Source organism: Malus domestica, chromosome 12, assembly GCF_042453785.1.
Source record: "Malus domestica chromosome 12, GDT2T_hap1".
In the NCBI taxonomy this organism is placed as follows: Eukaryota; Viridiplantae; Streptophyta; class Magnoliopsida; order Rosales; family Rosaceae; genus Malus; species Malus domestica.
In genome coordinates, this window is record NC_091672.1 from 2,181,410 (window position 1) to 2,251,646 (window position 70,237).

General features: G+C 36.6%; 8 protein-coding genes across 12 annotated transcripts in view; 1 reads left to right on the forward strand and 7 right to left on the reverse strand.

Annotated features, from left to right (window-relative positions):
* The window catches only part of LOC114820095 (pleiotropic drug resistance protein 2-like), a 7,901-nt gene extending 7,880 nt beyond the window's left edge, over positions 1-21 (reverse strand). For both annotated transcript variants that reach the window (XR_011574063.1, XM_070809789.1), the window contains exon 1: positions 1-21. This exon is cut by the window's left edge and continues 479 nt beyond it. The gene's annotated coding sequence lies outside the window, so the exon portion shown is untranslated.
* Positions 22-12,369: 12,348 nt separating this feature from the next.
* Positions 12,370-14,504, reverse strand: LOC103414858 (protein BUD31 homolog 1). The gene is made up of 4 exons (XM_070809790.1): positions 14,019-14,504; positions 13,500-13,600; positions 13,232-13,419; positions 12,370-12,732 (listed from the first exon to the last, which is right to left on the reverse strand). Exons 1-4 carry the CDS (start codon positions 14,225-14,227, stop codon positions 12,577-12,579), a joined length of 654 nt encoding a protein of 217 aa, XP_070665891.1. The 5' UTR covers positions 14,228-14,504; the 3' UTR covers positions 12,370-12,576.
* A 313-nt stretch (positions 14,505-14,817) lies between these two features.
* Positions 14,818-18,498, reverse strand: LOC103416043 (histidinol-phosphate aminotransferase, chloroplastic-like). Its single transcript, XM_008354312.3, has 9 exons — positions 17,954-18,498; positions 17,260-17,343; positions 16,955-17,109; positions 16,730-16,827; positions 16,432-16,540; positions 16,014-16,171; positions 15,632-15,774; positions 15,404-15,544; positions 14,818-15,156 (listed from the first exon to the last, which is right to left on the reverse strand). Exons 1-9 carry the CDS (start codon positions 18,179-18,181, stop codon positions 15,022-15,024), a joined length of 1,251 nt encoding a protein of 416 aa, XP_008352534.3. The 5' UTR covers positions 18,182-18,498; the 3' UTR covers positions 14,818-15,021.
* Positions 18,499-19,134: 636 nt separating this feature from the next.
* On the reverse strand, positions 19,135-28,491 carry LOC114820097 (BTB/POZ domain-containing protein FBL11). 3 transcript variants are annotated; one of them, XM_070809733.1, is made up of 19 exons: positions 27,964-28,491; positions 27,803-27,853; positions 27,535-27,661; positions 27,153-27,288; positions 26,992-27,041; positions 26,090-26,178; positions 25,899-26,004; positions 24,957-24,993; positions 24,713-24,864; positions 23,531-24,059; positions 22,755-23,030; positions 21,957-22,102; positions 21,237-21,584; positions 20,593-20,836; positions 20,256-20,311; positions 19,966-20,046; positions 19,790-19,834; positions 19,631-19,699; positions 19,135-19,508 (listed from the first exon to the last, which is right to left on the reverse strand). In XM_070809733.1, the coding sequence occupies exons 1-19, from the start codon at positions 28,137-28,139 to the stop codon at positions 19,494-19,496; spliced, it is 2,733 nt and encodes a 910-aa protein (XP_070665834.1). In that variant the 5' UTR covers positions 28,140-28,491; the 3' UTR covers positions 19,135-19,493. The 3 variants fall into 3 exon arrangements, with proteins under 3 accessions (XP_070665834.1, XP_028946170.2, XP_028946172.2); XM_029090337.2 differs by having other exon boundaries at positions 19,135-19,515; positions 27,964-28,289; XM_029090339.2 differs by lacking the exons at positions 26,992-27,041; positions 27,153-27,288; positions 27,535-27,661; positions 27,803-27,853; positions 27,964-28,491 and adding an exon at positions 26,282-26,385 and having other exon boundaries at positions 19,135-19,515.
* A 310-nt stretch (positions 28,492-28,801) lies between these two features.
* Positions 28,802-33,355, reverse strand: LOC103453945 (serine/threonine-protein kinase D6PKL1). Its single transcript, XM_029090340.2, has 3 exons — positions 33,136-33,355; positions 30,236-32,336; positions 28,802-29,803 (listed from the first exon to the last, which is right to left on the reverse strand). Exons 2-3 carry the CDS (start codon positions 32,113-32,115, stop codon positions 28,957-28,959), a joined length of 2,727 nt encoding a protein of 908 aa, XP_028946173.2. The 5' UTR covers positions 32,116-32,336; positions 33,136-33,355; the 3' UTR covers positions 28,802-28,956.
* Positions 33,356-51,771: 18,416 nt separating this feature from the next.
* LOC114820098 (monodehydroascorbate reductase) lies at positions 51,772-55,413 on the forward strand. The gene is made up of 10 exons (XM_029090341.2): positions 51,772-52,076; positions 52,466-52,537; positions 52,950-53,001; positions 53,172-53,252; positions 53,457-53,575; positions 53,665-53,884; positions 53,992-54,110; positions 54,194-54,319; positions 54,620-54,760; positions 54,880-55,413. Exons 1-10 carry the CDS (start codon positions 52,026-52,028, stop codon positions 55,201-55,203), a joined length of 1,305 nt encoding a protein of 434 aa, XP_028946174.2. The 5' UTR covers positions 51,772-52,025; the 3' UTR covers positions 55,204-55,413.
* Positions 55,414-56,622: 1,209 nt separating this feature from the next.
* On the reverse strand, positions 56,623-58,679 carry LOC114820128 (large ribosomal subunit protein P2y-like). Of its 2 annotated transcripts, none has more exons than XM_029090484.2 (4): positions 58,511-58,679; positions 58,301-58,394; positions 57,171-57,400; positions 56,623-56,844 (listed from the first exon to the last, which is right to left on the reverse strand). In XM_029090484.2, the coding sequence occupies exons 2-4, from the start codon at positions 58,386-58,388 to the stop codon at positions 56,818-56,820; spliced, it is 345 nt and encodes a 114-aa protein (XP_028946317.2). In that variant the 5' UTR covers positions 58,389-58,394; positions 58,511-58,679; the 3' UTR covers positions 56,623-56,817. The 2 variants fall into 2 exon arrangements, with proteins under 2 accessions (XP_028946317.2, XP_028946318.2); XM_029090485.2 differs by having other exon boundaries at positions 58,301-58,390; positions 58,511-58,610.
* Positions 58,680-59,957: 1,278 nt separating this feature from the next.
* LOC114820148 (UPF0481 protein At3g47200-like) lies at positions 59,958-62,415 on the reverse strand. Its single transcript, XM_070809849.1, has 4 exons — positions 61,572-62,415; positions 61,115-61,526; positions 60,642-60,720; positions 59,958-60,191 (listed from the first exon to the last, which is right to left on the reverse strand). Exons 1-4 carry the CDS (start codon positions 62,413-62,415, stop codon positions 59,958-59,960), a joined length of 1,569 nt encoding a protein of 522 aa, XP_070665950.1.
* Positions 62,416-70,237: the final 7,822 nt, after the last annotated feature.

Genomic DNA, 70,237 nt, shown 5'->3' on the forward strand with positions numbered 1-70,237 from the left:
GAGTTCGTTATATTAACTGAACTGTGCCGGTGCTTTGGATATTATAGCAAACTCAGGTGCTTAAAGAAATGGTTGGGGGCAAGGTTCTAAAAGTCGCTAGGCACTAGTCGGGCGACGGGCTGGGGCCTAGTGGCTAGGCGGGCGCCTAGGCGGACTAGGCGGATTTAAGTAAATCTATCATATTTCAGGTAAATAAGTGTCTGCTTCTACTTGAAATATATATAATTTCATCATAAACTACAAAATAGAATGCATATATATCATGAAGTATTGGAACATAATGAAAACATGTGAAATAAGGATATAATGTTTGTTCATTCAAGTATGCAACAAGTCTCTTGCAATTTATTGGAAAAAAACAAAATGCAAAATGAAAGTTATGTATTTTCTGTCTAAGTGAGTTGCAACCTAGGCGGGTCTAGGCGGGGTGCCTAGACGGGCTAGGCGGGTGCCTAGGTGGTCTAGGCGGTGGGCTGGGGCCTAGGCATTAATCGGGGCGGTGGGCTGGGGCCTAGCGCCTAGGCGAGGCCTAGGCGGCGCTAGGTGGGGATTTTTAGAACAGTGGTTGGGGGTGGTGGGACTTAATCATCGTCGAGGAAACGGCGTGCCATGGTGGTCCAGTGGTGGCCATAAAAGAGAGTGAGTGTGAGTGGTTTGGGAGATTTTTGGTGAGGGTGTCAATTTCATATGTAGCGGCAGGGGATGCAATGCAGGTTTGAATTTAAGAACCTTCCCTTCTTTGGCACTGATGTGTGCTGATGTTGAGTGTTTATATTTATTTCTTAATCTTAAACAAAGCGATAGATAATTCGAACACATAATATCAAGTATTATACTACAATATAACACTTTTAATCAATTGAGTTATAAGTTTTTCCATGACGTTGAGTGTTTTTAGTTGAATATATGTGGGTTGTTGTAACTTTTGAGTTTTAACTCATTGCTTAATTCTTTTATATTTCTTCTCCAAAAAAGAAAATCTTTATATATTTGCCACTCGTTGTTTAGTTTTGTATGTTATTTTATAAAATGTATGTTTTGTTACTTTTATATACAAAAAAAAAAATATCAAGAGTACGTGTATGCTCGAGTGCATTCCATAACAATTGATTGAGCAATTAGCAAGTTTCAACACCTAATTAACTTAACACTGCAATTCATTATTTAGGTTAACTATGAACTAAGTAATTAATTAAAAAACCAAAAAGTTATATCGCATTGTTTACTAATCATTTTTCTTTGTTATATTGGAAAAAATTGAACTTCAAACTCTTAACTTATCATAATCTTCTTAGCTGGTTACCACACCTGTTCTCTTAAAATAAACTTTTCTTATAATTAAAGCACAAATTAATATTTACTCGCTAGCTGCAAGTGGTCTTGTTCTTTTTCTTAGATTAAAAGATATCTGAAATAGTCATTGTGTGCAAATGATTTTAAAATTAATAACAATACGAAAATGACTTTTACAGCTCTAAAATTAATGAGGATCCTCTCCGGATCCTCTTTGTGAGAATTTTGGGATTCCTCAAATCGTGTCCGTTTATCGTACATCATGCGGTAAAAAATTATTTTAAATACTTTTATTTAAAATCAAATATGAATAGTACCTGACAAAAACTGACCGTACAATATACGATGAACGAACACGATTTAAAAATCACCAAAATCCTCACAAAGAGAATTTGAAAATGATCCTCATTCCTCTAAAATAGTTGTCATATATGCCTTTCTCTATATTTTACGTCTGAGACAAAAGGTTCACTATAAATCTGTTTCTAGGTCACTTTAAGAGATATATTTCTCAACTCCTAGGAAAACAAGTGTTACAGATATTTAAATGTGAAAATTTGTAGGATATTGCTCATTTTATAAGGAAAAATTAGTATCTGATTTTTAATTATTCATGTTCATAGATTGAGACTTTATTAGTTTTCAGATTTTCATCTAAGTCCTTAGCGTTAATCTAATAATAAATTTATAGGTCAACTACATAGTTTTTTAAAATAAAAATTAGTAAGTGATTAGATTTTTAATACTCACACCTTTATTAAACTCCTAATTAATTTTCAATTCAAACATTTCCAAAATAAAAAAATAAAAGTAGAATAAATATTTTTTTTTAACAAACGATATCATCTACACTAAGGGGGAGGGGTGGACATAGCCCATAATAGGCTAGCAAAAATGTGGTTCAAATTCGCCTTTAGCAAGAATCGAACATAAAACCTCTCACTTACAAGTGAGAGGAATACCACTAAACCGTCCGTCCGTCCGTAGTACAAAGTGGCAAAATTAGAATAAGTATGTACCCATTAGATTTTTATAAAAATATTTTCAATTTTTTAATCTTAAGTTTACCCATTCATATAATTTTTAAAATTTTTTAATCTTAAATGTTCCCTTTGTTAAATATACAAAATTTTTATATGTAAACTATACCATTTTACTGTAAATTGTACCCAATTTTTATATAAAATCCGTTTAATTTTTTTAATCCATTTTTTAACTTATGTACATCGTTTATTTGAGAATGTATCTATATCAAGTTTAATTGAAGAAATTTACTGATATTATAAAGCCCTTTTTTTGTGGTTTTGAAGAATGTACCCATGTTTTGTTACAATGATCTTTTCTTTTTTTTGTCAAACGAATATTTTTGTTAATTTTGATGAATGTACCCAGGTGTGTGTGTGTGTGTGTAATATTAGAGTGTATAATTTATATTTTAATATTTTTAATCTTACAAATTACGGGTTTTATTTAAAATCTCGTTAGTATAAACAATTATATTGTTTAATTTAATTTAAAAAATATAGTAACCTACATAGAAATATATTATTACATTAATGTCAGGGACTTCAATAAAAAACTGAAAATCAACAAGATTTAAGTAAAAAAACATTGATAGCTATGGACCGCATCCAAAGTCTCTGTTTCATAAATAACTAGCTACTCTCCTTAATTTTCTTGTGGAGATGGAGAGAAAGAGGATGGGCAAGGTTACCAAATAACTCAATAATTTCTACCAAGTAGACCAAACATGAGAAGTTTCTTTATATTCACTTGCCAACCACACAGATAGAAACCCACCAAATTAAGCCAAAATTAAACCGTAATAAGTGAGACAGTTACAGAAAAGAACTTTAATGATTAAGCAGTGACTCTGCCTGCTCTCAAATAGCAATTCCCAGTTGCTGTTTAGTGGATCCAGTTTCTGAGATTGAATGTTTACATAAATTGGATTTAATATGAATTGAATTTGTTGACAATGCATGGAGCCGTACGTACGTAGTGGAAAATGATGGCACGTCTATCTAACCCTAAATCCCTTATTTATTAGGTTACGTATACTTCACTGCCGATTGTTGGTGCTTCTAGCCTTTTCAAAATGTCCAGAACACGTGAGTATGCTATATATTATTATACTAGTAGAGAAAAAAAAATTTCAAGTGTCCCTTCACTTATACAAAAACATATGACGTATGTATTCGTGTTTCGAGCACCTACAATGACAGATGACGCTTTGCAGCTTGCTTGATAGATATAAGCCCATCCATGGAAAATTAATAAAATAAAAGTTACTCTAATTAAATACATTATATATTGATATGTCAATGATTAGTAAAATGCTCCCCTGTTAAACTATTACCGGATTATGATTTATAGATCTCATGTTAAGTTGTGTTTATTTTATTAAACTGTAAATTAAAACGAAGTCAACTGCAAAAATCAACTTGATTAATATTCAAATGGCTTTTTATTCAAAATGGTCCCTGAGATTTGCATCATCCATAAGTTTGGTCTCTAAGATTTAAAATCAATAGAAGTAATCCCTGAAATTGTCCATCATCTATGATTTTGGTCCTTTCGCTGAAGTTTTTAGCCGGAAGTTTGGGCAATTTTCAAAGCTTCGTAACTCAATCGTTTTTTAACCAAATTCGACCCGTAATATATCAAATGAATATAGGAAACTATAGAATAAGATTATATCTATTTGAAAGCCCAATGGTTGCCGGAGATGGTCGGAAAATAGCCTCAAAATTGACTGGTCCGAGGAAAAACTGGAAAACTGGAAAACTCGCCGGAAACTGGGTAAACTTTAAACGTTCATAACTTCTTCAATACTCAACGAAATTAGGTGATTCAAAAACAAAAATCATACTTCTTGACGAGAAGAAGAGAATGGTACCTTTTTTAACTGATAAATCGCCGTGGTTTGGCCGAAAAATGGCTCGAAAGTTGCTAACTTTCGAGCCCTTTACCCGCCAAACCACGGCGAGTTAGCCATTTAAAAAGATACCATTCTCTTATTCACATCGAGAAGTATGATTTTCATTTTTGAATCACTTGATTTCGTTAAGTATTGAAGAAGTTATGAACGTTTAAAGTTTACCCAGTTTTCGGCGAGTTTCCGGAAAGTTTTCCAGTTTTCCCTCGGACCCAGTGGCGAAGCTACGTGAGGACGAGGAGTGGCAGCCGCCCCTCCCCTCGCCGGAAATCAAGCCCAGGAGCGGTGGTTCCGCCCCTCCGGTCACGTCGAAAGCGATAAATTTCCGTCTGGTTTTCGACCTTTTGGATGTCCCTGCTCTATCCCAGCATAGGCTGATTGCGTGCTCTCTTATTTTCGAAAAACCTAAGCCAAAGAAAGGAGAAACGAAGATCTGCATTTTGCAGCTTCTGGAGACTGGAAATTTAGTTCTGGAACACTGGTTCTAACGAAGAAGAAGGGAAAGGAATAAGAGAGAGACTTTCTCTCTCCCATCTCACCCCACCCCACGTGACCTTTCTTAATTACAATTTGTTTTTTTTTTTAAATATTGGCCAATCAATTGGCACCACCAACCTGCTTTGATTTATTTTTTAATTATTGTTAAATTAATTTGACCACTCTTTCAATATTTTTTAAGCCATTTGTTTGACACTATTATTCATCTTAAAATTCATTATAAATTTATACGAGCTTCAAAAAATAATTTGTAAAATATTACGAACTCGTCATTATTTTTTTTCTTTCTCTTACCATCAAATTCAACAAAGTAATAAAGAAAATTTGTCAATATTTTTATATATTATATGTTTTATAATAAATATTTTTTGGATATTATAAGCTATATAATAAATAGACAATTATTTATACGGTATATAATAAATTTATTCAAATTTGCCTAGGCCCTCGCCTTAGTGTAAAGTCATGTCCATTACCCGATTAGAGCTTAGCATCTTTTAAAACTTTGCTAATTATACAGTTAAGTAATAGGACGATACAAAGAGAAACGGTGTTAAATCATCCTTCAAATAATATTGTTGTTCAAACCCTCCTTCGACTATTTTGAGTAGTCCAAATCCTCTTTTGAATATTTCGGTTAGTGCAAATTCTTCTACGGGTAGTTCAAATAATCTTCTTGCAAATCCTAGACTTAAACCTCGAATAAATGTTCACATTTTTCGGGACCCTAAATTTTTTAAATTTCGCCCCTCCTCTCAAGAATTCCTGGCTTCGCCACTGCTCGGACCAGTCAACTTTGAGGCTATTTTCTGACCATCTCTGGAAATCATTGGGCTTCCAAATAGATATAATCTTATTCTACACTTTCTTATCTTTATTTTGATATATTATGGGTCGAATTTGGTTAAGAAACGATTGAGTTACGAAGCTTTGAAAATTGCCCAAACTTCCGGCCAAAAGCTTCAGCAGAATGACCAAAATCATTGATAGTGGACAATCTCAGGGACTACTTCTATTGATTTTAAATCTCAGGGACCAAACTTATGAATGATGCAAATCTCAGGGACCATTTTGAATAAAAAGCCTATTCAAATTAAAATTATGCAAGACAATTTAGTATAGAGACGCTTTTCATTAGGGTTTTGATATGTAAACTCTCATTTTATCAATAGCAAAGCCACATAGAGGTCATGATAAGTCCAGACCCGTCCTAAAACTTTTATAATTTATATTTGTTATCTGCTACTTTTTACAATAAAGAAAATGCAGTTCATGAAGTAGTGAGTAGAATTTGACAATTACATCATGCCATGATTCCGAATCTTATGGTTGCCAACGACCCTTCGTTTTTCATAAATTCAGCTTTATTACTACCCTTCCACCAGTTTGCTACCACTTGACAATATATTATTATATTGTATGAATATAACGTCACTTTATAACAATTTTTTTTGGGTAAATTACATAGTAGCCCATCAGGTTTGAGGTCTATTGCAATCTTATACAACATCTTTAAAACATTTCACTTTCATACCTCAAGTACTATTTTATTTCAATTTCATACAACCGTTAGATTTTCCATCCATGGATCTGTTAAATGCTGACGTGACTGCCACATATATGACATGTGGCTGCCAAATGTCTGCCACATGGCAAATAAAATAATTTTTTAATTTTTTTTTTAAAAACTTGAAATTGGAAGAAGAAAAAAAAAAGAAAGGGACCGAACCCAGAAGAAGAAGAGAAGAAGAAAGAGGAGGGAGGAGAAAGAAGAAGAAGAAGAAGAAAAAAGAAAGGGGTCCGAACCCAGAAGAAGGAGGAAGAAGAAGAAAGAGGAGGAGGAGGAGGAAGAAGAAGAAGAAGAAGAAGAAGAAGAAAAAGAAAAAAAAAAGGGACCGAACCCAGAAAAATGAGGAAGAAGAGAAAAAGAAAGAGGAGGAGGATGAGGAAGAAGAAGAAGAAGAAGAAAAAAAAAGAAAAAAAAAGAGAGGGACCGAACCCAGAAGGAGGAGGAAGAAAAAGAAGAGAAGAAGAAAGAGGAGGGAGGAGAAAGAAGAAGAAGAAGAAGAAAAAAAAAAAAAAAAAAGGGGTCTGAACCCAGAAGAAGGAGGAAGAAGAAGAAATAGGAGGAGGAGGAGAAGGAAGAAGAAGAAGAAGAAGAAAAAAAAAATTAAAAAAAGGGACCGAACCCAGAAAAAGGAGGAAGAAGAAGAAGAAAAAAAAAAAGGGACCGAACCCAGAAGAAGAAGGAGGAAGAAGAAGAAGAGAAGAAGAAAGAGGAGGACGAGGGAGAAGAAGAAGAAGAAAAAAAAAAAAAAAAGGTCCGAACCCAAAAGAAGAAGAAAGAGAAAACAAAAAGTGGCAGATATGTTTTTTTTTTTTAATTAAAAAATTATTTTATTTGCCACGTGGTAAACATTTGGCAGCCACGCGTCATATATGTGGCAGTCACGTCAACATTTAACAGATCCATTGATGGAAAATCTAACGGTTGTATGAAATTGAAATAAAATAGTACTTGAGGTATGAAAGTGAAATGTTTTAAAAATGTTGTATAAGATTGCAATAGACCTCAAACCTGATGGGCTACTATGTAATTTACCCATTTCTTTTTACCATATAAAATGTAACATCCCGTCCCGGATTTTAACAGAACGAAAGGGTAACGTTGTAATTTCATGTTGGGTTTGGATATTAGTTTAAAATAAATAAAACTAATAAAAATGGCTTGAAAACTTTGAGTTTTAATTATAAGGACAAAATAACAGGCCCTTTATGCAAAGGGATCCCCATTTTTTTCAAAAAATGGGGACTAGGTGTGGGGCTCACTTCACATCGAACTTCAACGATCCGAACCGTCTATTTTGTAAGTCTCGATTCATAGATCATTCTTGCAAAAATTCAATTTAATCCGAAACCATTTGCCTATTTAATTATTAAGATAAAATTTCATTGTTTCTTACATAACAAAGTATTCGTTCATTTCTTTGAACCCAATTAGATGTCTTAAACATTTCCGATTTGGCTAATATTTTGTAAGGATGATCTATGAGGTGCAACTTGAAAAATAGACGGTTCGGATCGTTAAAGTTCAATGTAATGTGGACCCCACAACTAATCCCCATTTTTATAAAAAAAATGGTAAAGTGAATAGTACTATGTTTGACTTTTTAGTGTAAAAATGTGGTTTTTCGTTAAAGTAAACAGTACCGTGGGTTTTTCGTTAAAACTCCCTTTAAAATATTGTTTTTGAGGGCCTTAATAGGTGTGCCCAAGGGGCCCACCTTTGGAGTTTGTCCTCGGCGCACTCCCTTCTCTTTCTCTTACTTCCCTTCCGTGAGTCTCACTCTCACTTCTCTCCCTTCTCTCTCGGCAAGCACCGAAGGGTGCCATGGGGGAAAGCACCACCTCATAAACCACCCATTTCACCCTTTAGACCTCACGAGCTCGAACCCGAGCCCTATTACGTAGGAAAAACCAAACCGTGAAACTCTAACTCCGAACTCCTACGAGAACAAAGTTCCCCGACGCAACTTTAAATGATTTTGTAACTTTTCCGATTTGGGTAAGCCTCAAAACACTCCAAATGCTTCTCTTTTGGTCCCTATAGTTCTTTTCTGACCACATTGTTGTGTTTGGACGTCAAAATACGAAGAAACACCTCGGAGGACTATATTCCCAGTTTTCTGACTAGGTGTCAGGACTTGTAGACGTTTTTCGATCATATTCTGACCACGACTGGCCATGAGGAAGGTGTATTTCGACTCCTTGCTTCACGGGCTTCATTTTGGTATTTTAGTTCATTTGTTTTGACTAAGTTTCGAGCTCCGTTGGAGCTCAAGAATTCTCCAGCCGATTTCCAGCCTTCTTCTTCCTTGGGTCCGGTGACCCACAAACCTTAGACCCAAAACCCTTTTTACCCAGCCCATTTGGGCTGCCTAATCCTTAGCCTTTTAAACTAAATGACCTAATTAAATAATCAGGCTTTCAAGCCCAAAACCCTAGTTTAACCAAGCCCACCCAGCCCGTTGAACCCAAACCCTTAACCCGTTAAAACCAGGCATTTGGGCCTAGGACCCTTCGGCCCAAACCCACCAGCCTAACCCAGATGAAATATTCTCTAGAATATTCTGTCAGGGCATATTCTCTAGAATATTCCTGGAATATTCTTAGTGTTGACTTTTTCAAAATTTACCCATGACCCTTCTTAGGGTAATTCATCGTCCTGAATCCGTTTTTGATTTCCGTTTTCCCAAATTCAATTGTTATAGTATAGTTTTATTAATTGGATCCTTTATGTGCTTATGGGCAATTATTTGTGGTGTTTCCGTCTTCGCTAGTTTGCATGGTTCTTCGGCGGTGAAGTACATGTGAGTGGACCCCTTCTAAAATACATGTTTTAATAGTAGAAATACATACATGAAAATCATGATTTAATGATTATGTTTTATGAAACATTTTATGAGATATTATGCTTACTGAGAATATTTTGAATTACCATATTGTATCGAACTCATGTTCTTTGTAGTATAGATGATGGATGACTTTATACTATGAAGATATTTTTGAGATATATATATACACACACCTATGTTTGGAAAGTCTATGTTTAATGGTTTTGTGCTTATCTAGTGGTCACTATACTGCCACAGGCGAGGATTATGGTTGTTGGCTGCGGGCCGAGAGAAACAATCTCTGGCTTCGAGCCGAGAGACATGAAGTGTAACATCCCACATCGACCAACAGAGAGGGGTGATGTGCCTTATATGTACATACCCACCTCTATATAGCACGAGGCCTTTTGGGACCTCACTGGTTTTGGATTCCATCAGAACTTCGAAGTTAAGCAAGTTCGGGTAAAAGCATTCCTAGGATGGGTGACCTCCTTGGGAAGTTCTCGTGTGAATTCCTAGAAACAAAACCATGAGGGCATGGCCGGAGCCCAAAGCGGACAATATCGTGCTACAGCGAGTCGGACTGGGATGTAATATGGAGCTGACATTGGGCTGGGAGAAATAATCTTTGGTTACGGGCACATAGACATGGAGCTAGCATTGGGCCAGGAGATATTGTTACTGGATACCATAGTTAGCCCACTATATACGAGATATGTTTTATGAAAGGTTTTAGGGAACTTTAACGAAAAGCACCCGGTACTGTTCACTTTAACGAAAAACCACATTTTTACACTAAAAAGTCAATCCTGGTACTATTCACTTTACCCTTTATTTTGTCCTTATCATTAAAACTCAAAGTTTTCAAGCCCTTTTCATTAGTTTTCCTAAGGTTTTATGGCATGCTAGGGTTTTCGGAAAACCCATTACATATTATGTTATTGAGTTTTCACTAAACTTTTAGGGTTAGTATGTTGAATAATTGTTTTATTATGTATATATATCAACTTGGTCCGCCCATGTTTGTTTTGCACCGCCTCAAGATTTAGATTTGAGGCATACGATCCTGACGTCAAGACACTTCCACATCGGCATCTTCGAGTCCTCTCGATGTACGACCCATCTCTCTGTTCATTCAATTTTATATTATTTCTGTTAGTGTTCTAGATTAATTTTATGCTTTGAACACGTTCCTCATTTGCATATTCATTTTATTTAAATTTCTATTACCTTATTCATATTTTCAGTTTTCATGCATTCTAATATGGCTTCGTCACCTTCAGGTGTCGGCTAGCACGTGCCTACCCTAGTGTTCGGAAAATATCAGGGTCGGGCGTGTCTTAAAAACTAATTCCTTTTTTGGTTCAATTCATATAAAAACTAACTCCCCATATTATCAAGCAATTCGAATGTCTAGCATGATCCATCTGAAATATTTGCTTAGGGTTTCAATAGTACTGAAAGTATTCTAAATGCTTGTTACGAGAAAGAAAGAAAGAAATAATAAAACTTCAGTATTATAATCTATTGGTATTCCTCTTCATTTGAAAGTGAGAGATTTTAGATTCGATTCTCGCTAAATGCGAATTTAAACCATATTATTACTAGCCCATTGTGAGACTTAACTACTCCATCACCCCTTAGTGTAGATAATATCGTTTTATTCAAAAAAAAAAAAAAAACTAAACTAGTCCGATTTTGTCCTTAAAATAATTCATAGTATGGGTTAGCATATTGACATATTTTTCACGGAAAGATCATAATGATTTACAGTGGACAAACTCAGAGACCAAAATGAGGATGGCAATCTAAAGGACCATTGGCTTCAAGAGCCAATAAAATATATACTTGATTCCAATATATACTTGTATAATTGGCATCCATGCATGTGTGTAGTACGTGCTACAGTAACAACAAAATCTTATTTACTAAATGGGGCCGGTTGTATAAATCTTGGAATGTCACTGCGCTCGGTTTTGCACTAAATCTTCCATTAGCTCCAAACTCCATGTCTTTTTTTAAGGTCTCTTCCCAAGTCTCTTTTTGTTAGCTCCAACAACAACAACAACAACAACAGAGTCTTATACCACTGATTGATGATTTCTTTTCTCTTACTTTGGCTTTGAGCTATCATTGAAGACATCTAATGGCTTGTAACTTCCTTCTCTACCATACCTGGAATCATGTTTATAGTGAAGCCAATTTCTTTGTGGATACTTGTTCAGGCTAAAAATAGTATGTGACTTTTAACTATGGGCCTTTCTTTTTACAAAATTTGAACACTGAAACCAACTCAAAAATATATACCAAGTCCTTTACTTGCAACACAAGAAACGAATCAAAAGCAAGTCAGTATCTCACTCATGACACAATCCTTTGATTAGAAGTTAAAATAACTTGTGATGCAAGACTGGAGGGAATACAAGGATTTAGTGGAAGTAGCTGACTGTTCTTCAGTCAAAGTAGGTAACTTAGGTAATAAATAATTATTGTTTACATATGAGACTACTCTTTTCTTTCTATGCGTTATAGAATTAGTTACTTTAGGCTTAAATTAGTAGCACTTTCCACATCACCATCACTTTATGGCTTCGTCACCTTCCGGGTGACAACCAACACAATTCGGTTCAGATGTCCAGGTAGATATTATGGCTCGGAGTGTGTTAGTTTGGTATTAGAGCCAGCATCAACACGCCTAGCGTTCCAACACACAACTTGGGACTTTCATCCAGTCTCTAATTGCTATTGGCTCAAACCTTTTAGAGAAAGGAACTCTCAACAATGCCATTACTAGCAATGGGTTTTCTATTCAAGATCCTCACATTTGAGAACTTTGCTACTCAATTGCGATCTCCCTTAGCGATGCTTATGGGCCTTTCGATTAAGTTATACTTTGAACCGGTGTTACAGTATACACTAATACGATCCTTGGGTGTTAAATCCTCGACCACAAATCCAGCCCTCTAACCCTCTATCGGTTGCTCACAATCTGAAAATATATCCATGAAAGATCACTGCTGAAGGAGCCTATCCTCCTTGCGCATCCAAGAATAAAGAACGAGTTCAAGAGGAGGTAGGCAAAAACTTAAATTTACATCTCCCTCGGAAGCAAAAACCATATTTAAACGTGATTTTACATCTAAATTTGAATCTCTCTGTTGGAGATTTGCTCCGATGTATGTTTGGAGAAGTTTCTTACAGCACATTTAAGTAATCGTCAATCTTATCAAAAGAAAACACGATCCATGTGCAATCGGAATTCATAATCATTCATCAAGAGCAAAGTTTCCGAAACAACAAACCGGTTAGGAACACTTTAAACTCATCCATAGCAAGATACAGGAAGATTACGATCAGCTACATGTTACAAATTCCCCACAATTCATGGTACCGAGGATAACCTGGTTCAAGCATCATTAGAATTACATTTTGAAGAACAGACCCGACCACTATTCAATCTCCGCTGGCACAGCCCCTACAGCCGCAATGCACACACTCGATAACCTTCTCCTCCCTCAGATGCTTAGGAACTCGGCAAACACACGTGGTGGCAAAGTTATGGTCCCGGGGCTGCATGCATCTTAAACAGCAGAGCCGTTCGTAACCAGGCTGCATTTCAAACACAAACCATATGTCATCACATGTTAGATAAATAGAGTTTAGATAAAAAGACACAAGCTACATGAGTATGCAATATTTTCCTTTCATTATCCTAAATAAAGTTGACTGTTATCCAACAGTTTCGAGCTGCAACTATAGTACAGAAGTTCCTTCAACGTACTCATATAGCTGAAGATGCAATGCCAAATTGCCAATACATGTAGCAGGAGAATTTCAAACTGTGAGTTCAAGCAATGTTGTATTAGTCCGTTGATCTTTGTCATCACAGTCGACAACTCAATGTCATAACTACCCGTGTCCCATGTCTATGATTACTCCAATTTTCTTATATTATATATTCATGGTTATTCTGTTAATCTTATTTACTGGTTTTTCATGATTAATAACTAATCTCCAATTCAAAGTGCGATATATCATGCAATCAACTCCAAATAAATATAAATAAAACACTTGTTTCAAATCGAGATAGAAGAGATCCGAGACAAACCTTTTTCCATTTTGCAATTAGATTGCGATCAGCATAGCCTTGGTCCAGACAAAACTCATATAACTCCTTGGAAATTTCTTTTCTCCGGTGGTAAAGGTCGAAAATGTAGCGGCTCTTTTGATGTGCTATTTTGAAAATAGGCCACAAGGTCTCACATTTTCTCTTACCATCATGAGTATCATTCTCAGCTGCCAAAAAGTTAAAAACGAATACACATCAGAATCCTTCCAGGCTGAACAAAGTAATAAAAACATGGAACATTTCATACCTTCTCTCATCTTAGCTTGCAGTTCGCGAAGCGTAGGCTCAATTAGTTCCCAACCTTCTGGGTATTTGACTCTGTTAGTCTTTACCTTGGGCATTTTATACCTGTCATCCGTCGCAACACATAACCAATTACTAGTCTGGAAATTCCAAAGCCATAATCAACGATTAAAACCAAAAACCCAAAATTCATCAGAATCGTACGATGAATTTTCGACCTACTAAGGAATAAATTTCATGGTAAAAAGAAAGAGCATCCTGTAAAAATCTACATATCGTGCATACAACGATTAAACTGCAAAACCCAAAATCCCAAAAAACTATAAATAAGGGAAAAACAAAAGGGTTAAAAAATTTCTCCGAATCGCACACTAACAAGCAAAAGTTTCACTCTTTAATTAATCAACGATTTATTTCGCATTAAGATATTTTAGCAATTCGAACAACCTAAAAGAGAAAAATTGCAAATTCAAAAATACACATCGCTGAAAAAACTAGATATAGAAACATTTACGTTGGTTACCTGACAAAGAGAAGAGAAGGCTGTGGTAGTGGTGGCGGTGGCGGTGGCGGGAAGCGAGGCCGAGCAGAGCGGAAAGGGGGTTTAGGGATTTGGAAATTTATATCTGCGTGCTCCTTTTTACTACGAGTTTCCAACAACGAATATAAAAAAGATTTGTTTTGCTTCAAAACAGAAAAAGTGTGAAGACACGACACCGTTAGAGACGACATGTCGTTCGTGGCCCTTTTTATTTTTTTTTAACAAACAATATTATCTACCGTATAGGGAAGGGAGTGGGTTTAGCCTTATAATAGGCTAGCAATAATATGGTTTAAATTCGCTTTGACAAGAGTCGAATCTAAGACCTCTTATTTACAAGTAAAGAGAAATACCACTAAACTGTATTATTAAGTGATCGTGATCCAACATTTTTAAAAAGCCAAAGAATAAAAAAAAATTTGCGGGGTGCTAACCTCGCACCACTTTCAATATTCCGTTGTTTGATAGAATGAATTAAAAAATTCATAAGTACAAAAATTAAAATGGGCTGTGTAAGATGTAAAAATGTGTGTATAACTCTACCCAAAATCTAAAGTTCAACCGGATGATGAGAAAGGAATTGAATGGAAGAGGAACTTGACAGTATGTGAGTTTAGTTTCATAATTACTAAAATTGCTTAATTATACTATTGAGACCTTCAACGAAGAACAATATTGATTTTGTATAAGTTGTCTACTAATTTAGGAGTCTATGTCCTCCAAAATCAAAAATTTTAGAGTGACTCTATATAATATATATATATATATATATATATATATATTTTGTTTCAATCCCGAATAATGGAAACTTCCGAAGTCTGTCTAAATTAAACATATAATTTTCCTGCTTTTTAACGACAGCTATCGCCGGAATCTTTGGCTTTTCAGCAATAAATTGACAAGGAAAATGAGTCCCATAAAACTCCAATCATTCACTAACTGCTGATAAAAGAAAGAGACGGAGAAATTGGTTCAAGGTGCTGCATTAAGACGACAAGCGTCTGAGGCAATCCATCAATGCATCTGTGTGTTCCGGCTTCCCAACAGATACGCGAACGTAACCCTTCAGCTCTTTGTTGTTGTAGTGACGAATCATCACGCCCATTTTCGCTAGGTCCTCCTGTATCAATCAAAATTGAAACCTCGCTCGCTAAGGAATGCTCGAAAGAAATACAGGGATGAATCTACGCATGTATGTTATTTAATTTTCAGTGTTGAATAGCAGGTTAGCCGACCCCACTTAGTGAGAAAAGGCTTTGTTGTTGTTGTTGTTGTAGTGTTGAATAGCAGGTCGAAAATTATGAATTGGTGGATTGCGTAAATTGGATGACATAACGCTGTATTGAGGAGGAAAAGATGAAAAATACCTTCAGCTTCTTAGCATCCATTCCCGATGAAACCTCACAAAGAATGAAATTGGAATAGCTTGGATACGGGTTGAGAAACGGCAGCTCCTTTAGAAGGTTGAAAAGCCTCTCCCTCTCTTGTAGCAAAGCTTCTTTCACCGTCTGGTATATGTTGTAACCGATATTAGAAATACACTTCAATTGTTAAGAGTCACAGGAAGCATGGGGAGAAATCTGAAGAATCCTAACCTCAAGATAGGTCGGATTCTGCAATGCTGCACAAGCAGAAACTTCAGCAGTAACAGACACATTATATGGTTGCTTAGCTCTCCACAGGTATTCAATTATGCTCAGCGGAAATGCTCCATATCCTACACGGAGTCCAGCTAAGCCTGCACCATTGCGCATCGCCAAAGAACCAAACCATTTTACATAAAAGGTTGAAACTAGAAAGTTTAAATTGACAAACAAAAGAGAACCAAAGTTTGTATATCGAAAATCTTGTTACTGGAAATCATTAGAAGTGCCAATAGTACAAAAGCAGAAGATTTCATTATTCAATAGTACCATAACAGAATTATATAAAGCAATGTTCACAAGTAATGACTTCTCAAAACAAAACAAAGAATACCAGCTCGTTTGCTAAATGTTCGCAGAACAATTAAATTCTCATGCTTTTTCACCCATTGCATCTTCGATTTGAGTCCTGAAAACTCAATATATGCTTCATCCAGCACCACCAATATAGGAAGCTCAAGAATTTTCAAGAGAATCTCATCACTGATTATACTGTCATCAAATAAGTAGAACATGAAAATACAAAATCTTAGAGTGACACTCAGATTATAGAAACCATACATCTTATCTCATGATAAGACAGTATGTGGGGTCATTAAGTCGGAATAAACCATCTCAAATCTAAAGCATATATGACTGTTCATTGTGATAAAGAATATAAGAATCAGGAACAATTGTATCAAAGTTTTCATAACTGAAGATGCAATTCCGAATATCAGGCATATGTACAGAAAGAGACAATTTTCAGTTACCTCCCATCTGGATTGTTGGGAGAAGTTAGAAATATGCACTTTGGTTTTTCCTGTAAAACAACATCTGAAATGACTTCTACATCCAAGCTAAAATCCGACTTCCTTGGCACTGCACAGTTCCACCGAAACACGTAGGATTATGCACACATAATGTACATCGAAGTATATGAGCTGAGGTCTTTTGTATTTGGGGAGAGGGCAGATAACTAACAGTTTCACATATATGCAAGGATAAACTTTCTTGAAATATTCTAAAATTATATTTTCCATGGAAAATTAAGCAGGAAGTTAACTTTACCTTTAATGACAGAAGCTGCGTTTACTGCAGCATCAAATTCATACATTGTGAACGTTGGTGGACAATCAACAATCTTGTCACCAGGATCAAGCACACATCTTCAGCAATATTTTAATAACAGACAAATGAAATAGAAGATCAGGGAGTGATAGACAAAAGTAACAAAAATAATCATAAAGGATAGCATTGTTAGAATCTTATACAAACATAATAATCAGTTCTGACCTCATAATCAAATCAATGAGCTCATCAGCACCACACCCGACAAGAATATAATCAGATTCAAGGCCCGAATCCTTTGCCAGGGCAGCACGTAATCGACGGCTTTCAGGATCAGGATAAATATATGGGAATTTCAATGCACCCAAAGCTTCAATAACCTACAAATAACATAAAATTTCAGTAAGAACATAAAGCGGTATAAAAAGCTTGGAATGATGGCGCTTAAAACTAAATAACTCTATAAAACCATATGTAGTATCAAAATTTATTTTGCTACGAAACCAAGTGAGGTGGCACGTATGACTTACCTCCGGAGGAGGACCATAAGGGTTTTCATTTGCATCTAACTTGACGATGTCCTCAGGCTTCCTTCCAAGTCTGGTTGACAAAACCTGTAGCAAAAGAAGCTTATTTAATGGTTTGGACTCTGGACAGAAATTTACTAACAGAAAAAGTTAACAAACAATGGAACGGATTGAACATAATCGAGTACCACCAACCAACTAAGAGATATCAAATTCAACCTAAAAAAAACCGTTACAATGAAGAATACACAGCAACCAAAATCACAAGAAACAAAAAGAAAGCATAGATAAACAATTTCTTTAACAGAATGATCATCATCCTCACCCGGACATTCTCATCCCGGGGAAAGACCTCATCATCCTCACCTGGACAATCTCATCCCGGGCAAAGACCTAATCTTTAAAAGTTCAAATAACAATTAAGATGAATCAAGATGGTATAAACTCAAGGTTCATAAAAACACGCTACTCCAGCTCGATTTTGCCAACACTAGAACCATATTCATCATACATTCGCGATGCTAGGATGAAAATATCGATTCACACTCACAGACAATAAATTATCAACCTGCTCATTGAAATGCATTATACAGCCGACTAAATCCACATAAACAAAAAGAAATTTAGAAAAGTAGTGATAAACTGACTTCATACCAACTAGAGCAATAAAAATCAAATCTTTTGGACATGAAATTACCTCGAATGGTAAAATGGGCTGATAAGGAGACAAGTTCCTCAAATGGGGTCGAATGAACGAGTCGCCAGTCAAACGCTGTTGACCGTCGTTGACTTCTTTCTGCTGCACAGGGATTGTGGACGCCATAGCCACCACCCTCCTCCTACTATTTCCTTCAATTCCACAGCTGGGTCTGCGGGTGGTGGTTAATCGGAGCGAGGAAACGTTGTATATATCAATCACACCCATCAACCTCTACCAATGGATGGCGGCGACGGCGGGTGAGAGGTCAGAGTGGAGGTAGGTAATGGCAGCGACAACCTGTGCTCGTGGCGGCGGCAGAGAGAAAAACCCAGTATCCCAGATTCCCAGCGTTCAAAGGAGTTTGGTGTTGAATCCTAATCCGACTCTTGTGCGCCAGCCGCCGGCGATTGTTTTCGTCCTACCACTTTTGAAACCTGATTTTTATTCCACAACGACCGTTTGATACCGTTCGTTTTCACGTCACTTTTCGATATTTTTTTTTTTTTTTTTTAAAACTCATTCGGCAAGTTTTCAAAAACAAAAAAAAAACCCCAAAAAATGAAAATTTGTTGTAAATCATATTTATTAAGTGATTGTTCACTTTTGAGTCAATATGTAATTTGCTAGGACATTTTTTATGTAAATTTTAAGGAAAATTAATAAAAATGGCTTTAAAATTTGGAGTTTTAATAAAAAAAAACAAAAATGTGTTGTAAGTGAATAATATCATACTAAATAGTCACATGAATATATCGAACTCGATGGATACCTCACACCTCGAGTATTTTGTTTTCCCTGTCGTTGACGATAAATTATTTTGCCTCTTGACTAGAAATGAAATTGCAGATATCCTAAACGACATTCAACATCCGCAATGATGTGTAGGATTATTACAAATCTGTACAGACATTTGAGGTCGAGTTATGTAGGGGGAAATGATTTTCAGTTCTTGATTCATCGTTGATTTATCCAAGCATGTAACTAGAAACTAGAGGGAAAGTACAAGAGGATAAAGAGGGAGTGCGGAAATCATTTCCTCTACGAGTCCATCATATATAACTCAAACATATGATTGTAAAAAGTAATTCTAGTTCACCTGCGTGCACACTTCTAACTTCAACCGTAGGATCGTGTTCGACCCTACTCTTGAGGTTAGAGTTTCAAACATAGCTACAGAGTGGCGGAGCTAAATATTTGTCATAATGTGGGGAGTGATGAAAAACGTCAGAGAGGCATTTCATCGAACACTTTATCTCTTCGTTTAAAAAATTACTCACTAATGGGGTCAAAATATATCTTAACCCAAGATTACTCGATTGTGGGTTCAATATTCCGAAAGTGTAAGAAAAAAAAAAGGACGACGGATTGTTCGTCACTGTTGTTAATTAGAGTCTTTCTTTCACCACCGTTCTAGTGGCGGTGCTGCTGTTCCATACCAGTACAAGTGTTTCTTTGTGCACCAGCCTCCTCCGAGCCTCGAGAAACGCAACGTTCCGGCCACATTTCTCGGTCTTGCATCTTGCAATCTTGACAGTACTTAAGAAATACCTATCTGCATACTACAACAAACAACACAGATCCCTTTAGGTTGTTTTGAAGGAAACACTAACACTTTGAGTGAAAAAGGTCATGCGCTCGTGCGTGCGTGAGAGAGAGAGAGAGAGATTAACTTACATTCGGAATGTCAAAATCACCTTCACTGGCATCACACAAGTCTAACGATACTCTCCTAAGCATTGGAAACTGAAATCAACACAAAAGACACACGATTGTATTAACTTATTAACCGTTAAACTTGATTCCTCTGATTGAATACAAGAACTGAGGTATTACCTTAGAAGCAGCGTCGAAAATAAAGCTTTTCTGTATCCCAGGGCCCTGTATAAACAGACAGTGATAGTATTATTGGAAGGTATACGATGTTCCAGTTGCAGTGTATGTAGTAGCGGCACAATAATATTTATCAGATGAGAATGCAAGATGAAAAGAAACAGTTGCTCAAATCTCACATTATGACGCAGCAAGAGATCTTCAAGAGCTTTACATCTAAAAAGAGAAGAAACCCCCTTCGCTGTCACTTGTCCACACTCCTAAACATCAAAATCGATCACATTTGTCAACATACATGGCGCACTGACAAATACGGTAAAAGTAGTGCAGGGGACCTCCAAAAACACAAGAAGAACAGAATTTTAAAATCACAGATCGAACTGATAATTATGTGTCAAGTGAACCAGTCATTGACACATATATAAGTATCATGGCTAGAAAACAAGAAGAACTTGAAAACGGCAAAAACCTCAAGATGGACTGAAACCAAGCCTGGCCATCCATGCGAAATTATCCGCTGAGACTCTGCAAACAAGAGAGAACAGAAAGTTAAAGTGGCATATCAATTACCCCAAAAAGAGTAGCTACTGTTTTCAATTTGCTTTAGAGGTACACTCACACACAGATAACACAACAAAAGGATATTCCTGTAATGGAATAGAAAGAAACCAAGAACAGGTTACCCACTGAAGCGCTTGTTATTGGGAAATCGAATCATGAATTAGATATGACTAAGGAAATGTCTACATGCTGTGTCAATACAAGGCAAGCTCAAATGATACCCTTTGAAACAAATAGCTCCTAACCTGAATTCAGAAGCGTACACCCTAGCAGCGAAAGCTCAACCAGATTTGTACAGCTTTGAGTAAGAATAACCAAATCATTGTTGGTTATCCAAGGGGTCACCCGCTCAAGTTTCAACGTCCTCAGGTTTGGCATGGAAAACTTAAAGCTTAAAATAGATATATCACCAAGACAGTGACACAAAGCAAAAACTACCAAGTTCTTCAGATTTTCCATAATGCTCAAAATGGCACCATCAGATATTACCTGTAAAAGTATCAAAATCATCGTACAAACAAACAATAACTGTATATTTCCTATTCAAATGTAGGTTTTGATGCAAGAGAAACATATATTTTGAAACCGAAAGAAGAAGAAAAAGAAGTGTGTCTTTCGCCAAAACTAATATCACCAAAACTGCATGAATATATACCTAAGGAGACATCAGTTAACTCATGCTGATCTGATCAATAAGAATTTATCTGATAGGTGAACTAACCACACAAATAGGGGAAGTGTCTCTCGCAAAATTCAATATTTAAAACTAATTGTCCCTGAGTACTTTTAGTATTGATGATGTTACAGCTAATGCATGTATAACGGCATGAGCCACAAGGGATGTTTCAGGTATTGTCTACAATTGTCTCAAAATCCACAAACAAGTTACCTGAAAATAAAGAATAATTGACTCTAGCATAGGAGAAATAGTTGGTAGTTTTCTCAGTCCATCTTCACCTAATGATCCACCTAAGCCCACAGTTATTTTCCTCAGTGATGTGACTGCGGGTTTCAGAGCTTTCAAAGAGGAGTAAGAAAATCCCCATCCAAGTGCAATTTCTTCCAGTACGCAAGTTCTTCCTATTTCATTATGCAGTTCTCTGCAAGAGTAGGAGGAAGAAAATGCTCGCTTCTGAGCCTCACTTTCCTGTTGAGACAAATTCCTGCATCCTCTCGCTTTCAAACACTTTACACCTGGATTTCCACTGATGAGATGAGCTAAAGCAGCTTTTGAAACCTGAAATTTACAAGCACATAATTACCATGGTTACATCCATGATAATAGGAACACAGATGGGTTTTACCTGATGTCTTATATCCATTACCAAGTTGAACTTTTCAAAGAGTTTTACATCAGCTTCCTTCCATTGATTCCCCAATTATATAAACCAGATTTATGCAAGAAACAGTGTGTTGTCTATGTTAATACTCACAAGGGTTTATGTGCAAGGCCAATTGACTTCATAGATGCATAGGAACCTTAGGAGCATACTAGGATGTAGTTGCAGGATTAACTTACCCGCTAAGGGAGTATAGCCATGTAACTAACTTATTTCTCACAATCACATGCATATGTTAGTGTGTATAATCACTAACTTTGATGACTCACCACAGTATTAGAAACATCAAGCATCTCCAAGGAAGAACTTCTGAAACTATATAGAGCACCATCAGAAAGGTAAGTATCACTTAAGCAAAGAGTCTTCAGCTTTTGCATTTGAGACATAAGCTTTACAAGAGATGCTTCATCAACACCTGAGAAACAAAAACGATTGACCATACATCATACGTGTCATCCAGTGAACTTTAGGCATTTCCTTGGTCCATTTTTACGTAATCTAGACCCGGAAATGAAATTAACGCAGCTCATCTGAACTGGTTGGATTTGTTACAGCCATCATTTCAAAACGTTTTAGGTCCTAGATCATCTCAAATCATCAGTAAATATAAGAAATGACAGAAATTGTGTTAACCGGTCAATGCTGCGAAAGAATTTCATATAATAACAGATTATAGGACCGACATATATCAGAAAGACAAGGAAAGGCCTTACTACTAACCTCAAGTACCCAATAGCAAGTACAGTTAAGCTAAATCTTAGTCAAGCAATTCTCAAAGACTTCCCAGTTAGAAATTGTTACTTCTCTCGGGTTTTATTTTTTAATTTCTTGTATATGGAAGCACTGGTCAAAGACAGAGAAGCTATACACTACACTTTCTGTGAACTATATGGACAAATGGTGCCTTATACCAAGTATCTCAATTCTCAAAAATGAAAATAATAAAAAATAAAAATGAAATCCCTAGAGTTTCTGCTTGTAGAGAATGAGGATGTTGATGGACATAAGTCTTCAAAGTTCAAATTATAAACTCCCAAAGCAAAAGTAACAAGGGAATTGACACTCACATTTGCAGCTTCCCATGTGAAGTGTTTGAAGATTATGTGCCAAGGAATCCAATTGCTCGTTTTCAATTTGTTGGACAGCAATATGATTGGAAGAGCTAGAACAAAGAGCTAAAACTGAATTAATCCCGAAGGAGGTGTCACATACTAAAACGGAGTGCAGCTTAATACATCTGCCTAGAACACTTGCTATGCCAACATCAGTTAATGAAATACACCCTTTGAGGTTTAGGTATTGCAAGCAGACACAGAATCTGGAGATGTACTGAAGATCTGAATCTGGCATAAACGTTGAAAGGAAATGTTAGTGGGGTGAACAATGATGCAAAATCAGGCGCCACCAATAAAAAGGAAAAACAAGTATCATGCATTATGGGATTCATGTGTGCAACTGCGCATTCACAATATTGAACCTTTCCTGGGCTAATTAAATTACAAGGAAAAATACTTCAAAAAAGAAATCCAATATTTCCACCATTGCAGCATTCAAATGTCAGAGTAGAACATTTCAAAATCCCTGGCCCAACATTATTAATAATGTGTACATATGCTTTCATCAATAGCATGCCACAGAAAGGCCAAAATTTCCACTTTATGGGGTTTACGATGATCTCATGTCTTATATGCAATAGAATGGTAAGCATTTTTCCACTAACTTTGTCCACAAGTTTAACAAAGACAACTGTCAATGAAATCAGTATGCCAAACTATCTTTTGGAGGTACGAAACATTAACGACTTTATCAATAGAAAATCTGGAACTATTGAAAAATATCTCACCATAAAGATCGCTTCGGCCCTCCAATGTGAGTTTTGCAAGAGATAGTCCAGAGTAAAAAGAAGTCATATCCCGACAATTTAAGGGCGAATTTGATATTTGAGGTGTTATATCTGGACTTGAGGATACAACAGACACTTGTGATGATATAATTGGAGTAGTGTCAATAGTCAAGTCAATTTCACAGACCATGGGGCATTTCAGCACCAGTTTGCGCAAAGTGCTTATCTTGAAGTTCAATAAAAAAGCTGCCTTCAGTGTTCTTAAAGATGGAAATGATTTGCAAAAGCATTCAATGGCAGTTTCAAGATGTAACCTTGGACACTTGGAAATATCCACCTCTTGTACCGCTTCAAAAGACAAAGTTGGCAACGACTTCAGTAGTGCAAAAGATTCTCGTTCAAGATGTTTAAGGTTAAATGGTGACTGTTCAATACTCCTTAGAGTGTATTCCATACTGTTTGAAAAAGGAAGCAAAGAAAAAAGTAGCACGACTGATGTCATCTGTGGGCAACTTGAAAGATTTACTTTCTGCACAAAGAAAAAGACTAAGTTATATACTAATGAACATTAACTGTCCGCCAAATGTTTGATGTTTCAGATACTAAGAAACTATACACCACGAATCTATGATATCAATAGTTTGACAGCATGCACATAAATATCTCCATCCTTTTTCCTAATAAATTTCAAAATTTGCTTAGTCTCTGTATCACGGGATGGATCTTGATTCTTGATGCACCCATATAACCTCCCTTAATTACTCTTTGCAAAGACCTTGGCAGTTGGCACTACCGTCTTCATATGAACAGTAACTCTAACCCTTAAGAAAAGTTTATCTGATAGACCCTTGTATAACTTCCAAAAAAACAGATTAGCATCTACTGGAAACGGACATAAAACTTCCTAAAAGGAAAAAATAAAATTCCTAATAAAAAACCTCCCATTTGTTACTTTCCCCCTCCGCCTTCAAGAATGTATATGATGCATATGCACATGATGGGATAGAGAAAACACTGAAATGTTATTCTTTCATCGCATGTATGATGTACCTTGAGTCATATAAACCCTCAAACTACACCGACAACTAAGCCTTATCCCACTAAGATATAAACCCTCAACTGAAAAAACAAAATAAAACCTTTTTCCAAACGGAGTTCTGAGGTCCTTAGTGACAGGAATACCTTAGAAAATTTTGTCAGCCGAATACGTAAGTCATGCAAGTGACCATCGGCCAAGGCTTCTATTGAGCTAGTGGATGGAATTCTCAGTAGTCTGAAAATTGAATCAATGCTCTGATCAGCAAACTTAGAAAAATGACAAGAACTTCTTTTCTCTGAAAAAAGAACCCGATCAGTTTGTGTAAGAATAGGAAAAAAATGAGTATGTATTGGTGCCCTTTGTCTAACATCAAAAAATTAAGCATACCTGCAGCAAACCACAATGGCAAAAGGCGTACACGGATCTGTTCAACAGCAACCAATAGATGATTTAACACAAAGATTGCAGTTTACTAAAGATTTTGGCAGATAAATACTGAATGGTAGTATTTCAGGTTTCTGCTTTATGAATACCTAAACTCAGAAAATTCAGATTTAATGCTACTGAATGACTAAGGAGAATTAAATCACTATTTTACTAAGTTTTATACTTACCATATAAACTTCAGAAAATAATATACAGAAAATATACAGAGACAAACGATGTAAAATTTACGCTTAACTACATCAAGGACAATTATAACACTGCTAAAATCCCCTACATATTTATTTTCAAGAATACGAGGGATCAATTGGTAGCACAAGTAATGAACTTTTATAATACGGCATGTCACAACTCACAAAGTAAATAATCCCTCTACATGGTTCAATAATTTCTAATTATAGAGCGGTAATTACCCTTCTTGTCTTTAGATCTATAGTTTACCCTTATCGTACCTATTTCCACAAACTTGTGAACATAACATTATGCCGCATTGTCCCCATTATATTATGAGGCATATTGGGAAAAGTTTCATCCAAGTAACAATTAGTGCTAAACTGCCTTTAAATGAAACTGAAAAGTTGCTCGATGGGGCAATTTGTTATGATTATTAGGTAACTCACTCTTTGGTGACTTTCATCAGAAAGTTGCAACATTTCCTTCCTATTATCCAGTTAAAACTATGCAGGCTATGGATTGGCTGTCAAGCTTAGTGTACCTCGCATGTTGATGTTTTTCAAAAACTGATATGGAGTCGCATTCATGGTTGAAGATAATTGCTTATGATATAACTCGCAGCAGTAGTAGATCCTAGTTAAACAAGTCACCTTCCAAGGCTGTATATCATTTTGGTCCTCAACATATACATGAAACATTGTTGATCTGTACCTCTTTCAAAATGCCAGTGCAGACATCTTCATTTCTGCTCAAGCCATCCATCCTTTCTGTGTTAGCATCAAGCCAAACTAAAAGTGCATTGGAAAGATACATCTCGCTGTGAAAGACAACTAAGAGTAAGATATCAGAGTGCCAATATGTCTAACAGAAAATTAAGCTAGGCTATTCAAAGGATAACTAACCTGTCGACTGTCAAATCCATGTGCTTTACACAAGATAGTAATAAGTCGTAAGGAATATCTACAAAATAATTCATGCACATGGCCCACATCTGGAAAACCAAACCATAATCTGTCAGTTTCAATTAGTGAATAGGTTGGGCACAGTGAACAAATATTGCACAAAACACAGAAATCATAAGCCTGTTAACATACGAATCACTAGGATCTGATGCCACTTAAGTGAAAACAATCTCCTCCCATTCAACTATTAGCAACGACTTGATCGTGAAGAAATATACCAAAGCATCTTTTTCAGATTAAACAATAGTAGCCATATATCCGTGAGTTCATGACCACATCATCAATAAAGTGACACATGCTCGGGATGACAGGAGACTATTAGATCAACGTCATGGTGTTTTCAGTAATCATTTAATTCTCTTTGTCTCTCCCCATCTCCCTTTTGGGCTTCCTTCAACTCTTATATCCTCCTCATATCATAGCCATCTCAAACAGAACCCTCTCTTTTATTTTAGACCCTGTACGATGAATATTAAGACTAAACCAAACCAATCTAAAGAGAGATCATTCAACTGAAATGTTACCTCACAATTAACCATAATTTTCTACTCATCAGTCATTACGTCAATATAAATCCACAACCCGTCACTAGCCACTTCAGTAAAAAGTCCTTTCCAAAAAGATTTATGAGTTAATACTGAAGCATGATTGAATTTTCAAAGGGTTGTGCTATCCACACACCCTTTTTTACTTCTAACACACCTTCTCAATTTTCGAACGTCAGATCGTATGAATTGAAGAAGATCAATGGACAAACATTAACAAGGGTGTGTGTGCATAGCACAACGCTTTTCAAAACATAATGATTGTGCACAGAAGTTCAATATAAGTTGAGAACATACAAAATTTCTGGCAAGATAGCTCGCACACAATTCTGGAAGAAAATCAAGGGCTGCAATGTATTCCATTTCATCCATTAGACTGGAGAACATAACAATAACAATGCTAAATTCGAACATGAGTTTTTCAAAAAATTAAATTTTCATGTTCAAATCATTCTCACCGTGCTCTACACCGAAGCTCCAAATAGAAATCAAATCATCCAATTGTATTTGTGGTTGTAACTCCGCCGACACTACCTCAGAAAACCAAGTTTTACATCTCACGAGAAGCATCTCCACTCCAAAATAGAGTGCACCCTGCAATGCAAACGCAACGCAGTATTTTCAAAAGAATAATATTAACTTCACAAAACACTGGATGTGATTTGAAAGGTGGAAATAATAAACATTCAACCTTCAAGTCATGAAATGCTGTTTTTCTTCAACAATGTCGAATGGTATGAACAATTTTAAGATCAAGCCAAAACAAATAACCAAATGAATAAAAGATAAGAACACCATTGGATCAAAACTAGCACATAGTAAAAAGTTAAATTTATTTACCTCAAAAAGAAGGAGGAAATTATCAGATGTAACTTCCAATCCCAATGGGGAGTCATATAAACAATTGAGAATGCTTAGAAATATTTCCAGGTTCCACTCAATTTCTATACATTCCCGGCCCGATTCGCTACAAAAAAGTTCAAATTTTTTAACCGGAAGCAATCAAATTCAAGCAATTAAAGAGCTTTTTAATTAAAAATCAAAAATCAAAATTTACAGTCAAAGTTCTAAGCTCGGATTCAGTTTTCGGAATAAGGAAATCGATTACCTAAAGCTGCCGCTTAGGAGTCCATGGAAGTACGAAGAGTGTTGGATGAGCCTGCAAGCACAGATGGAATTCAAACTCAAAATCAAAATTAATTTTGCCGCATTTAATTTTCTGGGGAAACAAATGGAAAATGAGTGAGAAAATGAGAAGCCAGGCAGCACCTGTTCCGATGTGCTTGAACTCTGACTGTTTGGTGACGGAGAATGGCTGGCAAATCCCAGGATAGGATATCCTCGACAGAAATTAAAACTTCTTTATCCGGGGTGGTGTTTGGTTGGATTGGACTGGGGTTTGTGCATACGACGGTGATGAAGTCGTCGTCGGAGGTCGAAGCCATGCTCTCTGGTTTTCCGATGCCGAAAAGCTTTAGTGATCTCTCTCTCTCTCTCTCTCTCTCTCTCTCTCTCTGTAGAAAATGGAAGCAGAGTGTCCTTTCTGTAATGAATGTAGTCACACTCGTTCGGCAAACACTGAAGGAACGAATGATTGTAGATTTTCGGCAGAAGTCATCAAAATGTTTTTATAATTTCGGTGAGCTATTCGGCCACCCAGGCTCGAATACCTTTAGCGACCAAATGGTAGCTTCTTCCACTGAAGGAACGAAGGGGAAGAATTGCAATTCGACAAATGATTTGTGTTTCGTTAAACTGAGATTTTATTCGGGGTTCACTTGGTTGGTCGGATGAAGATTCAGCCTAGACGCTGCCTTTCTAGTAGAAAACCGTATTAAAATGACAAACTTTTGCGCATGGATGACTGTTGCTAGCAGCCATCATGTGCAGACCATCCTAGCGGTGATACACCATCGAACCATCGATATTCCAAAAAGGTCGTACCCAGTGCACAAGGTTCCCGCTTTACGCAGGGTCTGGGAGAGGTGAATGTCGGCTAGCCTTACCCCCATTTATGGAGAGGCTGCTCCCAAGTCTCCTCTCCATAAATAGGGGTAAGGCTAGCCGACATTCACCTCTCCCAGACCCTATTCCAAAATGTACAAAATTTCGGAATCCGATATATGCGCCATTACTGAAAGCTTAAAAAGTATATACATAAGCTAGATTTATGAGTTACATATTGGAAAGGAGGAGGTCTTTCAAGAGAGAACAATACATACACAAGCAGAAAGCTTCTTCTCCTAAAACTGTGATTTCCCTCTAAAATAACTCAAACTCTAGGTGCTCTCCCGTCGCTGTTAACTCCAAATACTTGGTATTCTCCTGAGCAGCAGGCATGTCGGGAATTTCAAAATCACAAAACTCGGGCAGTTCTGGCGGAATGGCGCAGCGTATCAGTGCCCAATTCAGGCCCTCAAAGAACGGATGCTGCTTGATCTCACCGGCCCCTTTCTCTGATCCCAACCGATTCTCTGGCTCCTTTACCAACAGACCTCTGATGAGATCTCGAGCCTGGAAACTAACAAGGGGGCCCTCTGGGAACCTTAGGCTCTGCAACACCACATTGGCCAACGTTTCCTCGTTGTTAATACCCTTGAACGGTGTTCTGCCATATAGAAGCTCGTAAAGGAAGATTCCGAACGTCCACCAATCAACTGCAGCTCCATGACCCTCTCCTTTGATGATCTCCGGAGCCAAGTACTCATGGGTCCCGACAAAGGAATTGGACCGCGCATCAGTAGGCTCTGCCACAAGCTGCGGCAATGATCTAACATGGGATGCAGGGTCATTTTTGGACTTCTTTGTTTTTCTAGCAGCCGGTAAAAACCTAGGGGTGAAGCATGAGACTTGACAGGAGGGTTCAATGCAGAACGGCTCAGCGCAGCTAGATTGTGTACATGGACCAGACAATCTTGCACGATCACCATCGCATGAAGGTGATTTCAATAGAGTTGGACTGACAGTGCACCTGAGAGACAGGTCAAAATCTGTGAGCATGATGTGACCATCTTCCCGGACTAGAATGTTTTCTGGTTTCAAATCCCGATAAACTACCCCAAGCATGTGCAAATACTCCAAAGCAAGGAGAACTTCCGCAACATAGAACCTGAAAGCACAAAGGTTTAAATTAGTTTTGAAATGGTAAAATTCCAGCACCTATTTAATACACAAAAAAGTACTAGATCAGAGGGACATGAATCTAATGGTCAGTTACTCCACCGAATTATATAATGAAGTGAAGCTCTTTAGAGATGACCCGTAAAATTAAGGACAAAAAACAATTCAAGATGTCATGTAGCAATTTCTCTCAGAGATGAGAAGGCATCCCTTACGGTGATAGCTGACTGGGAAAAACACATTAAATAAAATTTACGTAGTTGGGGTGGTGAGTGTTGGTGTAGGCGGAGGTTACAAAGGTGTATATTTTTATTTTCTTAGACAATTATCTTGTAACTAATGCTTGACTGCAGATAATGTCAAATAGCATCCAAAACAAAATGTAAAAGTCCGATATAGGTGTTAATTCAAATATTTCTACCTTGTTGCCTCTTCAGAAAAACACCTTCCAATTTGCTTCTGCCGGAGGACATGAAGATCTCCACCTGGGCAATACTCCATAACTAAGCACGACAAATTATCTGATGTAAATTGGGTATACAGTGTAGGGAGAAAAGGATGATCAAGCATCCTCAGTATTTCGCTTTCAGTCTGCGCCCTAGGCATCTTCTTCCTTCTAGCCAAGAACTCATTGTCCATTACCTTTATGGCAAAAAGGCAATTCGTACTAATGAGCTCAGCAAGATATACAGTTCCTATGTCTCCACAACCAAGCTTCTTCAAAAGATTGAAGTGTCTCAAGCCCAGGGATCCATGCTGCAACCGAACATGACGGATGGCCTCCCATCTCACATCCTTCGACATGTGAGGCTTATTGCTGCAACTAGATCCACTGGCATTGCTCTCGTCACTCAAACTCGTACTACTACTATGATCACCTTCGCTACTTTTTGAGCTTTGGGAGAATTCCCCTTTTTCTTTTGATTTGGGGTTCTTTTTTGCTTTCATAATGTCATCTCCCCCTTTATTGCCAGTATTACTGCTGTCGAAGGTGAAGCCTGGTTTACCTGGAATGCTGTGCCCATTATTTGAGTTTACCTCAGCAGTAAGACCGTTAAACTGGGGTGCCAAAGAACCTTGATTGGATTGTTGTCCAGCTCCTTGTATTGCACATTGACATCTCTCGCAGACCAGCTGACTTGTACAAGGATCAAAATCAGCATCAACTTCATTATAATTACTAGAGTTGCAGGCCGCAGAACTTGACTCTTGCCTTGTCTTCTTCTTTACGATATTCCTATTCCTGCTGGCTGCTTTTACAGAGCGGAGCGCATTTCTGGATACTCTGCTTGCCGGATTTCGATTCACCGAACTCGATGAAGAAGGTACTACATGCAACTTGACTTTCCGCCCTGGTTTTGCTGCTGATAACTTATTAGCTAACTTGGTTTTGGCAGGAACATTTTGAACAAGTACTGATGTATTGCCACTTGTAGATTTAAGTTTCTCTTTCTTCACCAGCTCCGTCTTAGTTTTTGTCTGTAACATGGTTCTGGAAGGAACATTTTCAGCAAGTCCTGAAATATGATCACTTTTAGATTTATTTTTCTTCTTCTGTCCCAGTTCCGCCTTCACTGTTTGCTCCCCTACTGTCCTTAACTTGCAACTGGAAGTACTTTCATTTTGCACTATTGTGCTCCCAGAGTTGTTTTCTGTTTTCCCAATGGCAAATCGAGGAGAAGAATGTCCACTCTGGCTTGATGACTTCATCTTGGATATTTGAGGATGCTCAGACAACTCCTCACAAGAATTTGAAATGCTTTCTTCTGGCACCAGAGAGATTTCAACCATATTTCCCCTATCTTCACTTGAGGAGGCACCAGATTGACTGGATTGAACAACAACTGCATTGTATAACGTCTTGATCCTCCCAGCTTCCGAGGGTCTTGCAGGACTTGTCAATTTTGATAATCGTTTCATAGCAGCCATTTCTGATGCCTTGGTAATAGAGAGCTCTCTTAACGCCTGCTTCAGTGTCGCCGGTTCTGAATTACCAATCCCTGGTGAGCGAGACACACCCACTGTAATTGGTTTCTTTAAGGCACTTCTATTTAAAGGGCTAGTGCCTACTTGCTTTGAATGATCTGAACCCTTGGATGGAGTTTTGATTGCCTCGAAGAGCTTATTAATATCATCTTCTAGAGAATCCTTGTATCCCAGTTTTAGAACAGGAGGAAGCTTCCAATCTTTGTCATCTTTACCAAATCCAGAATTCAGCTGATGTATTCCGTGAAAATATTGACCTGTAGTCAGCTCATCTTTCGCTTCCACAATTTCAGATGTACCGGCGAATGAACCCATTTCTAGGGTTACTCAGTCTGGTCGCGTAATCCAAATGAAGTACCAAAACGTGGAAGAGCTTAGTCCTGCAACTTTACAATGATCAGTTCCTTGAGGAGCCTTTCAGGTAAAGATTCCGACAAGTCCCGAGCTGTGAGTAAAACTGTTCTGTGCCCGTATAAACTAAACTGCCCACATCAAGCTATATGTCTTTTCACTTTGAAAAAGATAAAATCCGTTCCCTGAAATATCAACAGAAGTATGAAGAACATCAGTCACCCAACAGCAGATGTAGAGTAAGCAACTCTGTGACACGCAATAGGACTTCTTGAAAAGATTTCAAATTTCAAACCAACACAACATTGCGACACTACACCAATTCGAAACTTGAAAAAACTCCAAGATGAAAAGGAATCGGACGCCTGACCTAGACTAATCCTAAATCCATTTCCCTGCCCGTGCTCACCACCCGGGCTAACCCCAAGAGCTTGGTCAAATCATCATTTTCGTTACTTGGTTACAATGGAACGGAATCAAACATTTGACCTAGCCTAATCCTAAATCCATTTCCCCACCCGCCCTCGCCACTTGGGCTAAACCCCATGAGCTTAGTCAAAGCAAACTTTCACCATCACACAAAAGTCATATCTTTCGACCATAGAACCGGCACGAAACAGATTTCCAATCAATTTAATGGAATGCAAATGATGCATTTTTTCCCCTAATTTCATTTTCCTCTACTTAAACAAACAAATCATTAAACTAAATGAAATCTACACCAAGTTTCCATCTTTCAATTCTCTTCGAACTAAAGTTTAATCATTTTTTGCACATCACCAAGAAAAAAAATTCACCGACAAATTTATCCCACCATACAAATCAAACTCAATAAAAAACAAATCCAAAAAACTAAAACATAATTCAAGAAAAAGTAAAATAAAATGAAAATGCCAAGCTTCTTTTGAGCTCCCGAAGCTCAAATCTCGAGATACGAACACGCTCAAAAGCAAACCCAGATCGGAGAAACGCGAAGAACAATACCTGATCGAGCTTCCTCAACGGACGCAATGGGGCAAGATTCGGCGAGTAAAGTACAACTCTGAGAAAATGGGGCGCTACAAACCCTAGAAACCTTTGGAGGTGCTGCGATGGCGAGAGAGAGGAGAAAGCGAGAAGAGGATTGATGGCGAGCTAACAAACAAAACACTGACTTCTCTTTCCGCTCCGGTTGCACTGATTATTTTGAGGGAATGTGGGTCCCGGTCCCACCGCATACGTAGGGTCCATCGAAAAATGTGAAAATTAATTTGAAAAACTATCTTGGGATTGTCCATATCCCAGTCGTTTTCTGAATTTTAGGGCGGTTCTTGTTTTTTGGGGTGAAAAATATGGGAAGGAGGGTAAATAAAATGGCGGATCCTTTTCGCATGGATTCGGAATCCCCTAATCATATTCGTTTATCATACAATGTACGGTTAATTTTTGTAAGATACTATTTATATTTAATTTTAAATTTTAAATTAATGATTTATAATTACATAATTTATAATGAACTTACATGATTACAAGATCCCAATGATCATTTTCCAAATAAAAGACCAAATCTTCTTCGTTCAAAATGGGTGTCACGTCGCCTTAATGAGTGACTGATATGTATTTATTATCTATACTAAAGTGAAGGGGAACAGCTAAGCTCAACATAGTAATAATATGGTTCAAATAGCGAAAGTCGAATCTAAGACCTCTTAATGAAGAAAAATATCACTAGAAGTACAAAATGGCAATGAAGGCTTTTTTTCGGTTTCCGTGTTTTTTACTGTGAGTTATTTTTGGACTGTTTGTTGTTGTACATCAGTACTTGTAAGTTTAGCTACTTGCTGTGGATTCGTTTTAGAATATGTTAAGATGTAATCACATCACGGGTCATACATATTTGTTAGAAAAGTATGGATTTGAATATTACTTATCAAGATGACGGGAATTGGATCTGGATGGTTAAAAGCGTTCACTCGTATGTAACATTTTAAGATTAAATTATTTCTTACGTACAATAAAAAAAGGTTTTTTCTATCTACATACTTGTCATTTTGATAGCGGATTTATTCTTGTCATTCATTTTAACTATTCATGTAAGCAAGTTTCAAACGAAAAAACATCTGTCATTTCGACTTTTTGATTAAACATGTTTATTAGGCTCTAGACTCTCGACTCCAAGAATATAATTAAAGGCGTTCACTCATATTTAAAGTCCTAAGATCAAATTACTTCTAAAGTCCCGTAAAAACAATGTTTTTTCTCTCTAAATACTTGTTATTTTGAAAGCAAGTCTACTCTTATCATTTTAACTATTCAAGTAAGCGAGTTTCAAGTGAACAAACGCTTGTCATTCAGACTTTTTGATTAGACAATGTTTATTAGGCTCTAGACTCTCGACTCCAAGAAGCTAGTTAAAAGCTTTCACTCATATTTAAAGTCATGAGATCAAATTATTTCCCAAGTACGTTTAAAAACGATTTTTTCTATCTAAATACTAGTTAGCAAATATGCTCTTATGATTTTAACCATTCAAATAAGCGAGTTTCAAGCGAACAAATGCATGTCATTTCGACTTTTCGATGGAACATGTTTATTAGGCTCTAGACTCTTCAACTCCAACAAAACTTTCCAAGCTTGCTAGAGCTGTATTTTCATCCATTTTGTCGTTTACGTATGACACGTTATTTAGTAATGAAATATACATAATGACATGATTATTGAAGTAAACTAATTTGTTTGGAAGGAATGCTACAAGCATATAACACCTTACGCTTTTTTTATATTTCATCTGATGTAGATGGCTGTTAAGGTTGGAAGGAAAATGGACAGATGTAACACGTTACACTTTTTTATATTTGTTTGGAAAGAAAATGGACAAATATAAAAATGGCTACAAATACAATGTACAAATAAGTTAAGTATTTTCTTTAAATTGATCGATAATTGTACGAATAATATTTGGTTACTCAAAGATGAGTAGGAATTCCTACTCAAAATTCTTAGTATTTTAATCACAGAGTTTTGTGTTTATGATCATAACTGTTCATACTATGAATCACATTGTAAAGATCTATCTCTGCAAAAAATAAATTAAAACCAAGGTCATTTAGTCAATCTATTGTAGCAAATACATAGACAGTTCATAATGCTTTTTCCAATTATGTTCATTTGTTTTTAAACAGTTTGGTGACTAAACAACCTTGGTTTTAATTGATTTTTTGCAGATGTGATCTTTATAGGGTGATTTATAATATGAACGGTTTTGATTATAAACACAAAGTTCTATAAATTGATAACAAACAATTTTGAGAAATTTTGAGTAAGAGTTCATACTCATCTTTGAGTAGCCAAGTAAGAACTATTTAAATACATTAGTATTAACATTGAATGAACCAAATTGATGGTTTACCTAACATTTTATATTTATTTTTTTCAAATTATTTAATCTCACAATTATACGAGACATCATTTGGTATTACGGTTTAGTAATATTCCTCTTTACTTGTAAGTAAGAGATATTCGGTTTGATTCTCGCTAAAGTCAAATTTGACCAAATTATTATGGCTAGCTCGTTGTGAGACTTATACAATGTTTAAGTATCTACGAAATTGTCGATATTTCCGTCGAAATGTCCTTTCACTCTATATCGGCAAGATATAGGAAAATCAATGAATATCAACGATATTTACCGATTTTGTACAAAAATTTTGCCAAAACCCATTATACATTTCAAACTTTTGAATTCTTTTGAGAATTTTTTATCTGATTTCAACCAAATTTGAGTGAGTTGATATACTCACTTCATTGCAAATTTTCATAATTTCGTTAAAGGCAACCGATATCAATAGTTTCATAAATCTGCATATCAATATTTCCCCCATATCAATATTATAAACGTTGAACTTGTCTCACTTATCTATTTCTTAATATAAATAATATCGTATGTATTTGAAAAACAACCATATGAAACAAAAATGGACCATCATATGTCAAACCCCATCTCATAATTTACCTGCTAATTAACCACCTAATTAGTATATCATGATTATGTTCAACAAAGGTTTGTCCATGTTACACGGATGCACAGTCAAAAGGACACGACCAACACCAAGACAAAATAAAAGATTGATGGATTTGATGTTCCGCAATGTATTATATGGACACTTTCACAGTCATACAAAAATAGTGCATCACTGGTCTTCAATCTTCATCATGCTATCAAGTATGAATCTAAGGCTCAAATGTCTCGCATCAAATATGGCAATTAGATGAATTTCGAGAGGGTGGTTGGGTCTTTTGCATAAATACTCATTGAATATCGTTTCGAAACTCCTCCTTCTCTATTATTTGATCGATAAAAGGAAAATAAAAAAAAGTTTCGAGAGGGATTCGAGCATTTAATGCTTGAAGGGTTTGGAGTAGGATTTGAGTTTTGCTTAAAGGATTTTGAGAGAATTCAAGTTCTGCTCAAGAAGTCATCGAGTGACTATGAACTCATTTGTATGTGCTTTTAAAATGATTGAAAGCATTTTCAAATAAAATGTTTTTGGATTCCAAAAACACTTTAAGTGTTTTCTACAAGAAGTATCAGTTATGTGCTTCTTCCGAAAAGCATTTTAAGTGAAATGATTTTCTAGGATCTACTAGCATTTTTACTAAGAATTGTTTCCAAAAATATTTTCACAAAATGCGATTTCAATCATTTTAAAAGTAAATCCAAACGAGCTCTATATCTTTAACAATCCAAATTAAATGTTAGTATGTCATATTTACCCTCTAACAATGAGTACTACTTCGGAGTATCGGATAATTTAAATATTTCAACCGTTAAATTTAAATTCTTCTACTTTTAAACAAATCTAATAGTTAAATGACTCGAAATTCCGAATGATATTATATTAATCATTTAGATTTTAATTTTTATATTTTCAAGCAAATTTAATAGTTAAAATATTCGAAATCCCAAACGATATTATACTGGGAATGAGGATACTTTCTGAATTCTCTTTGTAAGGATCTTGGGGATCCTCAAATCGTGTATGTTCGTTGTACATTATGCAATCAGAAATCATTTTAAATACTTTTATTTAAAATTAAATATAAATAACATATGATGAACTGACCGTACAATATATAATAAACGAACATGATTTAAAGATCTCAAGATCCTCACAAAGAGAATCAGGTGAGGGTCCTTATTCTTTTAGAGTAGGTGTAGAAGTGCTAGCAATCAACAGAGACTCAGATAGAGGAAACATGATTTTGTGTGGCCATGTAATGTTGGGTTTCTATCGAATTGAATGCCCCGACACACTAAGTCCAATTAATAAAAGATCTTTCTTCTTGGAATTGAAAACGAAATTTGAAATGGGTCGGTCCAAATACGACAGGGTTTCACCATGTGATTGATTTGACATCGTCGGACCCCACCTTGTTCGGCCTCTACACCAAAACTATCCCATGCTTTATCATATTTTGGTATAAGTCAAATTTACAATATGATAACATAATATTTTTAATAATATCGGTATGAGAAGTTTGGTACAAGTTTCTATAATCTCAAATTTATAGTATGATAACATAATATTTTTAATAATATTGGTATGAGAAGTTTGGTATAAGTTTCTATCACGCTCAAATTTACAGTATGATAACATAATATTTTTAATAATATCAGTATGAGAAGTATGTCAACATTCATTTTCATTATACAGTTACAGAAAATACTTTTAACATTCTATTTTTATCTTTCCAAGTGATACAGTAATTGGAATTGCTTATTATCCAGGTAAATATTTTAGGAAATAGGATGCTAAATTTCAACCTAAATGATCCCACAAATAAAGAAATTGTACAGTATGAAATAGCATAAAAAAAATGATTTGTGCGTCCTGGATTTGAAAATAATTTTGAACCCTCCCCTTCATGATGATATATTTTTTGAAAGCAAAAAAAAAAAAAAAAAAAGAAAAGTGCTAGGCCATTATTTAAATATAGTTGGTAGACCAAAACCCTAAACGAAACTGTAAACCTAAATCATGCCTTCAACGATTTAACTGCGCCTAATAATAGATAATTGTAATTTTCGATTGAACATTCACGACCAATTGTATTTATCGATATACACATGGATGTACAAATACAACCGTATACAATGTACATTATGAAGTGGAACCATCCATCTCACATGGCGTATGTGCCAAGTTCATTCCTTGGCCGGCCGAAGGGGATGGTTGGTGTCTGTATTGGCCCCTCCTCGAGTCCTCGGTCCTCAACTTAAGCAGTAAACATGGGAAGGCATGATTAGCCATATAAAGTGCCCTATTAATTTGTTAATCCCAAGTCCTTAGGCACCTAAAGTGAAGCCATCAAATCTTCTTTTGTTTCTTTTTTATCCTTATTCTATGCTTTCTATGTATAAAGCAATTTTCTTTTGGGATATCAAAGGTTTTTGAATGGAATGATGTTGTTTAAACTTGAAAGCAGCCTTCTAATTTAACTTCCATTATGCAAATGTGGAAATGTCACATTCCAGGCCGGGCCCCCCATCATATCCCGGGTTCGACTCCGCCGTAGCACAATAGTGTCTACTTTGGGTACTCACACGAGAACTTCTCAGTAGGTCACCCATTATGGGATTGCTCTTTTGGGAACTCGCTTAACTTCGGAGTTATGATAGAATCCGAAGTCAATGAGTTCCCAAAATGCCTCGTGCTAGGTAGAGATGAGAATATACATATAAGGCTTATAGGATTTACTCCCCTGGGCGATGTGGGATGTTACAATACATCCCCTTAGGGGCCTAACGTCCTTGTCGGCACACATCCGGTCAGGGATTGACTCTGATACCAAATTGTCACATCCTAACTCGGGCCCCCAACACATCCCGGGCTCAACTCCGCAGTATCACGATATTGTCCACTTTGGGCCCAACCACACCCTCACGGTTTAGGGGCCTAGCGTCCTTGTCGGCACACATCCGGTCAGGGATTGGCTCTGATATCAAATTGTCACATCCTAACTCGGGCCTCTAACAGATCCCGGGCTCGACTCCGCCGTATCACGATATTATCCACTTTGGGCCCAACCACACCCTCACGGTTTTGTTTCTGGGAACTCACACGAAAACTTCCCAGTGGGTCACCCATCATGGGATTGCTCTTGTGCGAACTCGCTTAACTTCGGAGTTTCGATGGAATCCAAAGTCAATGAGTTCCCAAAAAGCCTTGTGCTAGGTAGAGATGAGAATATACATATAAGGCTTACATGATCCACTCCCCTGGACGATGTGGGATGTTACAGTTAATGTTTGGAATTGCCCTTTTAAAGTGGCTGAAAACGCTTTTAGTAAAAATGCTTATGGAAACAATTCTTAGTAAAATGGCAAGTGAATATTGGAAAACCACTTTATTGCTGCGTGCAAGAAGCACATAACTGGTGCTTTTGGAACCCAAAAATATTTTTTCTAAAAGCACTTTCAGTCATTTTAAAAACAGTTCCATACTACAAGCCATGAATTAGTTCATGGTAACAATGGTTAAGCTTAGGATCCCATTTTTATTATTCTTCTTTGAGAAATGCTAGGGAGATTTTTTCAAACTGGGATACTCTATGGACTTTCTACAACCTCACAGTTTAACGTTAATTCTCATGTTAACATTATAAAACATTGTGTAAAAAACATGAGGTTCTTTGAAAAAGTCGCCTTAGCATTTTTCTTCTTCTTTTGATCAACATTATTTGGTTCTTTGATGGGTAGAGACCATCCACTAGGACAATATTCTTGCTGGCATTCACTTTCGTTTAAACTTCGTTAGATAAAGAGTTCGATACTAATTTATTACCAAAAGGATCTTGGAGGATACTCTCTTTATAAGGATTATGGGAAATCTCAAATCGTGTTTGTTCATCGTATATCATGCAGTAAGTTTTCATCATGTACTATTCATATTTAATTTAAAATAAAAACAATAAAAATAAATTCTAACCGTATAATATACGATGAAGATACACGATTTGATGATTCCTAAGATCCTCCAAAAAGGATCCTCATTCAATTTATTATTGGTAGCATTTTGTGACCAAGTCAAATTTCTCCAGTAAATATATATTATTGTACTGAAAAAGGTAACTGACTAAAATATTCAAGCTATGATTCGTTGTAGTACCATATGATGGTTCGCCGACCATGAAGGTCAATCAAATATTAATTTTGAGCCCAGAGTTGCCCACACGTTGAACAGGCTTTGGAAAACCATAACCCTAATTAAATTGAAAAGCAAAAAACATTCTTAATTCATGGATGAGCTTCATTATGTGCCATTTGCCCTTCAAAAATTTATTTAATAATGAGTGATACGAAAAATAAATGAATTAGATTAAAAACAGAAAACTTAAAAGTTGTGGAAGTTAAATTTAACAGCTAAAACATTTATAACATTGAGAGATTTTTTAATATGCTTGGAACACGGTTCAGTACGCCATACAACATTACACAAGTAGAGGGAAATTTTTTGTTTTCAAAGTATTCATCCACTTATATTACGACATATAGCGTATATATTCGTATTTCAATCACACTAAAAAATCTCTTCATAACACTGAATGTTACGTATCATTAAAACCAAAATCCTTAGTATACTCACCTTCATTTCTCCCTCCTTCACTTACGACAATCTTTCATCATTCTCCATTCCTCTTATTTCCCATATCCTTCACCTTCATTTGCACAAGAAGGCTTTTGACTCCGGATAACCTAAAAGCCCAACATGATTCAAACACTTGTTTTTGTTGAAAGCCCGATTAGATTCGAGTGAAGTAACTGGGCTTTGACTCGCGCTCATCTATCTGATCCCCTTGCCCTTGATGTCGGCAGTTCCGGCTTACGATTTTATTCAAGTGGCGTCTTCGCAGGGAACCAGTGACCCTCCTCAATCATGGCGTTTGTCGGTGTTGATTATTGAGTGAGTGATGACGCGACTAAAATACTCAACCATCATTAATAAGATAAATACATGTTTGTTGGTATAATTAGTCAATTTTCCTTATGAATTTAACTTTTAGCCGATTACCTTTTTGAATTTTTATAAATAGCTAATTTCCCCTTGACTTTAGATTTTAAAATTTTTCATCAATTTTTCATCATTTTTGCCCTTATACAGTTGTCATATGTTGTTTCCATGATAAAGATGGATGGACAATTAGATGATTTTTTTTTTTAAATATAACACCATGGGGAATTGGCTATTTACTAAAGTTCATGGAGTTAATCGGTTAAACTTAAAGTTCGAGAGGGTAATCTGCTAAAATTAAAGTTCAAGAAGGAAATTGGCAGCACCATACAAGTTCGTGGAGTTAATCGACAAATATTCCATAAGATAAATTCATAATTTGACATGACAGGCCAGATGGTACACCTAATGCGGTACAAAATTTGATATCTCTAACATTTTCTTACCTCTTAGATTTTGTTTAGAAAATCAATTTACTATCTCATCAAGTACAACACTTGGTCAACACGTGACGCTATCGAACAAAAAATCAGATGAAATATGCACTATGATAAATAAAAAAGGACATTTCATCAGATAAACTATGCACTATGATAAATAAAAAAGGACATTTCATTAGATAAACTTTAACCGTACTAAATGTAAAATTTATGTCACTTAGTACTACGGTCTAATAGTATTTTTCTTTAATTGTAAGTGAGAGGTCTTAGGTTCTATTCTCGCCAAAGGCGAATTTGAACTACATTATTGCTATGCTAGCCCATTGTGAGGCTAAACCCACTTCATCCCCTTAGTTTAGATATTATCGTTTGTTAAAAAAAAAGTAATTTTTTTTCTTTTTATTTAGGAAATACTAGTAATGGTGACCGCACAATGCTGCGGGTTTTAAAACTGTATAAAACATGTGTAAATTTCCCATTACATATGATATGCCATACAATTTACATACATGTAGAAATATATTTACAACCATATGGATTGGTGGTTCTATTGCCATTGTTCTAGTATTCACATCTTTTACAAATTGAACTCCTAACTATCCTTCATTGTACGAAATTTTTTTGTATATAGTATTATTTACATACAAAAAATAATATTTGATGTGTATTTACATACTATTTACACATAAAAGATTTGGTAGATAGTCCCTATTGATATTTTGAAATATGCAGATAATCAACCTATTTTCCCCAATCATAACCAAATTGTGTAGTTGCAATTGATTTTAAGTCATCAATGGAACAAAATACTTGAAGTCGAAGATTTTTTTTTTTTTTTTGAGAAGACTGAAGTCAAAGATAAACCTGGTGAACGTAGAAATCTTCAAGCCCTAAAAACAAACTGGCCCTGCTTTTTCCAACAAAACAATCCTTTTATTACAGAATTACAAGAAAAACTGTTAAAAATGGAAACAAAATTAAGTCAAATAATTAGGGAACCATAATTTTTTTGGAGCATACACAAAAATAAATTTTAAATTAAAAAGAAAAGCAATCTCAAATACACAGAGCATAACAATTTTACACATACAAATGCAAAACAAAATCATTAAAGGAAATAATAACATGAAATTGAAAACTCATTAAAAAATTTATTAAGCATATATAGGTACACCCAACAAATAATCTTATTTAATCACACAGTTTAATTTATCAAATTGATTATTTAATACTATCATGCAAAACAATTGTTCTGAAAATACCCTCTCATCCCACTACGATAAACAAAATTCTTCAATCTCTTGCATGTCCATTTCCGTTATTAAAACCAAAGAAAAGATTAAAGTTTATTTCTTACCGAAATCCACCAATTTGAATCAAATCCACCAAAGAAACATACATGTTCTTTCCTTGACTTATACATACATTTGAGAAGAATCAAATAAAAACTAAAATTCAAAATTCTTTCTCCCCTTACACAAAATTCTATACATGCATTTAATTATCTTAATTTCCTGGAAGCAAGTTGGAAAATGTGCAAACATATAGACATTATAATGCTCAGAAAATAGGCTATCTTTTACAGCGACAAACTATAAGTTTAAGAAATTAAATTACCATATCATTTGATGCACAGTCCACCCTAGTCATCAATGGATGCATGTCATTAGGAACACTAAAAAGTCTAGCAACTTTTTGTAATGTGGGTGGAAAATTGAAGTTTAAACAGTAAATTAACAACTAAAAACACTAACTGGGACTATAGCATACCTTGTAACTTACGCAAGCCGGACACTTGCAATATCAATAGTGACAAAAAAGATTAAATTCTTGAGAAGCAGTTGAAAAAAAAAACAGAAAAATTATAGAAAAAAAAGGTAACAACCCCCATGGTTCCTGTTAAGATACATATATCTACAAAGACAACTTTATCTCACCTCAAAGAGAACAACAACCAACCACACTCAATTGCTTGATGAAAAGAAATTGAACAAATTAGGATCCTATTGGTATGAATTGAAATGGGTTCAATATTATAACAGAGTGATCAAGTAGTTTTACGATGTAAATTTGATTTGTTTAGTTGTTGTAGGACAAAGACAAACAACCGTCCACAAACGGAAAATTCCCAATTGCAGCAGTGAACCAAGTATAATGATGTTAGTTGGTTAAGAATTACAAATTTAAGAACATAATTTGCTTTTTGCAGTGTAAATTATTGCCAAATAAAAAATAATCATCTTTTCAATAAATTTAAAGAGTTTAAAAGGCAATTAAGATTCATAAATCAAATTAATAAATGAGAAAGATGAATTTTTTCAATTTACCTGAGTCTGTTTGTGGTGGGTTCCTTTTTGTATCAACAACATGCTACCTACTTGAACATTTATTTTCAAGCATGTTTGTGATACTTTGGTGATTTGTACACGTGATTTGAAAGTGCAGAAAACTGCAGAACAATATGAAATCAATATAAATCAAAATATGATAAATCTATTACATTGGATTGTTAGTATTGTAGATAGCTGACAATTCCTATCACCAAAAACTCTTACTTCTTATAAACTATAGGCATGTAACTTGCAAGAAAGTAATAAGAAATTCGCTAAACCATCACTGAAAAAGAACTTAAACAGAAGTGTGGAGAATACAAAACAGATATTTACTTTACCAAAGGCAATACTTTTATAGAATTAATAAAAAAAACACTAACCTTGATTGGGACCAAGAGAGTGATCGACCATTAGATCACTAAGTTTTATAAGATTGTCCGTGTTCACAACACGTTCATAGCTAAATTTATATAAAGGCTCAACATTCTACATTGGAATACAATGCAGCACTGGAAATTATGATCAACAAAACATGAAAAAACTGAAAAATGGTACGGTAAACAGATAAACAAAACTAGAAAAACGAAATTTAAACAAATAGCAAACCTGCAAATAAAACAGAGAAAAAAAGTTGTTCAATAAAACACCCAAAAGAAAACGGATATATTATATACCTGCAACACAAAGGGGTTCCAAGGTCAGAGACGTAAGCCCTAAATTTCCAAAAGCACCGTTTCCTGAAACTGAAAATTTGAATCACATCAGATACCTACAGTTGGAAAAAAAAAAAAGTCTCAGATGTGAGATTGGAATAACTCACCGAAAAACCTTAATAAAAAGGGCTTGCAAGCTTCTATACAAAACCCTAAAATTTGACAACAACGTTTGTTGATGCATAAAACCGGAGGTCTTGGAACAACGTAAATCCGACGGTGAATCTGCAATAAATGTAAATGACACAAGATGTATCGTGGTTCACCCCAAGGTTTGGGCTACGTCCACACTGATTGTATTTCTCTATAAGAGTTGAAAAGGGAGGGAGAGAGAGAGCTTCTCTGTGAGGATGAGAGCTCTGAGAGGGTGAGGATATGGCCTAAGGATTGCCCTCCCCTAATTATGAGGGTGAAGGGTCCTTTTATAAAATAAGGACTCCTCACTTATTACATACTTGCCCCTTCCTTTATCACATAATTACATTTAAGTCCCCCGAGTATTTGTACGAGATCTAAATACGAGGCCCTAAATATGGTATAAACAGTAGTCCCCCAAGTCTTCAGTTAAAAGAGTTTTTTGGCTGGAGACTTGAAATTCAGTCCATGTGTGGGCCGAAGTAACTAAATGTTGTCTTGAACTAATGTTCGATATGAGGCGGTGATCAATCTGAAATGATGCTCAACTAGAAGTAGCACATGCTGCGAGGCTGTTTAGCTCGTGGCTTATGTTGCCTTGGTTGGCTCGGTTTGTGGCGTTGAAGGTGAGGGAGTCCCTTTTATAGAATAAGGGTTTGCTCCTCAATACATAAATGATGGGCTAGAGTTGATGCTCGCGGCGAGGCGGTTGCTCAGTAGGCGGCGATGCTCTCTAATGGTGGTGAGGGAGTCATTTTTATAGAATAAGGGCTCGCTCCTCAATACAAGTGATGAGTTAGGAGTGATGCTCGCAGCGAGGTGGTTGCTCAGCTGGCGGCGTTGCTTTCTAATGAAGGTGAGGAGTCCATTTTATAAAATAAAGGCTCGCTCTTCAGTACATGAATAATGAGTGTTCTCTAATGAAAGTGAGGGAGTCACTTTTATAGAATAAGGGCTCGCTCCTTAATACATAAATAATGGGCTAAGTCCCCTAAGTATTTTTCATGAGGCCCAATTGAGGCCTAATATATGGTACATAATGTAGTCCCCCAAGTCTTCGGTCAATAGAGTCTGTTGGCTGGAAACTTCAAATTGAATCCATGTATAGGCCGAATTGGCGGTTGTTCGGATGCGGTATTTGTATACCCTGCACTGAAGCTTTATAGGTGAAGCTTTGCAAGTGAAGCTTTGAAGCTAGAGCTCTGTAAATGAAGCTTTCGAAGCTAGAGCTTTTGTAAATGAAGTTTTTGAAGCTAGAGCTCTGTAAATGAAACTTTTGAAGTTAGAGAGCTCTGTAAATGAAGTTTTTGGAGCTAATTGACATGAGTGATACTCATGAATGTTTATGTTGATTGACATGAGTGATGCTCATGGATGTTGTCATGAGTGATGCTCATGAATGTTAACATGAGTGATGCTCATGAATGTTAACATGAATGATGATCATGAATGTTTATATATGATTGTCATAAGTGATGTTCATGAATGTTTATGTATGAATGACATGAGTAATGCTCATGTATAATTTAGAGTACTGGGCGTACTTTTGATCACTAGGTTGGTGGCATGAAGGAGAGTACGAGTTGTACATTTTATCACCTGGTTGGTGGCATGAATGACTAGTTGCCAAAACGGGTTGTACATTTCATCACCTGGTTGGTGGCAGGAATGGCTAGTTGCCAAATGATATTAGAGTACGGATTGTACATTTCATCACCTGGTTGGTGGTAATAGCGGCGGGTTGCCGAATAATTTTGGAGTACTGGACGTACTTTTAATCACCTGGTTGGTGGAATATCGGCAGGTTGCCGAATAATTGTGGAGTACTGGGCGTACTTTGGATTGCCTGGTTGGATCTATTTTGGGCTTATGGGCATTCGCCCTCTACACAACTTTCCAGCCCATTTATTTTGGGTTTTTTTTTTTTTTTTTTACCCTCTGATAGGGTTTATACAGATGTCTCCGAAAGATAAGAAAAATAATTTACATCATTCAGAAATAAGAAAAGCAAATCACATCTGTCTGGTGGGGTGTTTATTCCTTGCTTTTGCAGTGTCCCCATGTGCCTCTCTTTTGCTTTCTGCTTTTTCTCGATTTTTTCTGCTTTGCTTTTGCTTTCTTTCTTTTCTCTTTTGCTTTCTCTTTTTCTCCTTTCCACTGTTGTCTCTTCACCTGGTAGACAAAAGAAATCATAATAATAAGCTTATCTTTTGCTTTTCTTCTTTGCAGGTTTACATCATGGGTGAGCAGTGGTGGTGGTGCGACACGTGCGACGAAACCTTGGGGATATCCGACTGCTTAGCTGGGTCTCCTCAAACCACATTTGGCCTCGTCTCTCTCGTCAGTGATGCTAAAAATGCACTGATGGACTGGAGTTGCTGCTTGTGTCGCTCCTCCTCAGAGATGGTGACGGAAAAGGCAACACCCTGAATGCCCTTGCTAGGGTGGTGGGTGCCGACTTCTTCTTCTGCAGCGAGTGGAGCTCGTCGATCGTCTGAGCCTTCACAGGTGGTGGGCGACGGAGACGTCATGGCTCCGGCGAGTAGCTGGGAGAAGGACTTGCAGTCGTTGCCATCGTCGGATAAGAAGTTAGAGACGAGAGTCATGGGTTCGGGGCAGAAGCGGAAGGGTCTTGGAACCAGAGGGGATTTGCAGTTAGAACTGATGGCCATAGCAGTATCTCGAACCTGAACTGGCAAGCCATATTCAAGATCCAAAAGGCAAACTTGACAAACGTTTTTCAACTTACTGCACGTCTGGCAAATCTCTGACTTCTTAAATCGCGCATCACGACCAGGCCTCCACCTGAAAACTGTGAACGGACGTGTGCAAATCTTGCACTCCTTGTCATAATCAGCTCGTGTCATCCGGACGTAGGGATTGTCTCCCAAGCATGACTCGCAGATGATGGGAAAATCTGATCGTTCCCAACCATCTGCCTCCATATTCCTAAGCAACATGTATGCAATATTACCTGGAGATGAGTTTGGCTAATTGCTGTCGGCGACGCGACGGTCAGAAGTGACTAGAGGTTGAAGCTGGAGGTCGACGGCGGCTACGTTTGAGGATGAAGAGTGCGAGCTGAAGTGCGAGGGAAACACAATTTTACAGGTGCGAGCAAGGAGATCATCAATGGCGGATGAACTTCACAGACCAAAACTTAATTCCTCTTTCTCTCTTTTGCTGTGCCTTTTGGTCAGTTCCACCATACTATCCCAGAGGTTTCTTTGTAAGGAGACCTCCATTTATGAGACAGATTCTGATTATGGCTCTAGAATTTAGAATTTGGAGTGGACTGGTGAGCGTGGAGAGAAAGAGAAAGGTTACTGGGTTTCTGAGTTTTTTTTTTTGTGATTTTGCAGATTCATGCTGGAGGTGAAAAATTGAAAGAGAACCGACATAGTTTTTCGTGTCGATTCCTACAGACGACACCAAATGTTGATGCACAAAACCAGAGGTCTTGGAACAACGTAAATCCGACCGTGAATATGCAAGAAATGTAAGTGACACAAGATGTATCGTGGTTCACCCCAAGGTTTGGGCTACGTCCACACTGATTGTATTTCTCTGTAAGAGTTGAAGATGGAGAGAGAGAGAGAGCTTCTCTGTGAGGATGAGAGTTCTGAGAGGGTGAGGATATGGCCTAAGGATTGCCCTCCCCTAATTATGAGGGTGAGGGGTCCTTTTATAGAATAAGGACTTATCATTTATTACATATTTGCCCATTCCTTTATCACATAATTACAATAAAGTCCCCAAGTATTTGTACGAGATCTAAATACGAGGCCCTAAATATGGTATAAACAACGTTTAATATCATTATCGCGTTTGGTGGTCATTCTTCAAATCAAACTCCATTAACCATTTCAATATCAGATTCAATATATCCTAACTTCTGGGAGACATGATTTCCAATTATCAGTTAGCAAGATAAACAAACAGAGTATTCCGGCTAACCCACATCAAATAAGAAATATGAATTAAGAATGTCAAAACACGCAACGTAGATTCAAAAATCTCCGATTGCATCAGAGTAAGCCGATTCAAAGAGATCAAATTGCGAAAGAATGGAATTGAAGGAGGATTGGTTGACTTACAACATTGCCGAGAGTGACGACGTTAAGTAAACTGTAAGCCCTTCAAGAGGAGGTTGTGTTGTTGTCAACATCTTCGTCGACAAGTAAAGTGGCGTCTTGCCACATGAAGTCTGATAGCTACAACAACTCTTCGATCGCCTCCATCGTAACAGAGGATTGAGGATCAAAGATCTAAAGGGGAGACCGAAGGGATCTGATTCAAACCCTAGGAATTGGGAATTCGGGAACCAAAATGATTGATCTTGTCTGGTGTGCGTGTGTCTCTCTTTGCTCTCTCAGGTCAACAGCAACAGAAACCAACAGAGGTAGTGGGGAGAGAGAGATAGCAAAGGAAACTAAAACCACAAAACCCAAAACAATCAAACGGAAATTAGAGGAGAAATGGTGAAAAGCAACAGAAGTAAAACAGTGAAAAACAAGGGAGAAGAAGCTAGAAGATGCAACGATGGTCAACAGGTGGATCGGAAGGGCATAACTATATTTTCACTGTAGATAAGTTGAAACAAAGCGCTGCCAGCCCAAAAATTTGATGACATTTTCGCCACTTTACTGTTATAGAACAATAACCGAGAGTTTGAGTTTTAGTATATATAAATAAATGTGTGAATTGTCAAAATAAAATCACTTGTTTATTCTTTAAACCCTAGAACTCCTTTTTCTTTCTTGTTTATTCCTTTTGTAGTTAGAAACGTGGGTCCCTTTGTTTGTGCTAATCAATTGCTTATCCATTAGGTAATGACAATTAACAAAGATGATGGTCATTAGCATCACTGCTGACGTCAACTTTTCCGTTTACAAAACTACCGTTTCTAGCCGCTAGGGGCCGGTCGTTGACGTAATTTTCAAGTTTATAAGGGTCAATAAATTATTTTGATTAGGAAGTATTGCTTAAAACTGGCATTACAATAAATTAAAAAAATAAAATATAGAGAAAAGGGAAAAAAAAAGAAACTTAATTTTACGAAATTTGACTTAAAAAGTTTCAATATTAATATTGGAAGTTGGACAAGAGAATTGTTATTGATACTAAAAAAAAATTTAATTTTGCACTTCTCGTAAGAATATTTTCTTTATAAATATAGAAAATTTAGAATGCACAATTAAATTGGGTTCAATTGGCAACCCTTTCTCGCCAAGAACAAAAGACTATCTCGCCGTCGACCCCCTTCCTTAAGTTGGAGCCAATTAGCAAACCTTTCTATGCAATTTCTTTTTTCCTTTCCTTATCTAGAATTTTTCCTTTTTCCTTTCCTATCTTGAATCTTAGGTCACGCCCTTCGTGGATGGCTTATTTTCCCAGCATTCACCATTATCCCTGCGTGCTTCATCAAATATTTTTTTCGGTGTGCATCGCCATTATCCCAAAACGTTCTTTGTCGTGTTTACCACTGTATTTTTTCTTCAACATTACCTAATTCCTATCTTGCAATTACCCTTCTTCAACCCTCAACGCCCATCATCTTCCATCTCTTTTACGAAATAAAGTTCATTAAAATTCAAGATCTAATAAATCAAATAATTCAAAATACCTTTATAAAATTAATGAGTTTTTGACTCTCGAATATCCAATCGATTAATTTATAACATATTTTATTTTTCTTTGACAAATAAGATGGTAATCGTTGGTGTTTTCTCAAAATTTTACGTAAACCTCTCTTAGATAAATAGTCTTTTTTATGTAATTGTAAATGTGAAGTAAGTCTTCGTATCCTAAGTTCCCCCTTCTCACACACCACTTCTCCCACAACCATTGCTCAAAGTTACGACTAGCAAACCTGATTTGGACGCCGGATCTAAATCCTTCCCTCACTAACCCTTGCCTGATTGGCATGCTGGAATATCGGGGCCAGCGTGTTGCGGTTTAGCCCAAAGCGAGGCTGGTGAGGTGGTAGTGGTAGCGGTGGCAACAGCAACTGGGTTTTGCTTTTGTGGGATAAGGATTATGGTTTTCTTTTTTGTTTTTTCTCTTTTTGTTGAATAGGCTTTTTGGCTATCCCCAATTTTTATTAGACTATCTGATGTAATGTGCATTGGACATTTCCTTATTCAATGAAATTTATGTTGTTTTCGAAAGAAGAAAAATAAAAAAAGCAATCCAACCCAAAAGATAAACAAAAGAGCAAATCCAATGGCCATGATCAAAGGATTTTCAACTAGGTACCTACTTTGAAAAATAGGATCAAATTGTGTTCACACTGGACAACCCCATGCACTTACTGTATAAGATTTTCTTTGTCCAAGAAATATTGTCGGGTTGTTTCACGTAACACTCATTTTTTAAGACAACAAAATTTCACTACTCCAAAACGTTAATAGAGTTTATAAGGAGGCATATCGAATAAGATGGACTAAAAAAAACCTCCATTCCTTCTCACGATACCTCATTCTTCGTATAGAGTTTATAAGTAGGGAGGGCTGTTAATGTCATACCTCATTCTTCGTATCCTCCATTCCTTCTCACGATACGTAAATATATGAAGATTTGGAGATCATCTAGGCTTAGTTTGTTTTATAAATGAATGTGGCTTGAATAACTCACTAGATTCAATATCCGTTGAAGAAAGACATGAATCAACTTTCAACTTCTTTTCTAAAGTTAAAAGGTAGAAAATGAATCAAGCACGAAACAAACTTTCTCATTCTTATCTTGTCGTCTTTATGAGGATTTAAATGAATAAGTTAAGATAAAATTTGAAAATGATATTCATTTTTCCATTCAATGTACACTGAATCTAGAGTATCAACCAATTCAATCTTAGACATCAAACGAGACGTTGTTACGGGGCTAATAAGGTCTATATGTTTATTATCTAAAATGAAATTTCCGAAAATGAATATGTATTTTTTAATTATTTTAGAAACCAAATATTTTTTGGGCGATATTAAACGACGAATCCGTTAACGGATCGGTTGTCGTGGCGATTGCACAGGCAGCAAAGATATACGGTGTTTGATTCGCCACGTGGACAAACTCCGTTAACACGGGGGGTCGTCATAGGTTAGTCCAAACTGTCCAATGAGGAAGCACCGGTCGGCATATAAATAGTTTGACAATCACTCAGCTCACTAAACCTCATCGCATTCCTCTCACTTCTCCACCACCAGCTGAATTCAAATCGAAGAAGAAGAATCGAAACGCGCGTTTCGTCCGTCCGATCAGCCATCAATGGCGGCGAAGAACTTCAAGTACGTCATCCTCGGCGGCGGAGTCTCGGCTGTAAGTTTCATTGCGATCGATTCTCGTCCGTTTTGATCGAATTTTGTTACTTTTGTGCATTATTTTCGTTTTTTTTGTTAAGTTTTCTGTCGATCCTGATGAGGTTTTACATAATTCTGTCTTTGAATTTGAAGTATTTGCATAGATCGAATCTGATTATTTCAATTTCCGTTTTTATTTATTTATGAAATTTTGAGTACTTGATGCTCTTGAAGTCAATGCGTTTCTGTTGTAGTTGTTTTAGTACATGATTATGGTAATTATGACAAATAAATTCCTTTATAATTGTGATCACGCTTCAAAAACTGTTTTTTGTGATGATTTTGCTGTACTGTGGAAGCCTTGATGAATATTTAAGTTTTATATGCGTTTGTTTTCGAAATCTATAGGGTTATGCAGCTCGGGAGTTTGCCAAGCAGGGGCTTAAGCCAGGCGAACTAGCAGTCATTTCCAAAGAGGCGGTATGTCTTCCAGTGATCGCTTTTGCGTGTTTTTGTATCTGGTTGACTGAAAATTTGAGATATTATTGAGCAAAATTATATACTTTTCAGATTTTAATGCAATCAGTAGTGAATTTTGGTAACGAGGTTAGAAAATGTGAATTCTGGTAGTGTTACATCTAGTATGATGAGTATTGCCGACTGTTTGCTTAATTGATGATGTACTTTTCAGTTTTCACATTAAACTTTGGTTAAGATACTTTTTTTGTGTTATTCATGTCGATGCTCGTTGCTTGCTACCTGTATACTTTCTGTACTTCCATGTTATTACTGCTGTTTGAAGTAGTTATCCTCAAATGGGTAGAATTTAATTCTGTTTGATTACGTGGTTAAATTCTCAAATGTTCTTAAATTTTATTTCTTTTATTTCCAGGTGGCTCCCTACGAACGTCCTGCACTCAGCAAGGCTTATCTCTTCCCCGAGTGTAAGTTTTGTTACTTTTGTTCCAAATTTCCGGTGCGTAAAGTAAGCGGAATTGTGTCTTATGACCTCTAGATTCTTACTCACACCTGACACGTCAACATAGAGCAAACTCATTTATAAGTTCATCACATTCTGTGACATTGTAACTTACTGTTGGGGTTGGTCTTGTAGCTCCTGCTAGACTTCCTGGGTTTCATGTCTGCGTTGGAAGTGGAGGAGAGAGATTGCTTCCTGACTGGTACAAAGAGAAAGGTATGGTGTTGTTCTTCACAGTACAGCATATACCAATCATGATTGGAGAATGTTTGAGAGCTTTCCCAAGTATTTAGAGGCGGTGAAAGCCACTATTACTTGTTACTGTCCCAGACTCATTTTTAACAATTTTATCTGATCTTCCATTTTCTGGGTCTTTTAGAATGTGTTATTCTGATGGAGGCATAATTATAATAATTTCAGGGATAGAATTGATTCTTAGCACTGAAATAGTTAAAGCAGATCTTCCTGGGAAGACTCTTGTCAGTGGAACTGGGGAATCCTTCAAGTATGAGACTCTCGTTATTGCCACCGGCTCAACGGTAAGCAACTCTAGGAATTTTCCATGCCTCAGCTTTTCTGAACGAACTAGCTTTGTATAGCTAATCAAATGCATTTTTTGTTTTTGTAGGTTATAAGATTGTCAGATTTTGGTGTCAAAGGAGCTGATGCCAAAAACATCTTCTATTTGAGAGAAATTGATGATGCCGATAAACTCAATGAAGCAATTAAAGCAAAAAAGAATGGGAAGGCTGTGATTGTTGGAGGAGGGTACATTGGTCTCGAGCTTGGTGCAACTTTGAGAATTAACAATTTAGATGTTAAAATGGTTTACCCTGAACCATGGTGCAGTAAGTGAATACTGCTTCAAGCCTTTTTTTGTTTTGTATGCATATGAGTTTGGCCACTCTTTCTATTCTATGTGCCTCATTCCTCTAATCTTTCCTTGTCCTTGCAGTGCCTCGGCTTTTCACTTCTGATATTGCTGCTTTTTATGAGGGCTATTATAAAAACAAAGGAGTTCAAATCATTAAGGGAACAGTTGCGACTGGATTTACTGCTGACTCAAATGGAGAGGTACATACATGATTGCTTGTCGTTTTGGATGCCATGCTTCGATGAAACTGCGCTTCCGAATATTGACTTTTGTCATAATATAGGTTAAGGAAGTGCACCTAAAGGATGGCACCATGCTTGAAGCTGACATCGTTGTTGTTGGTGTTGGGGGCAGGCCCCTGACAACATTGTTCAAGGGACAAGTCGAAGAGGAGAAAGGCGGCATTAAGGTCATGCAACTTCCAAAATCAATTGATTCCTTCCCCTTTTCCCGTATCTTTATTCTTTATGATGCTTGGAGTTCTTAGCAGTATCAATCTTCATAGTCTTTACTGGTTAATCACACAGATAAGCACTTGTTTTAGCCCATATTAAGTAAACAATAGCGAAAGAAAGGTTCAAGGATTTCATCGTGTTTGTATTTTCATCATATTGGATATGTATTTTCAGTTTCAGCATTTGATTAGTCATCCCGTTTCTGTAGTGAATGTTTCATGGCATCCGTTTTAATATGTGCCGGTTGATTGCAGACTGATGCATTCTTCAAAACAAGTGTTCCGAATGTATATGCTGTGGGTGATGTCGCCACTTTTCCTTTGAAGTTGTACAATGAGATTAGGAGAGTTGAGCATGTCGACCATGCACGCAAATCTGCTGAGCAGGCTGTAAAGGTATGGAATTTTCAACTACGAACCCATCTATATCATTCTGTCAAATCTGTCATGTTTTCGGGTTGAAAGGCTTCTGCACGTGGGCGCGTGAATTATATTATTGTCATTGATTTCTGCAGGCCATCAAGGCAAGCGAGGAGGGGAAGACAGTTGAGGAGTATGACTACCTTCCATTCTTCTATTCCCGCTCCTTCGATCTTTCATGGCAATTCTACGGTGACAATGTTGGTGAAACTGTGCTCTTCGGAGACAGTAATCCTGCCACACCAAAGGCGAAGTTTGGATCATACTGGATTAAAGACGGGAAGGTGGTCGGCGCATTTCTGGAGGGCGGCACTCCGGAGGAGAACAAGGCTATTGCCAAAGTTGCAAAGGCCCAACCTCCTGTTGCCAGTTTAGATCAGCTTGCTACGGAAGGTCTCTCTTTCGCTAGTAAGATTTAAACCTTCATTTGTGGTGGAAAAATAAATGGATTATAGCTCGTTGATGAAGGTTTAGAGTTAATTTGGGATTTTAATTGCATGAATCTTGTTGTTCAGAGTTACAGTGGTTATTGTTATTGTAGTTGAACGAATGTAAGAATTTCTGACAAAAATAAAATACAATATATAATCGCACCAAGATCTTTTGTAATAAACCCCCCTTTTGTGTTAGTAGGTGTTATTAGTAGTGAGCATGATATGCAAGTTGATGATAATATCGATGTGATTCAAGTGATTTGAATTGGATTGGATATGATTTGATTGGCTTGAAAACCAATGTTGTGTACCGAACAAAGTCCATATGTTATGTTTGCCACGTTGTCCAAATCCATCCGCTTGCAAATCTGTTTGTAAAATGTTCTCGTTCATCTAGTTCACATCCATCCGACCTGGTTTGTGTAGATTTTTGTTTTCTTCACGAAATCCGGCCGCCATCGTATTCATAGTTTAACAACATATTATCAAAACTTGATTATAATTTGCTTCTCCTAAAAGAAATAAGACACGACACAAGTAAGGATCGTTTGATAACCATTATTTTATTTTTTCAGTCTTCACCTTTTTAAAATTTGAAAATTGAAACGTTGGGAATGAGAGGGTGTCGGAACAAACATTGGTTCAATTCGGGCTTACACTTCAGAAACCGTAGAATTCCAATATTTTGTCAAAATAGAAGTCGTATAACCAACAGGATCCTCTCCAGATTCTATTTGCGAGGTACTATTTGTGTTCAATTTTAAATAAAAAACTTAAAATAAATTATAACTGCACAATACACGATGATTAGTAACAATTTACGGATTCCCATGATCTTCACAAAGAGGATCCAGATTCATCATTTACGGCCATTGAATTCACTCCAATCGTGTCATTGAACAGTATAATGACGTCATATGTAGCATCCCCTGCCAATAATAAAATCACGTCGTTACACTATTAGCACGAGATTACAATGGCAGCTGCGTTCATGCCATGTATGCCATTCCACTGTAAACAAAATAAATAAAAGAAAACTAATGAAAAGAGTTTGAAAACTTTGAGTTTTAATGATAAGGACAAAATAAAAGATAAAGTGAATAGTACCAGGATTGACTTTTTAGTGTAAACATGTGATTTTTCGTTAAAGTGAACAGTACCGGATGCTTTTCGTTAAAGTTCCCAATAAATAAAGGAAAACTAACAAAAAGTTCAAAAAAACTTTCATTTTAATAAAAGGTCATTTTTAAAAGTATAGTAAATAGTACCAGGAAAAGGTATAAATATGGTTTTTCGTTAAAAATGAACAGTATCGGAAGTGTTTTGTTAAAACTCCCAATAAATAAAGCTACTCATCAATTTGCAAGAGCAATTTGCATATGAGATGAAAAATTTAACAACCAGTACGACAAAAGATTCATAAACTTGGATAGAAAAGAAGATTCAAATCCACAACAATTGCATAACCATAACCAACTACATATTTAGATTGTGATCATGTCTTCTACTGGCTAAGATCCAAAAACCGAACATTCAACTGAATAAAAATTTCTATTCAACTCCAACAGAGAAAACCGGGATGTATGCACTACAACCGCTCTAGTCAAAGAGACTGAATCCCATGTCCTGCAACAAGGAAAAAACAAGAAATATAAGAAAACTATATCGTAGTCTGATGTGTCTGAGATTGTTTGTTGATACAATCTGAGTATGAAGACTATTAGTAGCGGGCAAGAAAACGTGCATCTGAATGTTCCACAACTCAAACAAAGGCAAATGTCTACTGAATTTACATGACCATATTAACAGAAGGTTGCCGCCATGCACATACAAATCATGTTTAGATGGATACTATTAAACATATACCTCTTAAGAAATAATAGCAACAGAATTGGGTTAGCAGTCATTAAAGCATGCAAACCAATATTAATGAGATTATCGAGGTAACTTACATCATCGGATTCCTCTTTCTCCTCAACCTTCTCCTCTTTCTTCGCCTCAGCTGCAGCAGGGGCAGCAGCAGCAGCACCACCGCCAGTTGCAGCCACTGCAACAGCACCACCTCCACCAGCTGGTACAGAGGCCAACTTTTCCCTTCCAGAGGCAATTAGCTCTGTGATGTCCTTACCCTTGACTTCGGAGAGCAGAAGTTGAATCCTGTCATCATCAGCCTCAGCACCAACTGTAAACAATACCAAATTTTTAGATTCAGTAATACCTTGTATAGACACAACACCATGATTCCTAATGTTAATATCCGAGTAGAAAGCACAGACAACATAAGCATTCAACAACTCCAATACAGTAAAAAAAATTCTATCCTCTTGAGCCTCAGTTGGTATCTACTATCTAGGATTGGATTGGAATGGATAACCCACTTCAATAAAGGTACATTGAAGATATAAATACATATGTTGAGAGAGATGGATTACTCGTTAAGAAAACTTGTCATTCCAGTCATCCAAAATGGTAGGATTAGAAGGCATAAGATTCCACCATGTCTAATCCTCTTCTAATATTCATTTCTACCTTCAACATGCATTTAACTTAGGTGTTATCCAATCCAATCCTAGAGACCAAACGAGGCCTAGAAGTCATCAGACCGATAACCATACACAACCAAACAGAACTTCGGCAAATATAGGTATTATAACAGCATTCAATTGGTTCATCTTACCAAAAAAAAGATATGTCATATGGATTGCTATTCCAGAACATAAAAATACAAACAAACAATAACCAAAACTATTAAAGTCGAACCATCCAATTCCATATATACATTAATACAGAAAGGCAATCATTTTCGCCACGATTCAACACCGAAAAATAATACATCCACATAACCCATTCCTTGTCACTTCCATATATTCAGGTTCACAAAAGATCAAAAAATAAAATATCAATCTGATAAGGATCAAAATTCAAAACCCACATAGAAAATACGAATACAGAAATGGGATTTACAAATCAACACGCAATATCGCACTACGAAACCACAAAGTCACAATCTTCGATGCGGTTAATAATTAGGGTTATAAACAGAACGAGCAAAAGAACCACAAGAAGGTAAAGGGAAAGTTACCGGAGCCAAGGATGTCCTTGATATCTTCGGCGGTAGGGGTGGTCTTACCGCCCAACACAGCCAACAAGTATGCAGCGACCACCTTCATCTCTGCCTGACAAACACAAATTTAATAATTAAAAATGGCTACCAGTCTCTCAAATCCACATAGAGGGTGAGGGAGAGAGAGAGAGAGAGAGAGAGAGAGAGAGAGAGAGAGAGAGAGAGTACTTGAGAGGGCTCTAGATCTGCGGAGTGCGGAGAGAGGGTAAATTTGCAGCCGAATGCGAAATGAAGCAAGGAGGACAGCGAAATGAGGTTTTATGCAGAGTTGCTAGGGTTTTGATCGGACTACAACAACACCCAGCCAGACTCGGGTTTGGGCCGGATTAAAGAAACTGCCAGCCCATTGTTTTGTTGTATTTTCAATGTTTTCTCATTTAGGGCAAGTCCACCCCTAAACAAAATGATGTGATATATACACACCATTTTTTACTTCTCACACATGTTTCTAATTTTTGGTCTTCGGATCGGATGAATTGAAGAAGATCAACGAACAGAAATTAACAAATGGTGTGTGAGAAGTAAAATGGGGTGTGTGGATATCACATCCCCTAAAAAATGCACCAGCACTTAGCCTATTTTATCCACCCTCGTTTGGCAGCTCGGACTGTACTGACTATTTCTGTCGGATAGGATAAATAGCCACCGGATAGTACTGACTAAATTAGTCGAGCGTTTGGTGCAGTATCAGATTAATGATCGTATTATTTATACTGTGTTTGGTATTATACCGGATAAGATGAATAAAACTTAAAATTGGTATTATAGCGGATAAGAGGAATAAAACTTAAAAAAAAAGTGAAATCATCTTTTTTTTTTTTTTTTTTGCAGATCTCTCTGCACACATCAAACTCCCTCCCTCTCTCTTCCTTCTTCTTCCCCGACTGCAGAAGCATCCCAAATAATTCTTCCCTGCTTCTCTCCGCGACACCCCCAAACTTCATCCCTCTCTCTCCCTTATTCTTCTTCCCCGACGACGACAACTCTATTTTGTCGCTTCGACTCCGTCTTCCTCTACGTCAATTGCGACTCTTATCACCCTGCGTCTAGCCCCTGCGAGGTCTGCGAGCAAGCTCCAAGACCGAGAGACCGAGGTGAGCAGGGAGGATGGTGAGGCTGCTCTCGAACCTAAAGGCTATGGAGAATCCGGATCTGAACTCAGGTCGTAGAAATGGATCCATATCTGGATCTAGACTACCAGCATGTGGATCCGATGCTTGAAGAAGTTCAAGAGCATGACATATGCAGCACGGACGCAGTCGGTTTGGTGTAGCGGTCGTGAAGATGGAGGGGATAGCGCCCCGACTAATTATCCCGAGCTTTTGTGGTGTTTTAATAGTACGGTGTCAACCGTATAAAATTTGATAGACCGGATAATTAAGCGGGTGCTTATTTAGTACGATAGTGCACCAAACAAGTGCTCCCGTATTATTTATCCTATCCGATGCTTTATACGGCGTGCCAAACGAGGCCTCAGTGAACAATGATAGACCTCAATGAACAGTAATAGACCAAATGCATCTCCACCCCTAAAACTAAATAGCCTAGTCAATTTTATTAAAATAATTTGATTTTTAATTTCTGACTTTATAGTTTTTGAACTCCAAAAAAATGCTCATCCAATGAAGCAGACCATAGCACGCCAACCCACCACCCATGCTGTCAATCCCCACTCCCTTCTATGACGAAACGACCCTTCTCCTCCCTTACCACCACCGCCTTCATCACCATCACCGCCACCTTCATCATCATCACTACCACCATCCTCTTTGCCATTATACCACCACCAGCTCATGCCTTCGGTTCCGGCTCCACCCTTGCCGTTATCTCCGCCTTTGGATAGGAAATTCTAGTAGGTTGGAAGATCAGTCGGAGGTGGTGGCAAAGACTGCGGCAGCCCATTCTTTGCTACCACTGCGGACAAACAATCACAGTCGAGCCCAACATTTCCTTCTCCACCATCTTCTGCGGATGGACCTCTACTTAGACCTGGCGTATAAAAAAAGATTTCAGATCATGACGTCATGTAGGCTGGTCTCTATCTCAGCACATTTTGGGTCGCTCTATGGACTGGGTGCTAGCCTATTAGGCTGGGCTGGAGCAAATTGGCTAGGTGCTGGGACAAAAAGGCTGCTGGGTGCCGGCCTAATGGCTCTCGGTGGACTTGCTCTTAGGTTTATGGGTCACTAATTTCTTTCAATATTTTCTCATTTTATAAACTTTTATTTTTTATTTTTTTATCAAACGATAGATTTTGTGAGATTAAATGTTAGGGTTTAGCTACCGGCGGGATTCAAACCCAGAATGTCATGCAATGACTCAACACATTTCCATCACTGTGGTAAATGACCACTAATCTCATTTTATAACTGTAAGTACTACAATGTGCATATTAATAAACTAAAAAATTTAAACGTTGAGACATTAAATAAAAAATACACATCAAACAACAAAAATAGTATATAAATTTAAGCCAAACATTGACACAATCCCTTATAAAAGAAGTCTTATAACTTGTGGTGCAAGTATTTTAATATTATATAATATATTCTAAATACAACACATCTTTTTGTTGGCAGAAATCAACGATGGCACGCCTGATAAATCAACAAACCAAATGATTCGCTAAGCCTCCTCGAAGGCCAACTTAATAGAATGAAAATAATCTTAATGAGCTGATTACAAGGAAATCCTTGAAATAGCGAGAACAACTTTGAAAATACCAACAGAGAATCCTAAGATTTAGGATAATGATAACTGATGATTGAGTACCAAGTCTGGATGGCGCTCAAGAAAAGTGCTGTTAGAGCACCGATGAACGCAAGCATGGCCCAGGGGCTACTGAAATGATCTTCAAAGAACTGAGCCATCCATGCCTTCCACTTGGATTTGTAGTGCTTTTCTAATCTGCTACTGATGTGAATTATCGAAGGGTTTGATACCAAATCAGGGCCTATCTCGTTGAAGAGTTGAGCGAGTGCTTCGTCAGTTTCGAGTTTATTGTGAAGTATGCGGGCTGACCTTAGCTGCTTTGCATCTTCGGGATGAGTAATGAATGAACTCAGGAAGCTTAAGTAAGAGGTGACCGCGTAATCATTTTGGAAATCGGGACACATTTCGTAGGCAATCAAATTCAAGAACAAAGGCATTGCGTCCGCGTTCATTGCTGGAAGAAAGAGAAATCCTGCAAAGCATAGTGATTTAAAAGATATGTCACGCAATAGCATACCTTCACTACACCTAAAATGGATCCCGGCTGCCATAAGCTCCTTCGCGTTGCGAAATGATGGTGGAAGTTCATTATCAGCTGCCTCCCTGCCATTTTTTGCTGGACCTAGCATTCTTGTTCGAAGAAGCTCGAGAAGGTGAGTAGTAGGCCATGAATCTTCCATACATACTCCCAAACGCAATTCAAATTTCAGATCTTGTCGCATCATCCTTTTATACCATCTGAATGGCTTCGCTGATGCACCAGCTGCAGTACTATGCATATCAAGAAACACCTGGATTCCGTGCCAAAGGTCCTCATTTTTTATGCTTGAGCTCATCAAAAGGTTGAGGATTTCATAAGGGATTTGGTTCTCTAGCAAGAACAAGTCTTGTTCAGCAAAGAACACTTGGTCTCTCTTTATCTCAAACTCTTCCAAGGTAGAATACTTTTGTATAAACTGCAAGATTGAACAACCATCTACGAAAAACATCCAAGCGAGGCTCGCCTCATCACCATCATAGCGCTCTGTTGTTTTCTCGTCGTAGCATTGTTTTAACTCCTTGATGTTGTCCTCAACCTCCTTGTACAAAAATTCTTCACTCCGGCCGCTGTCATTGACAAAGTCCGCTGCCAATCTGTATTTGAGCTCCTCCCATTCCGGAAACTTTCCATGATGGATAGGGCCTATTGCTAGTACCCTTGGCTCAAAGTATTTCTCCAAATTTTTATTACTTCGGAGAGTTCTGGAAACATTTTGGATGATCGGTCGTGACCTGCTTGGAACAACACTTGTAGAACTATCCTGATTTTTTGTTCCTGCATCCCTCAATCTATTAAACCTCTGCTCCAAAGAATCAGCCATTGTAGTTTACTGGATCGGAAGCTAGGTTTCTTCTTAATTACAAAGTGCTTATCTCCTTCCATATATATATATGTGTGTGTGTGTGTATGACTCTCACTGTGCTAAAAATCCCCGTCTAGGCGCTAGGCGACTGGTCATCGTCTCGATTAATGCGTAAGTGTTTAAAAATTAAGAAATGATGCTTAGACTTATTGAGGCACCCGCCTAGCCCGCCAAGATCCGCCTAGATTGCAACTCACTTAGACAGAAAATAAATAACTTTCATTTTGCATTTTATTTTTTTCAATAAATTGTAAGACACTTGTTGAAAATGAACACACATTATATGCTTGTTTCCCATGTTTTCATAACATATATGTCATTATATTTTGTAGTTTATGATGAAATTATATATATTTTAAGAATAAATAGACACTTAGTTACACAAAATATAATAGAATTAATCCGCCTAGGCTCCCGTCTAGCCGCCTAGGCGCTAGGCCCCATCCTGCCGCTCAACTAGCGACTAACGTCTTTTAGAACCTTGGCGACTCTATAGATCAGTACTCGTTGTACTTATATACAGTAAAAGATGTTTAACTTTAGCTTTAACGTGGATAATGACTTTATCTACACTTGAAGATTAGTATTTATGTATTTTTATTTTGCAGAAACTTTTTTATTCGACTTTAACCTCGTTTCAAGTTTGGGATATATATACTTTTGAGGTAGAAACTATGCAAATATCAAATATCATCGTACAGAAAAATGACCAATTAAGAATCATTTTATAAGTGATACACGTATGGTTAGTTAGCTACGTGTTCTTTTGATATAGAAACCAATTAATCTTGAACTTCCTCTATTGGAAGGGGGCAACAGTCTTCCTAAACAAATGCATGTCAACTTTGAAATTTCTTTCAAAGTGTTTCACATGCTATTGGTTTTGGTATGTCAGACAAGTAAGTGAGGGATTGTGATATGTTTAGAGCTAATACACATTAAATACATAATTGGTTAGTGGAGCGAAATAATGGAACTCGAAACTTTGAATTGGAGTTGGTTACAAACTCGGTAAAGACTGACTTCCTCCATGATACGGGGAGCAGTTGCATCGTATAAGTGGCTTGATTTCTCTTCTCAAATCTTTCATTTTATTGTTTGTTGTTTGTCTTGTTGAGAGTAAAGAACATAATTAAGCTTGATCGTCGGACTACAATTGTAGCCTTACTCTCCTAAATCCTGAGAATGATAAGCCCAAACAAACTGAGGGACAAAATCCCACCATGAGTAATCCGAGCGAGTGGTCAGCTCCATAATTTGCTAAGGAGTCCGCTACTACTATGTTACCTTCCCAAAATATATGTGAAAAAATGGAAATGCAACCTAGAAGCACGCCACATACAATTTACCCAATCATTACATAACTTCCACGAAATAGAAGAAGGAGATGTAAAAAAACTAAACCACCACAAAGGAGTCTGTTTCCAACCACACATGGTGCCAATCACGCACCCATGCCACACGGATTGCCTCCAAAACTGCAAGAACTTCAGCTTCAACAGCACTAGCAACATGTGCATTTGCCGCAAAAGCCCCCAACCACACACCATTAGAATTTCGAAACACTCCACCTTATCCTGCCGAACGGTTAGCTCTGAAAGAACCATTAGTATTTACCTTCACCGAATTATCAAATGGTAGTTGCCAGTAAACAGCACAAGAAAGAGCTGATGGACGCAAGGGAGACACACCCAACATGCTAAAAATTGGAGGTATTTAGTTTGAAGATGAAGCGTAACCAGGGAAAAAAAAGCACAGCCGAGTCCCTAAGAACTGAGAAGCTAACGCTTCGTGGAGGCAAGCCCAAACTACCTAAATCCTTTAGGTGCTGCAAGTAATCAATTTCAAGCGATTTTAGGTGAACCATCTTCCACACCAAACCAACTCAAACCTTAGACACTAACCTCTCACTCGTTCGATCATCTTATATCTTTAATTTTTACCAGCACAGCTAGAATCAATGTATGGCGGTTTTAGATAGAGTGATTGATTTATGGGTTCTTTAGATATAAACATTTGCAACTCTTATTTCCTAAACGAAAACCCACATAGTTATAAACATCCAAATAAAACCCAAATTTAAAAATGACTGCTAAGTATAGAAGTAATTGACCTATTATTACAAATTATTTACAATTTGTACCATAATATTCAAGATAAAATCAATAAATGTTATTATTCACCTTAATTACAATAAAAATATAATTATTGCACATATTATTACCCCTAACACAAACATATATAGTCACTTCCAGCACCAACTTGAGCCACAGACTCGAATTGCGCGCACATGTGTAAAAGAATCTTGTAGGTAGAACTTGCTCCTACAAAACTGGATCGTAAGGTGTGCAAGAGCTCATAATCATATATACAATATCTGAAAAGAAAACGGATTTTCACCCGTCTATAACTGATTTTCACCCATCTTTTTTAACCTCTTGCACATTTCTATTTACTTTTTACTATCAAATTAAATAAATTAAATAAATCAAACAAAATCAATATATTTAACGTAGTAGGTTTCTAGTTGTACAATAAATAAATGCATAAACCACGTATGGTCTTACTTCATCAATTTGTTACAAAACTATTGTTAACCTTAACAAAATTAAGAACAAGTTTTGTCTCATAACTAAAATATAGAAAACACAGCACACACTTGGCTGGCTCGATCTACACTTAAAAATTGATTATCCAATGAGTCGCTATCTTTTGACACCCTTAAAAAATCTACGAATATATTGCATGGAGCCAGAAAATTGTGAACCATCATTTTCTTTCACTTTCTCTCATTGTCTTCCCTTTATTTTTTCAATATCTACTTTTCCACTTGGTGTAGTAGTTATACACATATAAATGATTTTTAATTAGTGTTTGAATTTTTTTGAATAAGGTCGATATTAGCAGAGAAAGATGTAGAAAGAAGGGGGGGTGGTTTGAAGTAATTAAATTTCACCTCATATCGGGGAAATTTTAAATTTCAGCTAAAATACATAAATTTTGTTAATATTTCCGACATATCGGTTAAATATCAGAGAAACTCTTATATTTCATTTAAACTAGTGTTTGACATTTCCTAAAGTTTCATTTTAAACTTCCTTCGAAAGCAACAAATATCAAAATATTCATCGATATTTTCACAAATGCATATTGATATTTCCACCAATTGATATTTGAAACACTGCTTTCAATAGCTATAACGCCTTATATGATACGAATACAGTGTTATTTAAAGTCCCATATTAATAAAACAAAAAAAATCTAAATGATATATATTTATTTTATTAACATAAAATGTCACTAGTTTTTTGTTTCTCTCTCTAATAATAAACTAAAGAGGCCAAGGATGAGTCCGTGGTACGTTCACGTGTAGGAAAATTATAATATGTGCATAGTGCATGTACACAGTGATCGATATGGAAAGCGATCAAGTGATCGGAGAGCACTAGGGCTTCTGGTCTTACCCAACAAGTTTGAAAAAATTCGAGTAAGTGCATGCATGGTTTGGTCACAGTGGCGAGGCCACCAAAAACATGTGATGAATTAAATAAGTTCACCTACTTACATTTTCCTGTGCAGCACCAGAGAATTATTCGTCTTTAGTCAACACCATGTATAGTTTTGCTCCATTAGGAGCTGGATCGAATATAATTGTACTACAGTGGAAAGATCGATGATTGTCCATGAATTTAAAAGGTTTATTAAGTAGAAGAAATGTTCTCCTTGTAACTGGGTGATTGAAAAATACAAGGTCATTCACATTTGTACTGGATATTAAGGGCAGAGAACAAATAAATGTGTTTTTAATGTTTTAATATTCGATCTTGATGTTAAATGCAATGGTAATGATCATAAATATTTCGATTTAAGTAACAAAGAGAGCACAACTTTTTATAAGTAGTAGTTTTCCCTAGATTACAATTTTAAAATAAAACCTCATGCATCAATCAGCTTATTAAGCCATGACTCAACTTATATCTATGATGTGTAACTTGCGTATGATAGAACTTTTTATACAGTACATGCTAGTGTCGAGTGGGAACGTGCATGCATAACAACTTCTTTTTTTAGTAAAAGTACAATATTTCATCATTGAGCAAAGGGCATTATAGAGAATTTCATAAACAATTCATCTTCAAATGAGTTTTTGCAAATTTTTTTTTTTTAAAATTACAATAAAGTATGTCTAATTGCAAAGCAATAAACAGACTTCAAGTACTTCATGGAAAGTCGAGATCACCAAGAACTGCAAATTACAAAAATCAATATAAGCATGAAAAAAATTAATTTCTAACATTTTAAATACCAATTGGTTTGATTAAATGATGATATTGATTCCTATTTATGTTGGTATAACTAATTAATTAATGAATTTTAATATACAAGACGGCAAAAAGGCCACATAAAGTTCTATAATATTAGGGTTATAGCAATAATTTGATTGAGGATCACAGAAATGGGAACCCATTGTTCTTTCCACTACTGCTTTTGCTTTATGCGATCCCATAAGAGGATTAAACATTCAAAAATGGAGCATTAGCATTCATTTATATATAATAATGCATTGTTCCAGAAGGATTAGGGAATAAGGAATATCTTGTATTTTTGAGATATATCAGTTGTTTATGTGGGAGCAGCAAGAACAGACAACGTACGTTAGTACAAGGGAAGCACACCACATTGACCAATCACCTTGTTGTATATATTATAAGGTCAAAGGCATGCCAAGATAAGATTTTGATTCTCTTTGTTTGGAGCTGGGGTTTCCTATTGTCTCTCTTTTATTTTAGTTTTAGAGTTTGGTTTTAATACACTTTCAGTTAGTAACCTAATTAGTAGTTTTTTTTTTTTTTTACAAGTAGATAAATTTCTTGATCTAGAGAGAAATCCGCGCAATAACAAAAGAGATAAAATTCATACACGACTACTACAAGAATTACAAGAACTAAAGCAAATGATACAAGTAAGTTTTTTTTTTTATTTACAAGTAAATAAATTTCTTGATCTGGAGAGAAATACGCACAATAACAAAAGAGATAAAATTCCTACACAACTACCACAAGAATTACAAGAACTAAAGCAAATGATACAAGTCAATCATAAAGACAATAGACGGGGAAGATTGGCTCTGAATGCTCACATGAAACCATTGCTAAAATATAGCGATGCCACATCAATCACCATTGAAATAATGAGACACAACAACTCGTCGAAGCAACACAACACAAAACCTGCTAAGCCACAAATCACAAAACAATAAAAAGCTAACTAATCGAAAGGGGAACTACCAATAAACTCGACTCCACCAATAAACTAATTAATAGCATAAATTTATATGTTTAACCATTGCCTATACTATAATGATCTCCCCCAATTTTCAGAAACTTTGTGTGATCCACACAACTATTTGTGAACAGCCTTATTAAGTTGCTGTGATTAATAGAAAGTAGATTATAAATATGGTTAGGTTCTTGTTCCAGATTAATTGACAAGAAAATTTATATTTCGGTAGCGGTGGACCAAACCCTCTAATTACTTTGGCTTAAGCTTAATTAAGGCTAGCTTAACTAAATCTCTGCTTGATCAGTTGATTATTGGTAAATGACAAATATGTCTAAACAAAAGAAAAGCTTCTGTGCATTGGCTTATCTGTTTATTAATTCCCTGTGGTGGATTTGGCACAGTAAAAGGAGTGGTGTGACATCTATATCCACATAACCATATGCACATGGCATTAAAGAAATGATATATATGTATATGTGTGTGTGTATATATTTGCCTCAACCAAGATTAGCGATGACAGAACCCCATTAAATTTTAGTTTCCAGTCCATATAAGTGGCTTGTTTTGAGACACAAATAATTTTACCACTGGTCAAAAGGTAAGGTTCTCAGAGATTTTCAACAAATATTTTACGGAATGATTAAAATGATTTACGGTAGATAAACTTAGGATTATTTTCATCGATTTTCATTGTCAGAGATCAAAGTGAGGAGTTATGACAATCTCATCGAAAATGAATCCTTCCAACTTATTTCATCAGCAACCTCAAAGGTGGTGTATATCAAAGGTCAAAGAAAGCGTTTCTAACCGCAATAAACATGCTCACACTATGTGCAACGGATAAATTATATAATCAAAAATAGTAGAACTCGTATCTAAGTTTATAGTTCATACCACAATTGGTTTACCAACTAAATTCCATTGTACAAAGTGTTAATGGAGTAGTAACACGGTAAAACATGGGTGCAAAAGAAACGCCCATGACTCATTACAATCTTCCAACAATAAATCTAAGATGAGGTTTGAAGGTTCCTTAAACTAGTTACAAAACAGAAACCAAAATGACGAGCATTGCGAGCTAGACAGTGAGTCGTATCGTTGGCTTGACCACGAAACTGGGTAAAAAATTAATGTTCTAGTGATCCTACGCAACAACACCTTTGAATCCTCTACAGTGTTCTCCAGAACATACAGATTTGTAGTGGGCGGATACGACTGCAACACTTCCTAGTCGCCAACCCTAACAACCCGTGTATCATGTTTCACCACAATTTCCATGATCCATGATTGATGATCAGTGGCGGAGGCAGTTAAGGACTACAGTAGTCCTAGGCCTACTCTCACTTAAAAAATAAGATTAGTCTACTACACCTATTTCTATTGCTTTGCAGCCCTTCTCAACAACTAAAACAAATTCATTCATTGTCTATTTTTCATCTCATAGATACCATCCCAAAAATAAGTATATATTTTAAACGGTCATTTATCACAAAGAGTAGTGCTATCTGCATACATTTTTTTACCTTTTAACACACTCTTGTTAATTTATGTCATTTGATATTCAATTCATTCAATCAAATGATCGCAAATTGAGAGGGTGTATGGAAAGCAAAAAGAGGTGTGTGGATAGCACAACCCTCTCACAAATCAATAACATTAAATTAAAACCCATCATTCACTTTTAATTAAAATAAAATCGTCTTTCACTTATGCACGGGGGAGTTTTCACCTTTTCTTATTGAATTTCATATATTTAGCCATTCTTAATCCCAAATTTATTGAATAAAGAACAAAAAGGTTTGTAATACTCTATTATTCACTATAAAACATTTGTTTCTATTCTATCCCACCTCTTACTTGAGTTTTAGGGTTTGCAAAGATTTTCGTACTTCTCTCTATTCAGTTTAATAATTATTTAAATACTATAGATGACATTATGCAACTGTTTCATTGCAATTCGTCAAGAATAATTTTGATTACTATGGATAGATAAAATTATCTATGCATATGTTAATTTTGACTACTTAATTATTTGGATAAATATTATGATGTTTTGCATTAGTAATTTTATAACCACTATTCGTTTTTTCTCCTTCTATACTTGTTTGAGGCCCCTCCTCACAAGAAATCTTAGCTCCGCCACTGTTGATGATCCCATGATTATATAATATATTAAGGGAGTAGGATTCTCTTCCCTCTTTTTTCCCCTCCCCTTCCCTCCCCATCCTATTTGAACGGTCACGGTTAAGCCACGTCAATATCTTATATTAATTTTATATAGAAAGAGAAAGATAAAAGAGATAATGTGAGAGGAGGGGAGGAAATGAGATAGAAAAAGGAGGGGAGAGAATCCTAGTCCTATATTACGTACAAACGAATTCCACAAGTCACCTCAATTGATAAGACCCTGATATTATATTCTTAGTTTGTTCCAGGAAGATGAAGCAACAAACGAAGACTAAGAGGGAGTGTCGAAAGTCTACTGAAGAGGAAGACG

Coding starts and splice junctions, on each gene's coding strand:
- LOC114820148 (XM_070809849.1), bottom strand. CDS start 62,415: ATGGCTGATTCTTTGGAGCAGAGGTTTAATAGATTGAGGGATGCAGGA. Junction 60,721..61,114: donor TTGAGCGCCATCCAGACTTG/GTACTCAATCAT, acceptor TGCACATTGTAG/TACTTACAGTTATAAAATGA. Junction 60,192..60,641: donor GTCATTGCATGACATTCTGG/GTTTGAATCCCG, acceptor CCAACCTACTAG/AATTTCCTATCCAAAGGCGG.
- LOC114820128 (XM_029090484.2), bottom strand. CDS start 58,388: ATGAAGGTGGTCGCTGCATACTTGTTGGCTGTGTTGGGCGGTAAGACC. Junction 57,401..58,300: donor CAAGGACATCCTTGGCTCCG/GTAACTTTCCCT, acceptor TATTGTTTACAG/TTGGTGCTGAGGCTGATGAT. Junction 56,845..57,170: donor AGAAAGAGGAATCCGATGAT/GTAAGTTACCTC, acceptor TCCTTGTTGCAG/GACATGGGATTCAGTCTCTT.
- LOC114820097 (XM_029090337.2), bottom strand. CDS start 28,139: ATGGCTTCGACCTCCGACGACGACTTCATCACCGTCGTATGCACAAAC. Junction 27,042..27,152: donor GAGCTTCGGTGTAGAGCACG/GTGAGAATGATT, acceptor AATACATTGCAG/CCCTTGATTTTCTTCCAGAA. Junction 20,047..20,255: donor TGGTTTCAGTCCATCTTGAG/GTTTTTGCCGTT, acceptor TTTGATGTTTAG/GAGTGTGGACAAGTGACAGC.
- LOC103453945 (XM_029090340.2), bottom strand. CDS start 32,115: ATGGGTTCATTCGCCGGTACATCTGAAATTGTGGAAGCGAAAGATGAG. Junction 29,804..30,235: donor TTTTCTGAAGAGGCAACAAG/GTAGAAATATTT, acceptor TTGTGCTTTCAG/GTTCTATGTTGCGGAAGTTC.
- LOC103414858 (XM_070809790.1), bottom strand. CDS start 14,227: ATGTCGTCTCTAACGGTGTCGTGTCTTCACACTTTTTCTGTTTTGAAG. Junction 13,601..14,018: donor CCTTCTCTTCTCTTTGTCAG/GTAACCAACGTA, acceptor GACGGATGACAG/GTATAAAATGCCCAAGGTAA. Junction 13,420..13,499: donor GCAAGCTAAGATGAGAGAAG/GTATGAAATGTT, acceptor ACTTTTTGGCAG/CTGAGAATGATACTCATGAT.
- LOC114820098 (XM_029090341.2), top strand. CDS start 52,026: ATGGCGGCGAAGAACTTCAAGTACGTCATCCTCGGCGGCGGAGTCTCG. Junction 53,002..53,171: donor GGCTTATCTCTTCCCCGAGT/GTAAGTTTTGTT, acceptor TTGGTCTTGTAG/CTCCTGCTAGACTTCCTGGG. Junction 54,320..54,619: donor AGGAGAAAGGCGGCATTAAG/GTCATGCAACTT, acceptor GGTTGATTGCAG/ACTGATGCATTCTTCAAAAC.
- LOC103416043 (XM_008354312.3), bottom strand. CDS start 18,181: ATGGGTGTGATTGATATATACAACGTTTCCTCGCTCCGATTAACCACC. Junction 17,344..17,953: donor AGCCCATTTTACCATTCGAG/GTAATTTCATGT, acceptor CTTTTGCTACAG/GTTTTGTCAACCAGACTTGG. Junction 16,541..16,729: donor CGCAGCTTCTGTCATTAAAG/GTAAAGTTAACT, acceptor GGAACTGTGCAG/TGCCAAGGAAGTCGGATTTT.